This window comes from Carica papaya, chromosome 6 (genome assembly GCF_054855325.1).
Source record: "Carica papaya isolate Zhongbai chromosome 6, ASM5485532v1, whole genome shotgun sequence".
NCBI classification, from domain to species: Eukaryota; Viridiplantae; Streptophyta; class Magnoliopsida; order Brassicales; family Caricaceae; genus Carica; species Carica papaya.
Window position 1 is genome coordinate 31,062,416 of NC_142314.1, and position 62,680 is coordinate 31,125,095.

At 36.0% G+C, this 62,680-nt stretch overlaps 6 protein-coding genes across 12 annotated transcripts; 1 reads left to right on the forward strand and 5 right to left on the reverse strand.

Annotated features, from left to right (window-relative positions):
- Window positions 1-1,347: 1,347 nt before the first annotated feature.
- On the forward strand, window positions 1,348-9,630 carry LOC110816043 (Peptidyl-tRNA hydrolase II (PTH2) family protein). Of its 2 annotated transcripts, none has more exons than XM_088221950.1 (8): window positions 1,348-1,628; window positions 4,778-5,132; window positions 5,219-5,277; window positions 7,881-7,940; window positions 8,049-8,118; window positions 8,435-8,504; window positions 9,151-9,177; window positions 9,268-9,630. In XM_088221950.1, exons 2-8 carry the CDS (start codon window positions 4,926-4,928, stop codon window positions 9,303-9,305), a joined length of 531 nt encoding a protein of 176 aa, XP_088078076.1. In that variant the 5' UTR covers window positions 1,348-1,628; window positions 4,778-4,925; the 3' UTR covers window positions 9,306-9,630. The 2 variants fall into 2 exon arrangements, with proteins under 2 accessions (XP_088078076.1, XP_021899750.2); XM_022044058.2 differs by having other exon boundaries at window positions 1,350-1,628; window positions 9,256-9,630.
- A 144-nt stretch (window positions 9,631-9,774) lies between these two features.
- Window positions 9,775-12,695, reverse strand: LOC110815969 (lysine-specific demethylase JMJ13-like). 2 transcript variants are annotated; one of them, XM_088221947.1, is made up of 10 exons: window positions 12,455-12,695; window positions 11,975-12,256; window positions 11,754-11,901; window positions 11,437-11,656; window positions 11,303-11,356; window positions 11,127-11,206; window positions 10,771-11,036; window positions 10,302-10,688; window positions 10,023-10,186; window positions 9,775-9,950 (listed from the first exon to the last, which is right to left on the reverse strand). In XM_088221947.1, the coding sequence occupies exons 2-10, from the start codon at window positions 12,237-12,239 to the stop codon at window positions 9,831-9,833; spliced, it is 1,704 nt and encodes a 567-aa protein (XP_088078073.1). In that variant the 5' UTR covers window positions 12,240-12,256; window positions 12,455-12,695; the 3' UTR covers window positions 9,775-9,830. The 2 variants fall into 2 exon arrangements, with proteins under 2 accessions (XP_088078073.1, XP_088078075.1); XM_088221949.1 differs by having other exon boundaries at window positions 11,975-12,695.
- An 859-nt stretch (window positions 12,696-13,554) lies between these two features.
- On the reverse strand, window positions 13,555-17,311 carry LOC148253525 (Tetratricopeptide repeat (TPR)-like superfamily protein). The gene has a single exon (XM_088221946.1). It carries the CDS (start codon window positions 17,245-17,247, stop codon window positions 14,689-14,691), a length of 2,559 nt encoding a protein of 852 aa, XP_088078072.1. The 5' UTR covers window positions 17,248-17,311; the 3' UTR covers window positions 13,555-14,688.
- A 5,692-nt stretch (window positions 17,312-23,003) lies between these two features.
- On the reverse strand, window positions 23,004-29,160 carry BPA1 (binding partner of acd11 1). Of its 2 annotated transcripts, none has more exons than XM_022044006.2 (5): window positions 28,983-29,160; window positions 26,154-26,257; window positions 25,878-25,953; window positions 23,901-23,984; window positions 23,004-23,815 (listed from the first exon to the last, which is right to left on the reverse strand). In XM_022044006.2, exons 1-5 carry the CDS (start codon window positions 28,986-28,988, stop codon window positions 23,252-23,254), a joined length of 834 nt encoding a protein of 277 aa, XP_021899698.1. In that variant the 5' UTR covers window positions 28,989-29,160; the 3' UTR covers window positions 23,004-23,251. The 2 variants fall into 2 exon arrangements, with proteins under 2 accessions (XP_021899698.1, XP_021899699.1); XM_022044007.2 differs by having other exon boundaries at window positions 23,904-23,984; window positions 28,983-29,123.
- A 988-nt stretch (window positions 29,161-30,148) lies between these two features.
- SYP21 (syntaxin of plants 21) lies at window positions 30,149-39,137 on the reverse strand. The gene is made up of 7 exons (XM_022044003.2): window positions 38,698-39,137; window positions 38,051-38,144; window positions 37,664-37,803; window positions 36,655-36,729; window positions 32,847-33,004; window positions 32,626-32,726; window positions 30,149-30,541 (listed from the first exon to the last, which is right to left on the reverse strand). Exons 1-7 carry the CDS (start codon window positions 38,898-38,900, stop codon window positions 30,476-30,478), a joined length of 837 nt encoding a protein of 278 aa, XP_021899695.2. The 5' UTR covers window positions 38,901-39,137; the 3' UTR covers window positions 30,149-30,475.
- A 1,207-nt stretch (window positions 39,138-40,344) lies between these two features.
- HSF3 (heat shock factor 3) lies at window positions 40,345-48,536 on the reverse strand. 4 transcript variants are annotated; one of them, XM_088222191.1, is made up of 4 exons: window positions 48,396-48,536; window positions 47,916-48,166; window positions 41,015-42,312; window positions 40,345-40,698 (listed from the first exon to the last, which is right to left on the reverse strand). In XM_088222191.1, the coding sequence occupies exons 2-3, from the start codon at window positions 48,159-48,161 to the stop codon at window positions 41,044-41,046; spliced, it is 1,515 nt and encodes a 504-aa protein (XP_088078317.1). In that variant the 5' UTR covers window positions 48,162-48,166; window positions 48,396-48,536; the 3' UTR covers window positions 40,345-40,698; window positions 41,015-41,043. The 4 variants fall into 4 exon arrangements, with proteins under 4 accessions (XP_088078317.1, XP_088078316.1, XP_088078320.1 ...); XM_088222190.1 differs by having other exon boundaries at window positions 47,916-48,201; window positions 48,396-48,499; XM_088222194.1 differs by lacking the exon at window positions 48,396-48,536 and adding an exon at window positions 42,631-42,819 and having other exon boundaries at window positions 47,916-48,056.
- Window positions 48,537-62,680: the final 14,144 nt, after the last annotated feature.

The window sequence follows — 62,680 nt, forward strand, 5'->3', positions numbered from 1 at the left end:
TGAAGTGTCGAGTAACAACTTAATTGTTACGGGCTATGTTTTATATAAACTATGAATTTTAAGGTCCTTTATGCAAGCATTAATCGAAACTCTGCTTTAGTGATAAATAAGAGAATTTGTGATATTAGTGTATTTTTTCTTTAAGACACGCATCTTTATTTTTATTTTTTTCAATGAGGTATCGATTTTATTTTTTCTTAGTAAAACAATTGTTACATTTTTGCTCAAATATTCTTTAATTATATTCCATATTTCAATTTTATTAAAATGATGTTTTGAATTACTCAAGGGAGTTTAGACTTTACCAAGTGTGAAATCCTATATTTTTAGTAACAAGTGAGTAGTTTAATTTTTTATTTATAAGAGTCTATTTGAGCAAGTTTAATTATTTTTTAGTTCGTATTGAGTTAGTATTTTTACATTTATTTATTTTCCTAATCTTTTATTTCTATTTGAGTTTTCAGTTTCACGAGACTTCTTACTTAATCTCCCTATCATTTTCTATTCTTTTTTCATTATTTAAAGTTCTTTAATTCATATGTTCTAACTTATTATGTTATTATCTCATTTTTTAATATTTATTTTCTTGTTAATAAGTTTCGTAATATGATTTATACACCATAAAATTATAGATAATATCGATTCTAATATCATGTTAGCTCTAAAATTATTTTGATAATTTTTGTTAGAGTCTTTATTCTAATAAAGTTATGTCTATTTATGATAATATTTATTAGAGATTGTCTGTCTTAATAGATGTTAGTTGGATACTCTACTATCAACATTTTATAACATATTTATCTATATGAACTCTTTCTTATGATTCAAATATGTTGGACATAGTTTTCTCCATTGAAAAAAAACATGAATTATGTTGACTTTATATGCATTTTTTTCATCATTTTATAAGTTTTTTATATATATATTTTCTTTGCATTTTTATTCCAATTAACGGTAATTTTAACTTAATTTTTTATTTAATTTATATACCTTTTGTTACTATTCTTTAAATTTTAAGATTTATAATAATTATTTATGTCGATGACACCACTTCTATTTTAATAGTTTGACATTTTAAAAAAATGTAATACTTTTCTTATTTTAAGTATTGATTTATTTATACACTATATGCTCGTTATAAATTTGACATTCTATTTATATCTATAAGTCTACTCAAACTTTAAAATAATTTTGTTATTTAGATTACAATTAGTTTTATTTTTGGTACTTCGAGTATTAAAATTTTATTTTAATTAAAAAAATAAAAAATAATCTATAATTTTGAAGTTTTAATAATTTAGGTGCCAATTTGAAAAAAAAATATAAAAAGCGGTACAAATATGAAATTATTGCAAAATAACAAAACGTAAACTAGTGAGGAAGAGAAGTTCTAGGTCTCCCATTATCCTCGACTGACCCTCTCACCTCCGTGCTCCGGTGCATTTACGTTTTTACTCCGGCGCCGGGAATGTGGATTACGGATCACCATTAACAACGTAAAAGCTCTACTGATACTGCCTTTTGGTTGTCTATTTGCCTCAACTCTTAACTGTTAGAACCGATCTGGAGTTAGCCTTCTCTTTCTCTTAAATGCTTTCCGGGACCAACCCCGGCCGGCGATCTCTTCGGTCAGTTTTTATTGTGTTGATTATGTTTAACATTGATGCCCCCAGTTTCATATTTTTTTTTCTGTACATGTACATAAATTTAGATTCATTTCTTTTTATCGTGTGCTGTGAACTATTAACAGGTTTAGGGTATCATTTCTAATAAAACAAACTGTTATGGGGTGTTATTGGGTATTCTTATTGAGGAAAGAATGCTGGGCAATTCCATGGAAGGATTCTAAATTCTGGAAATGGTTCACTGTGACAAGCAATATAGGTCCTACTGAGCTGTTTACCAACTTCTTGTCTCCATTATCCGAAGAGTAGTTGATGTTATTGGTGTTAGTGGTATTATCATATGAATTTTGGATTTTTTACTCAATGAGCCTTAGCTGAGTAGGTCCTGCTGAGCTGTTTTGTCTCCATTATCCATATAGTCGTTGATGTTTTTCGTGGTGGTATCATATGAATTTGGGATTTTTAACTCAATGATACTTAGATTAGTCTTCCTTATTCTCATTCTAGGCTCTCTTTTGCTTTTGTTCTATCTCTTGTTCAATGAATGAAATTGGTTCAAACCCGCGCCATTATGCTACTGACTGTATTTTGAAGTGTAGGGAATTTTATATAAACCGAAAATTGACTTATAACCTACAAATTTTTCAAAAAAATGAAGTGAAGTTTATTGTTGCTATTTATTTTATATTAGATATTAGATACGTTGGATCTTTTCCCTTGCTCATTAAAAAATGCAGATACTCATGAATTTTTATTTGTTTATTTTAGCATAAGAAGATATTTTTATATCTTTGTTTATAGAACTTAGCCTTTACTTCTTTATTGCATAATTTCACCTTGACAGTGCAGTATCACATTTATTTATCGTGAATGTGATTCTGTTTGTAGTTCTAACATGTGGGATCAACTAATGAGCATGAAATTGCTCTATGGTACGATGTAGCAGAATTATGGATATAGACATCTAGATAATCAGTGTGCCTAAGAATTTTTCTTGACAAACTTTTTCTGAGAGGTAATGAATTTGAAAATGCTTTATTCATATCAGGATAGCAGAATAACAGAGGCATAAGCATTTGACAGTTTGTGGTAATGATGACATTAGTAATATGTACTGTGTGGTGATGTCGGAAGCGAGTAGAGAATGCATCTTGACAATTGATAAACATAAAACTAGGGGGTTGGTCATTCCAAACTGGTGCTGTTTGTGTATGGCTAATGAGGAAAGCTGTGTGCATGCTCTGCTGCGGTGTCCTGTGGCTTCTGGGTTGTGGAATGCTATTTTTAGTATGATTGGTATTAACTGGGTGATGGCTGGATTTATTAGGGAGGAATTGTGGGCTTGGGAAGGGATGCATATTAAGAGGAAGTTGAAAAATCTAATTCCTTTATCTTTGTTTTGAATTCTATGGAAGGAGAGAAATTCTAGAGTTTTTGAGGGTAAAGCTAATGATTTGTATAGTTTGAGAAATAGGTGATTGCATTATTTTGGATTTTTATTATTAGGGCATGACATGATCGTCGATGTGCATTTTGGGCATGTCATTGATTCGCGAACAACATTGTAAAACTTTTGTATAGGGGCAGTACCCCCAATTGTTTGGTACCATGTTAATAGAATTTCACACTTTTTTATTTAAAAAAAAAAATAGGTTTCACTACTTACATTGTTGTTGCCAATAGAAAAGAGTTAGCATTCTACTGAGTCAAGGAAAATGCATTAGCATATTGCATCTTTTTTATCTACTTTCCCAAATGGGATTTTTTCTTTTGTGTTTATTTTTGCCATAGTATCATATCCCTCCCATTGTCGATCGCCTTGAATGCAACAGAAAATCTAGAAAAATACTCTCTGTAACCAACTCCTTTCTTCTGATGTCTAGGTTACAAGGAGCATATAGGTGCAGAAAAAGGTTTTATAAAATAATCATATAATCAACAGGATTTAGGCTTTCCAGCACTTTTAAAGTGAGGATCAAGGAATAAGAGTCTCAGAAAAGAAGGTTTGTAGTATGGTTGGGCTGCAAGGAAAAATGTCATAAAATGGATAAAGATAAGGGTAAGATGAGAAAAAAAAATATTAAAGATGGTTGGATTGTGATAAGTTAATCTAATTTAGGTAATTTTTTCATAAAGCAAGAGAACTGCTGGGCAATATAGGTGGAAAAGAGCCATGATTCTCTATGATTTTATGGAGTAAGGTTGTAGTAGATCTAGATGGTAAAGACAACTGTGTATAGCCAACAGTCAAGTAGTCTTATTTATTTATTGGTGAAATGAACAGGGATTAGGGCTACTTGTAGGACACCCCGATTACAGAATTGGGCTTATAACATTTTCTTAGGACTGTGAAGAACAAAATTGGGTGTATAACATTTTCTTACAACTGTAAAGAACAGAATTGGGCTTGTAACATTTTCTTCATCACTGAACTGATAAAGCAGCTAAAAGTTGCCCCTAATATAGCTTAATATATGTAAAAAATTTATAACTCTTTGTTTTAATAAATAAAGGCTTTCTTCTTCATTTTTTTTATCTTTGTTCCTTTTCTTTTAATGCTAAACTTGTTGCTAATATTTAGTCTGAACTTTTCATGTTCGTTTATGTGTGGATGGAGTTGAGAGGTAATTTTGTTGGATGAGTTGTTTTGTCTGTCCAAGAAGGATGGGTGAATGTGTATTGGGAATTTAGTGTTATAAAACCTGTTTCTATTGGCTGAGTGGCTTTGGTTATTTCCCTTGGAACCTTTTTCTTTGTGGCTTAGAGTGATGAAGAGCAAGTATGGGTTGCACCCGAATTGCTGGGACACCAAAGTTGGAAGCACAATGACCCATAAGAGTCTCTGGAAAGCCATATCTCAAATTTAGGGTTCTTTCATTGTTCTTCTTCATTTTAGAATAGAGGATGGTTTTTCTGTTCAATTCTAGCTGGACAGTTGGGAGGGTATTTTTGAGGACTTTTTCCTACCTCAGTTTTTTTATGAGAGAGGATGTTAATTATGGCATATCTTTGGGTTAATTCTTGTTTTTCTTTTTCAATATCGCCTCCATAGCTGCATGGAAAGTGATTAGATAACAATTTTGTAGTGCTTTTTTCTTGAAATAAACAATTTTGTATTACTTTTTTTGACTGTTTTCTTTCTCCATTTGTAGGAGGATAAAGAACATACAAACTTCATTCAAGAATTAACTCCCTTACCTGTATCTACTTTAGTTGTGCTTTTGGTTGCACAACATAAGGATTGTCTTTCCAGCTTGACTCTGAATATACGGAGGGAGTTCTTGTCTTTCTTCGAACATCATGGATCTTACATGGCTGAGTGCCATTATAGTTGGAGCAGGCTGTCTTGCATTGGGTTATTGTATTGGTACACGTCGGCGTTTTTATCTCTTTGTCTCAGCCAGAGCTTCCAAAGAAAATGCAGTTGTACATGGAAATAAGAAGAATAAGGCTAAAGAATCCCTTGAGATTGAAAAGTTAGCTGATATTCTAGAAGATTTTAAAATGGTACTTGAGCTCTATCCTCCTATCTCATTTTCTGTCGAAGTGTGAACAAAAAATTGAAGGGTTTTGTTTGTTCCTAACATCTGCAGGTTTTGGTTGTGAGGAACGATCTTAAAATGGGAAAAGGAAAAATTGCTGCCCAATGCAGGTGGCTTTCATTTCTTTTATGCTTTATCGATTTTCTTTTTCTTTGATAAGTTGGCTAGGACTGCTTCCTGATGTCGTAATGGTTTCTGGTTCCAATAGTGAATGCCTTTGTAAATTAGAAAAGAGCATCAACTGGATATCTAAATAGCACAAATTAAATTATTAATACTTACAGAGATGTATGAGTAAGGAGAATGGTTCTGCTGTGTAGATGATTCTAGAATGTGTGGCCTTTTCACCAAGTTTGGCTATGTTTGGCTATACAATGTCTTGGAAGACAGTACTTAAGAGCATCTTTGACACAAGCCAACATGCAATAGATAACAATTGGTGTGGAATAATTTAGAGAGTAGTAGATTAATAGGGAGGTAATAGAGAAAGATGTAGGAATGCAGGGGATAAAGAGGAACAATGAGGAGAGAGGGGAGGCTAAGAACAAAGGCAAAGAAAGCAGAAGGTATTGCTGAGAGAAGAGCAAAGATAGAATGGGTGCTGAAACCTTAGCAAATAATTTTAAAAGACATTGTTACCTAAGTTGGTATATTTTGCATAGCATTGTTTATAATTGAATAAAGAACTTGCAAACCAAAAGTTTCAAAATCCTAATCAGATTTAAAATCAACCTAAATCACAAAATAAGCCCAGATAAATTAAACAATAATCCCAAAAATATTTTCCACCGCTAAGGATCTTCAATTTTAAGGCATCCCTTGGTGCCTTGTTAATGCCATTCTCTAATGCTATTTTCATTTTTCTTCTTGAAAATACTCGATTTTGAGTGCTTCCCGTTTTGGATCGGTCTTATCCTTTTTAATATTTGGTAAAGAAAATGAGGTGAGTAGGGAACTGCCTTATTCTACCCATGTGAGTATTCCTTCTTCACCCATTGATAGGTGAATGAGAAACACCCACTTGGGTAAATATCTTAAAAACAACTAGTAAACTTCCATAATTATTTTTCCATGTTTTACCCTTAATAATAACAATATTTCCATAATACTCACTTGGGTACCTTTACTCTCTATTTGACATATACTCAAGTGAGTTTCCCCCTCAGCACATGCGAAACTCCTCAGCGATATGTCCTGGAAAAGCTTTTCCCCGACTCTCATGGCTGTTCAGAACCATGTTGAAGTCCCCTCCGATCACTCACGGATAGGCTGAAAAAAATTGTGTATTACTTACATATTTGTGAAATACCCACTTGAGGTAAAGTTACATTTAGTATTTAAAGATATAAGAACTATCCACTGGGATTAATGTCTTTACCCACTCTTTATTTCTACGAATTGAAATAAGCAACCGCTAATAGAAATAGTACAACCACTCATCAACATTTGATAAAATGATGAACTCTATTTGAAAGGTGAGGCGTATGATTCACATGCTGCAAATTGGCAGTGGATTGAACAACTTCAAGTGATGGGACTTAGGGTAGAGAAGTTGTCAAATGTCAGTGAAGAGAAGTTCTAGGTTGTTGGTTGATGAAAAATCTCCAAGCCTGTGAAATCAGTGCCTTTTTTCTCCTAAAATTATCCTAAAATTATGCACCTTTAGATGATGGCATTACCAATTATGTCACAGCTTTTTCCAGTCAAAGCCATGAACTTTAACCTTTGTATGCACCTTCAAATGATGTGGGCATTTCTAGGTTGTTGGTTGATGAAAAATCTCCAAGCCTGTGGAATCAGTGCCTTTTTTCTCCTAAAATTATCCTAAAATTATGCACCTTTAGATGATGGCATTACCAATTATGTCACAGCTTTTTCCAGTCAAAGCCATGAACTTTAACCTTTGTATGCACCTTCAAATGATGTGGGCATGACATCTGGTGACCAGAATGGTTGCCATTTTAATCCTAAGCAGAAACAGATTTTTTGGAGAGAAAATAAACAGGATAATTTTTTTTCCTTTTTCTAATGATGGATGGATGTGCCTGGACACCAGCCAGTGAAATTTCTAAAAATCAACTTGCTCTGTTATCATGTATTACAAAAGACTGAAATATTACTATGGTGTTGTTCTTGTCACCAAGCTGAAGAAATAGTAAACTGGTTACAGAGATGTTCTTGTCACCAAACTGAATAAATAATATATTGGTTACAGAGATACTTGTGACAAGTATGGGATATATACGAAGAGATTAGGTAGAAGAAAGTCTATTATTATCTAATGCTATTTTATTTCCTTTTTACCAGTTTACAGCAGAATTATGCCAAAACATTTGCTGATGGTAGATAAGTCAAGTGGTTGGTTATTTTCTTTCTGGCTGATATTGAAATTTGTTTTTCTAGTAACCAAGTAATGATTGTAATTCCTTCTAGATGAGTTTTTAAAAGTCTTCCACCCCCCTCAGATGGTACTTTATCAAGCCTCTAGGTCCCTCTCATGAAATTGTTCTCGCGGGACAAAATTATCCTTTAGCTTTTCAAAATGAGGTGCAGCTATCTGATGAATTACTTAAAAAACTAATACCTTTGTACCATCACACATCATGAATCTTGCTTTTCTTCCTATACTAAACGATACATGTTTCTTTTTTATTAGGGCATTGAAATACATGTTATCCTAATTTACTTTCCAAATCTTGTTTTCACTGGCCAGTCATGCTACTTTGGGTCTCTATAAGAAGGTCCTTCACAGAGCACCAAAAGCCTTGAACAGGTATATGACTATTTACTGGATTACTCTAGACGACGGGGGAGGTTGTATGTACACATATGTCTTCTGTTTGCTTCCTAACTGCCCCCCCCCCCCCACCTATGAATACAGATGGGAGAATTGTGCTCAGCCGAAGGTGGTTCTGAAAATTGAAAGCGAGGAAGAGATGCTACTTTTGCAGGTCAGTATGCTTTAAGAATGATCATGCTGTCACAGTATTTACCTTCATTCTTTATTTTTGAATGAATATCTTTACCCGCCTTTTATGGTAAGTTTGGTGCATACGCAAAATTGACAGAATGAAGTTAGTTGTCATTAATGAAGTCAGTTGCAAATCTATTATGCTCATCATCACTTGTTAATTTTAAACTTTTTCTTTCGGAGTGTACAAAACTTCCATGGTTAACATTTGTTTGATCTCCTTTGATGTTCTTCCTATGGATTTTGATTCCCAATCCTCAAGTAACAGTTAACAAAGATCTTCACAACTTTGACAGGAGAGAGCAAAATCACTCAAGTTACCAACTCATATTACAATTGATGCGGGAAGAACGCAGATTGCACCAAGTAAGTTAAAAAGTTACCTAGAGGATGACATATTTTCATGGAATTGATGGGACTAGGATTTCAGTTTTTCCTGGTAATGTGCTTGTGACATTCAGCCTTCATGGATGTTTGAGAACATATCAGTTCTTGAGTATGATTTCATTGAAGATAAGACTGATCATTTTCATTAAAAGAAATAAAACAACCATTGTTGAAACTGTTAATTGGTACCCATTAGCCAAAGTAGGATTGCAAGGAATAAATAGCTATGACAAAATATAACAAGGCATTGCTTAAGTAATAAAATGAAGCTGAAGTCTCTCTTTATGTTCTCTGCTTCTATGCATTATTTCTCCCAAGCTTCTTTTTTGATATCAGGAAGAATTTATGTTCAATCTTCAAATGAGCAAATAGTGAGTGAACATCAGCTGTTAATTGATGAGTGCCGGAGGAACTATGTTTGTTGAAAGAAGCATTATATGAATATTACACTGCGCTAAGAAAGTCTCCCAGAATATTTTACAAACAATTGTGCAATCTTTCAAATCTTATAATACAAACATGATTTTGAAATTTCTTTTGCTTCACGAACTTCATAACCATTACTTTCGTACATGAACATGCTTTTAAGCTGTTCTTATCCTAAATTTCTTCCTTTTTGCTTTAGATTCAAGGACGGTGATGGCTATTCTTGGTAAGTTAATCTCTTTGCTATCTTTTTGTTTTTCTTTTTTTTTTTTATTTCCTTGTATCGAGTACTTCACGTGTGCAGGACCTGTTGAAGTGGTTGACGATGTAACTGGTGAACTGAAGCTTTTGTAGCCACTTCTCAAATTAAACTCACTATTGGCAGATTGGAGATTATGTCTGTTGAAGGGAATTTTGGCCTTCACCAAACATTCATGTTTAATCCTCACGTTTTCTTCAATTGCCACTTTTTATGATGGCGAAAATTCATTTATGGGACCATTGACTTTATGACAGTGGAACTATAGAATGTAACTTTGACAATACGATGACGTTTTCTTTTTGGTATTTGCAAATGGTTTCTTGGAGGTTTATAAATCAGATTCCATTCAGGGAGAAACTTGAATGTAGAATGATGTTTTACAGTATTATAAATGCAGACCCTTTATTTATTTATTTATTTGCTTTTCGTCAAAGAGTCATACATCATTGGGAAAAAGAATTTGCTGCAACAAACTAATAAAACGAATTTTATCTAGCTTTTCATAATACCAAGATAATAAATATATGTATATATATATATATATAATATAATATAATCTACTCTTTTTCACCTGTAACTACTGTCAAATTCTTAAAGGACTTACAAGTCTTGTTACCCTACAGTTTGCTGGTCCTCTTGGCAGCTCTTAGTTTTGGCCTTTCACTTTCCAACCCTAAATTCTTCTCTTCTATCTTTTCAACTGCTGAATTTTTCGTTTCTTCAGGATGCAGATTGTTCTGTTTCAATTCCTGAGTCCATGAATACAATATTCTTGGAAGTTCAAGTTATTAAAAATTAGGTAAACATACCAAGATGACTTGTTGAATTTGCGAATATAGTCGTTCTACTCGCAAGCATGTGTATATTCCTTGTTGAATCTCAAAGCTTTTGGCAACTTGTAAAACTACCCAAATGTCCTCTCTCAGAGACACAATAAGTTTTCCTAAACATGAACAGTCAAGAGACTTGACCTCTGCATTATCATTAAATTGTGCAAAAAAGAAAGGTAAAAAGACATGGGAGATGAAATATAATCGTGTTAACTTAACTAGACCAATACACAAAGAAAAAGGGAAGGGAGTTGAAACCGTGAAAAAGGCACGAGTGAAGATAGCAGCAGTTGCACTCGAGGAATCCCAAGTAACAGTCTCGTTTGCAGAAGGAACAGTGAATTGTTCCTTGGGAAACCGATGAATAACTAAACAAAGCACCCAAATCATTTAACTTCCGAAGAGCTTTGTTAAATGAGCATATGTAATGCAAAAATGAAACTTTAATTGGGCATTCTGAAAAATGTTCTGCTTCTGAACTTTCATTCCTCCAAGATTTGAAAAGAAGGATTGCTTCTTTACATATAAGTTCTTCAAATGGAAAAATCACCATCTTGCCAACAAGTGCATAGTTTTCGCGGGCAATTGCGCCCCATGGAAACCAGTCACCAATTGCAAGATTTACTGCTTCCCCACAATTGAAACCTGTAATCATCCAAGAGCAGCAATAGTCAATTGTATAATAAAGCAAGACATAATACAGAACAATGAAGAGTAAGTAGTTTACCGAGACTAAATCCTGCATGGTAAGCTTTCGGAAATGTGATCACAAACTCGCCTGGCATCTGCACAGTCCTATAGACAGTTATGTTATGTTCGAGCAAGATTCTTGGGGGAAACATTGTTGTTTTTTCTGCAAGTGATTCCGAAACTCCATCCACTTTTTTACTCGATGCAGAGACGTGTTCCTGAACTACTTTTTCAAAATCAAAAGCTGTCTCACCAGGAACACCATACCAAATTTTGGCTGCACCTGAATGATGGTAGTTGATGCTGATGAGATTCAAACAAGCATCAATTATCAGGATCAGATTACACCAAAAAGGAACTTGAGAAAACCAAACTGAATCAAATTTGATCTACCTATATAAATAGTGATCTTCGACGTGCCATGCAAATATACTGAACAGCATTCCAATGTAAAGCATGGGATCAGTTATACCCTAAATTTGAAATGAGATTTCAACATAGAAAGTCAATGAAAATTATGCAACATTTCGGAAGACAACTCTCATTTGGGGGAATATAGAGTTATCTACCGGTATTTGATACTGGAGCAACCGAAATGTTGAATTGGGTAAATGTGACAAAGACTGTAATCACAAGAAAAAGGAGTCCGCATGAGTGAATTGAACAAAAATATAGATAGACTGAGAGAAGGTGGAATAAGAACCTTCAAGTTCCATTTACTGTTTCCCAGTTGATCATTGGGATCAGATGAAAAGCCACTGCCTTCTATATTCACACCATACTCCACTGTTTCTTTTCTTCCATGAGCCATTTCATGCCAAAATTTCTTCTCCAAAGTTGCTGGAGAAAGGCATCTAAGACTGGGAAATCTTTGAATAAAAGCCTTGTTTGCCATACTCTCAAAACTTTGGTACGTATAGTTACTAGAAAAAGAAAACATTTGTCAAATATTAATCAAACATGTGTACATCATATATTCAAATATTTAAACACTTATTTCATGCATTCATGAAATTTTACTTTTCTCCTTTGGAGAAGGGTATCTTATGTCCTTCAACCAGCGGAAGACGCTGCACATAAGTCTTGAACTTGAAACCTCTTCTCTCCTTCATTAATACATCCGAGGCTGAAACAGAAGCCTTCAATGGAGATACAATCTTGCAGATTCCTGGAATTTCAACTTACTTCAATCTCCCAAACAGAAATTAATGCAAACCCTATTCATTTGGAAGTAAGTTTACCATATTTGGAGGCTTGGCGTGCAATTTTTTGTAGAAAAGTTAAGGGATCATGAAACTCCTCTACTGATGGACGGTACACAGGACATTCAGAAATCTTTTCTGTCCATTCAAGATCACTGGTCATATCAAAGTTATCCACTTTCTGATGTTGCTTTAAACACTTTGTCTGCATATTCTTCCTGGTCCATGTAGAAGGATTCCCTGGTTTTTCTCCTACTGTTCTTTTCTTAGTATTGGCATTCTCAGAAACAGTCCTGAATCCCATCCTTCCTTCCACTTACCCTACCAACCAATCAAAACCAAGTAGAACTCCAATGGATTTGGACTAGATAAATAAAAAATCATACCCAAACAAACAAGTGAAAGATTTGAGATCAGAGATGCACAAAATCAGGTTTTTTTTAAACCAAATTTACTTTGACTTTTGGCACTGGAAAGTCAAACTGAAAAAAAGCAAAAAAACCAAACTGAATTACTTACGTTAAAGTAGTGAAAAACAATTAAGAACTTGAGTTTGTTTTATAATTTTCTGTCTTTCCAAGGCTGACCCAGAAAAGCATTGAGTTTTTCAGTGCTTTCTTAGGCCCTTTGCTTTTGTTTTCTCGGCAGCCAAACAAGACTCAGAAGAAATAATATAACACCTTAAAATGACACAGATTTTCCTAAAAGATACAGGAATGGAGAAACGACAAGAAGAAGATCAGAGCACGAGGAATGGAGGAGAAAAGAAGACGGTTTCTAAAACCAAACGCCATCTTTCTTTTATAGGTTCCCTCGTTAATTGTCTGTAGTGAATACTGGGAAGGAGAAATGATTCCGTACGTCCCTTCTTATCGTATGAGTAACTTTTTATGTTTGACGATCTGATCTATATCCTTTTTCGAGTGACGTGGACGAATCAAGATGAGGAGTCCATGGAACGGTGTGGTCAAGCGATGTGTCTGATGAATCGACCGTTGTTTGTCGTTTTATTTTTAAATTTTTGAAAACATTAATTATTGAAAATAAAAATTATGTTTAATAATAATAATAATAATACTAAAAATGTGACATGATTTTCAAACTCGAGCCGGATTTTCACAAATATTTTTTAAAATTTAATTTTGTTTCCAACAATTACGTTTTGGTGTATAAAACATATATAAATATGAATAACTACAAACTTAAATACTTTCTTTTAATCTATTTTCGAAATTAATATAAATTTAAAAAGCTAAACATATTGTCCAATTTTTTTTTTTAAAAGGTCAATATATTCATTCCTCCCAAGAACAATTATGCTTTTTTTTTTATAAAAAAAAAACAGTTTTTTATATTTTTTTTAAAGAATTCATTTAAAATAAATTTTAATTTTTTAATAATTATTTTTTAATAATAACCCTATAATTTAGTTAAAATTCAATTCGTTTAAATATTATTAAAAAAACTATTATTTTTTTTAAAAGAATTCGAACTCAATCATCAATTTCATTATAAAAATATCATTTCATTCAAAATATATGTTTTTACTATTTTTAAGTTTACGTTTATTTCAATTAAAAATTAACCTCATAAGTCATAAGAAATTTGAAACATCAAAATTAACAAAATTTGAAATAATTGTTCTAATTTCACATACAATTTGATGTAGAATTACATCTATCATTTATCAACTATCATTTTCTAATTCATGTTGCCTTCTAGTTGAGCCGAGTATACAATAATACATTTGCAGACGAATTCTACAAAATTAAAGTAAGAATCTCAGAAGACAATTCTGTAATCCCTGTTATTGGAACGCGCCGTTCAGTCAGCACATGTTCAATACTCTAATATAGATCTCATAATTTTGACTGCCTTGGATGATCTTCTTTAGCACCCCTGCCTCTCCCATCTGTGATGGTAGTGCTACCAAATGTTAATTGCAACTCCTGGGGAAGGAGTGTCTCCTTCCAAAACATTGCATTCGCGGTATCAGGAACAGCCTCGCAACGAAAATCACCAACAACAATAACCAATTATGATGAAGCCAATGAATTCAAAGAAAAAGAACGCGATACATATATACCTGAGATTTAACTTTTCACCATTTGCAGCTTTTGTAGAATCCCACCCTAAGCTTGCATCTTTTCTGACCAAAGTAACAAAGTCCTCCAACATGTTTCTCTTACTCCTTTGTTAATTTGTAGCCCTCAACTTTTCTTGTGCATAGAATAGTACAACCAGAGAAAAGGAGCATACAAAAAAACTTTAATTCTTTGTTTCCATCTCAAGTTAGAGCTTTCTCTGGCTCTGATCAGAGTGTTGCAACTCTGTCAATGTCCCAAACCACAGGGCTTAAAGCAGATGAGTTATTGCTCTGCCATAATTAAAATGCATGAGTCGAGAATTCACAATTATGCAACAATTCTCTGCAGAGCAGATGATAAAAGCCTTCTCCCAAAATGTAGTAACTCATAGGGTACCAGAAATTCATAATTATCAATGGACAGAGATGGCTTTTAGGAGTGAAGGGATCTTGGAAAATGGTTCGGTGGAGGGTTTGCCCATAAAGAGCGCAAGCAGCATAAACCTTTGAATCAATCTTTTTAATGTACTTGGTCAGTTTGAGAATTGATGTTCCATGAGAAGTTGCAAATATAAAAAATGCATTCTTCCCGTTCTAATTACTGGAGTACCAGAATATCTCTTCCACTTCAGAAATTTTAGTCGATTTGAAGGACCATGCCTAAGTATCACCAGAAACCCTTGCAGGAGCATTGTCCTTTCTTGAAATGATGGAAGCGACTTGAGTCCCTCAGTATGATTTCATGATCAATGATCATGGATATGTAAGTAATGGCAGTATGGCAGTCACCACAGACACGCAAGTTCTTGGTGATCCGGATGGGTGCTCCTGGAGGTGTTGTCAGGATGCCATAGGCAAGAGCTAACTTTTCACTATGTTCAGAAAGAAGATCCCCTTTCTCTTCATCATCCACATCATGAAGTGCAAAGCTTGTTTCTGGAACATATCCAATTTTCTTAATACGTTGAATCAAGTCAGAGAGGAGCTCATATATTTGTAAGGATTGTGGATGAGCTCTGTCACCTACGTAGAAGGTAGCAGTTCCTTTCTTTCCTTGGACCCAACTGCAACCGGGTCTCTTCTTGATCCCTGTATGTTTCATCAAAGACCTGATCCTGGCCACATCTTTCCAACGCCTGGCGTTTGCATAAATGTTTGAAAGCAATGTATATGATCCATCATTCTCTAAGTCCAATTCTTGCAATCGGTTAGCAGCATACTCACCAAGTTCAACATTTCCATGGATCCTGCAACCACTAAGTAGTGCCACCCACACAACAGCACTAGGCTCCACTGGCATGTCTTCAACAAGTTTTATTGCATCATTCAGCCGCCCAGCACGACCCAATAGGTCAACCATGCAAGCATAGTGTTCTGGCCCAGGAATAACACCAAAATCCTTGTTCATGCGGTTGAAGTAATCCATTCCTTGAGCAACCATACCCGAGTGGCTAAAAGCATAAAGCACAACAAGGAGTGTTACACCATCAGGCACAAAACCTACTGTCCTCATCTCATCAAAAACTCGGAGAGCTTCTTCTCCACGACCATGTATGCCATAACCTGTCATTAAAGATGTCCAAGACACAGCATTCCTCTGCTGCATCTTGTCAAACACAATTCTGGCAGTGTCAACATCACCCGATTTTCCATACATATCTATGAGGCAATTTTCTACAAACGGCATAACAGGTTCATATTGATGGCGTAATACATAAGCATGAATCTGTCTGCCAAACCTTAAAGAAGCCAAACGAGCACAAGCCATGAGGGCACATGATATTGTAAAAGCATTTGGCTTAACAGATTTATCTTGTTGAAACATCTGTGAGAAAAGTTCTAAGGCATCATTTGCTTCCCCATGTTGGGCATACCCACCGATCATTACAGTCCAAGTCACAACATTCCTGTCTTCAGGCCCAACTGAATCAAATATAGCACGAGCTATATGACCACTTCTGCACTTGGCATACATGTCAATTAAAGCATTAATCACCATAAGGTCTTCCCCTGGATCATTTCCAGGTAAGTTCAGAACTCCCTTAATTGCATAGCAATGAACTTCCTTGCCATGAAGCAATGCCCCTACAGCAGCACAACCTGAAAGAACCGAGACAAGAGTAACAACATTTGATTTGGACCCACTAAGCTGCATTTGCCTAAACACATCCAGTGCTTCATGCCCATGCCCTCTTTGAGCATAACCTGCTATCACTGCACTCCAAGTCACAACATTAAGCTCAAATTTCTTCTCATTCATCCTCTGAAATATTCGAAGAACATCATCAAATCTCCCAATCTGAGAATACCCAGTAACCATCGCATTCCAAGAGACAACATCCTTCACATTCATACACTCAAAAACCTTATCAGCCTCATCCATCATTCCACACTTTGCATACATGTCCACCAAGGCATTCCCCACAAAAACATCCTCAAACAACCCACTCCTAACTGCGAAACCATGCACCTGTTTCCCCCACATCCAGGCGCCCATAGATGCACACGCAGGAAGCGCATTAACTACACCAACAGCATCGGGGCTACTACCAAACTCATTAATCATTCTATCAAACATTATTATCGTACTTTCAGCATCTCCGTTCTGCACATACGCAGCCATGACTGAATTCCACGAAATAACATCCCAAACTCTACTCTCAAGCATTTCATCAAACACCTGGCGGGCATCATCCAGTGTCCCGCACCGGCCATACATAGCCACAAGTGCATTGCAAACGAAGACGTTAGAATCGAAGCCACCAGAACAAACAAGAGCGTGAAGCGACGCACCTCGACGAAACGAGGAGAGCTCACCACAGGCCTTAAGAACGAAGGGGAAAGTATAATGGTCAGGGCGCCAGGCAAGTTTCCGCATTTGAGAGAAGATGCGAAGAACCTGATGGAGGAACCCGAGGCGAATGGAATCGCGGATAAGGACGTTCCACCAGAAGACATCGGGAGGAGAAGGAGGAAGTTGTTGGAGAAGCGAGAGGGCGAGGTGAGGGGAGTGTAAGGAGAGGTAGGAGGCGACGAGGTGGGTGGTGAAGTGGTGAGTAAGGCCTCGGGTGAGGATTTGCTGGTGAACGAGTTTTGCTTGAAGAACAGTCTTGCATTGGCGAAGGAGAGTTAGGGTTACAGAAGGAGGAGCTGTAGAGAAGAAGAGTTTGGATTGAAATGGAAAGTGGTGGGATTTTGGGTTCAGGCATGCAAAGGAACGGCGCATGCTACGATTGATGTCTTGTAGACTGTAAGTTCCAGGGGATGCATTTGAAATAATTTGAATATGCAACAAATGATATCGTCGTAAATAAATAAAAAAAAATTATAAATTCTTAAAATATCTTATAAAATAAATTTAAATATAAATTATAATAAAAAAATATTTTTACGAAAGCACAGACAAAGACTTTATTTTTTTTCTCTTTTTCGATAGTAAATATTTATAAGAATAAATGTGAATCAAATCTATATTTGAATTGAAAGAGATTGTCAACAAATTCTTTTAAAATTGATTATTTATATTTGTGGTAGAGATATTTTAAAAATATCCGTAATCAAATAAACAGCTCTACAACTTAACGAGTCAGAGTTAAATTGCAAAATAAAAAGATTTGTACAAATTATACTTTTTGTCACCACTTTATAAAAAATTATTAAATATGAATATGTTAAATACTTCTTACTCAATCGATGAATGTGAAATAATATCTTTTTATTATATATTTTTTTACCACCATACAAAAAAGGTATTTTGTTGCAGATGAACATCGATAAAGAACTCCGAAACTAAATTAAACATTTATCGAATCAAACTGTCGTCATAATCGAATTACAAAATATGTTTATATATTTGTTGAGATATACCACCAAATATGTGAATGTATATTCAATTTTGTTTGTCAAATAATTGATTTGATTTGATTTATTAATAGAGCCAAATTCTAGGATCAGATAACTGATGATTTAATGACTTGGATCTAAATGAAATCATTACTATTCGTATCTTTTGAGTTGTTTAGTTTTCAAACAACTCTCTACATATACATTTTAAGTTGTTTTAATTGCCTATTTATTAATTTAATTGCATACACATCCTGTTGATCGGAAGCAAATAAGCTTCAAAGGAGGCTCTGCGAATGAACAAATTTAGAGAGAGAAAGTTGAGGAGAGAGAGGGCAGCAAAACAGAGCAAGCTAATGCAACTGCCTCTGTTTTACTGTTTTTAAAGAGGCGTGCACTTTCTTTGGAGAGAAGAAGTAATCTCTTCTTTTTTTATTTCAGCATACATATATAGAAATACAAATTTAAACAGATTATATCAACCAACCGATCAAATCAGATCGAACAAAAATCATGCATACACATCGCATGAAATTTTACGTATCCTTCCGTGAAACAACTTCACGGTGGATTTCTTTTTTTTTGAATTTAAACTCAACAGAAAAAATCATTAAATTTAACACTCCCCCTTAATGACTTTTTTCACCAATCCCCACATTTTCCCGCAATTCCTCAAATTTAGCTTTAGACAAGGCATTGGTTAGAATGTCTGCAAGCTGATCATCAGTGGAGCAATGTATCATATTTATTTCTTGATTCCTCTTAGCCTCACGTATAGCATGATACTTAACGTTGATGTGTTTAGTTCTCCTGTGCATTACAGGATTTTTTGCAATGGTAATTGCAGACTTGTTGTCTACATACAACACTGTAGGTGTTTGTTTGTCCAGCTTTACATCATTGAACACCTTCCTTAACCAAATTGCTTGGTTAGTTGTTGTAGCTGCGGCTACATACTCAGCCTCAGTTGTGGACTGGGCCACAGTATCCTGTTTCTTAGATGCCCATGAAAAAACACCGGAGCTTAGTTTGAACAAGTACCCAGTTGTGCTACATGCATCTTCTACGCTTCCTGCCCAATCACTGTCACTGTAGCCGACTAATCTCAAATCCACAGTGGAGTAAGTATGTATTTAACTTATCATACCAGGCTCGTGGAGCCTGTTTGAGGCCGTACAGGGCCTTGTGAAGAAGATAGACGTGTCTCTCTTTTCCAGGTTGAATGAACCCCGGTGGCTGCTCAATATAAATTTCTTCATTCACCTTGCCATTCAAAAAGGTCGATTTCACATCCAAATGCATCACACTCCAACTAAACTAAGTTGCCATGGCCAGAATGAGTCTAATTGTTTCATATCTGGCCATAGGAGCAAAGGTCTCTGTGTATTCGATTCCTGGAAGCTGGCAGTACCCTTTTGCCACAAGCTGTGCCTTGTGCTTGTTTGTTGTCCCGTCCAGATTGAGTTTCACTTTGAACACCCACTTTACTCCAATAGATTTTTTGTTTGTACTTGATTTTACCAGAGACCAAGTATTATTTTTGTCGATCATCCTGATTTCCTCTTCCATGGCAAGTCCCCACTCTTGTTGCTGAAGTGCTTCCTCAACAGAGGAAGGTTCTTTTAAGGCAAAGCTGCACCTCTCATAGATGTCAGTTAGACTTTTCATTTTTATTCTCTCTTCTGCTTCACCTTCTTCATCTTCTTCATCATTTTGAGTTGGGTTTGATACTGTCATTGATTTCTTTCCTTCTTCAATTGTGATACAGTCTTATTCGACTTTCTGCTTCTCCCAATTCCATTAGCTGTTTTCGTTCACTACTACATTTCTTCGAATCATAAGCTTGTTGGTTTTCAGGTTTAGAATTCGATATGCTTTTGCTTCAGTACTGTAACCCAAAAATACTCCCAATTTAGCCTTCATTTCTAGCTTGGATCTCCTGTCATCCGAGATATGGCAGTAGCACACGGATCCAAACACTTTTAGATACTTAGTTGATGGTTTGATGCCACTCCAGGCCTCCGCCGGTGTCATCTGCTTTACAGCCTTTGTAGGCAGTATGTTGAGCAGGAACACAGCAGTGTTCACTGCCTCAGCCCACAAGGCTTTAGGCAGGTGCTTGTCAGCAAGCATGCTTCTTGCCATTTCCACAATGGTTCTGTTCTTCCTCTCCGAGACACCATTCTATTGAGGAGAATATAGTGTCGTGAGCTGCCTTTTGATCCCATTCTCATAACAGAAATCATTGAATTGGCTGGAATTGAATTCAAGCCTATTATCCGTCCTTAGGCACCTCAGTACACTGCCACTTTCCTTCTCTACAATAGCCTTGAACTTCTTGAATTCACAAAAAATTTGAGCTTTATTCTGCAGGAAACAAACCCAAATCATCCTGGAAAAATTATCTATGAACAACCCAAAATACCTGCAACAACTCATGGAGTTTTCTGTCATTGGACCACAAATGTCAGAATGGATAAGTGCTAGCTTCTCTTTTACTCTCTAATCTGCTTGCGAAGGAAATGAATTTCTTGCCAATTTCCCCATCTGACATGCACCACAGACTCTCCCAGTGACTGCAATATTTGGGAAGTCCTTGATTAGGCCTCTCTTCTGCAGTTGTTGTAGCCCAGCCGTATGAAAATGCCCAAGGCGCCTGTGCCAAATCTCACCTTCAGTTACAGAGGCAACATTGGCCCTCTCAACTACTTCTCTGAGTTTCAAGGAGTAGACTTGATTCTTCTTTTGGATGAAAGCAATCAAGCGATCCTCAAGATCATATATCCTGCAGCAGTTATCCTTGAATCCGACCGAGTAGCCTCGATCAGTCATCTGATTCACACTCAGTAGATTCTGTGAGAGGGTAGGAACAAAATTTACATCAGTGATAAGCTTCCTGCCTTCCTTGGTTTCAATGGCTATGTTGCCTTTGTCCTTGATGGTTTCCAGCATACCATTCCCAAGTTGGACCTGGCCTGTGATTGTTCTGTCAAGTGATACAAATAAGCTCTCATCCTTGCACATGTGGGAGGTACATCCACTGTCCACCACCCAAAGAGTATCATCCTCCACTGGCAGCTTACTTAGTGCATCAAGAATTGTGTCATTTTGTTCACAGGACACCTTGGTGACATTGGCTTGTTGTTGTTCCTGCTTTGGCTGTGATCCTTCCAGCTTCTGTTTCTATCTACAGAATTTCTCATTGTGGCCAAGCCTTTTGCAAAAATTGCACCGAACGGTTTTCTTTCCCTTGTACCAGCACTCATTCTCAGAATGATTTGTTAAAGAACAGATATTACATTGAGAATATTTTCTTTGTTTACTGGAATTCTGGTTTCCAGTTTGATTCCATCCACTCCTTCTTCCTTGATTCTGTGTTGAAGAGCTGCCTTTGATCTGAGTTGAAATTAAGGCTCCCTCAGTATGTTGTCGAACATGTATATTTACACATTGCTCACTGGATTGAAGCTTGTTTATCAGCTCAGCCGAGGAGATAGACTCTATGTCTGCTAGCTCCTCCAAGGTTGAGATTTTAGACTCGAATTTGGGAGGCAAGCTGATAAGAATCTGCTCTACTACCCTTGATTCTGGAAAGTCCTCCCCAAGCAGTCTCATTTTGTTTACCACATCCGAGAGTTTGGATGCATAATCTTTCACTGATTCATTTTCTTGCATTCTGAGTAATGCAAACTCACTCTTTAGTTTCAAGATTTTTACCTTCCTGCTTCTGACTCCCCCATCGAACTCTTCCTTAAGTTTCTCCCAAGCAGCATTTGGTGATTCGAAGTTCATAATCCTTGAAAATACCCTATCTGAAACTGCCGAGAAAAGGCAAGCAATTGCCTTTGGTTTCTTGGCTTTATCTTCCTCGTGCCTTCTGATTTGGTTTATAGTGGCAGTGTCCCCTGGTGGAGGAGGATCACTGTTATCCAGAATAACATCCCATAGACTTAAGGCTTTCAGATGGGCTCTCATTTTGATTGCCCATACATGGTAGTTTTCTCCATTGAAGTGTGGAGGGGGTGTTGTTCCAGTGGATGTCATTGGATTTTTTGAGGGTATATTGGTTTACCGGTCCCTTAAGATAACGGTTCTGATACCACTTGTTGATCGGAAGCGAATAAGCTTCAAAGGAGGCTCTGTGAATGAGAAAATTTAGAGAGAGAAAGTTGAGGAGAGAGATGGCAGCAAAACAGAGCAAGCTAATGCAACTGCTTCTGTTTTGCTGTTTTTGAAGAGGTGTGCACTTTTTTTGGAGAGAAAAAGTAATCTCTTCTTTTTTTATTTCAGCATATATATATAGAAATACAAATTTAAACAAATTATATCAACCAACCGATCAAATCAGATCGACCGAAAATCATGCATACACATCGCATGAAATTTTACGTATCCTTCCGTGAAACAACTTTATGGTGGATTTTTTTTTTTTTTGAATTTAAACTCAACAGAAAAAATCATTAAATTTAACACATCCCATGTTTTTCATTTATATTGTACGCTGTTTGATTTAGTTATAATTTTAAATTGCATTGATACACACACACACACACACATATATATAATATTGATGGTGTGGTTTTGCCTTTAATTATATTCTTATTTTACTTGTTTTGAATCAAACTTGCATGCTTTTGTTAGGAATCGGGTGCCAGAAACCCCAAAACACAGAAAGGAAGAAGAAAGATGCACTGAGGAGGAGGTGGTACCGGCTGCAGAGTGTAAAAAAACCGGAAGTAGGGAGAGGAAAATGGAGCTGACCACACCGGATCACGCTCCACGTGTACTTCCACCTGGAATTGATCCGGGCCACGTGGCAAAATAAGAGGGAGAAAAAACAACACGTGTCACAAATCAGAGGTAGGGAGTTGAAAAGAAATCGGTTATTGAACGCGATGAACCGGCCAAAAGCGTTTCGGACTTTCTCCTTCCAACCAACGCGTCCCTCTCCGAACAGACTAACTTTTCTACATCATTCCAGCATCAATGGCGACGATTGGAAGAGATTTTCATGTACCATTTGGTTGTATATAATAGAAGATTATCAAACCCATTGAAGCCCTTTACAACTCAGTGAATTTCTCCCATTACACACTTCCCTCGTATGTATAGAGATAAAAAGGTTCTACAGAGCAACCATTTCCATAAAAAATGAAATTATTAAAAGAACGAAGGAAACAACACTATCATACAGAGGGTGTAATGTCCGACTGGCATCTATCGACTAATGTCCGGTAAGTTCAACATTTCAAATGATACAATGCTGTAATATCACAAACGAAGTCCTGTATGGTCATCATTTGAAATAAATACCAACTCAAAAAGAGAACAACGACATGGACAAGTATAACCCTGAAATCTTACAAAAGGTTAAACAATCTCACAAGCTAGCGGATAAAACCTTGAGCAGATGAGGACCTGGAAGGTTGTGAATTCCCGGGAGCTATTGGGGAATCAAACTCATCAAGCTGAGTATAACCTTGGGCTTGGTGTGTCTGACTCTCCTCAGCCAAAACTTTATCTTTTGTTTTCTGACCTACATCCTCAGCTACCTTGGCTACCTTATTGAATGCACCTGTAACCCATGATGCCCCTGTCAATATGTAACGGTTCTTCATGATTGCAGAGCCAGCATTACTGACTGTTTGCTCAGCAACTGCAAATGCAGTCTTGGTCTTCTCAGATACCTGGAATTTTTGGTCCATTTCCTTCATTTTGTCATTCACCAGGACTGTACCTGCACTAAGTTTCTCACTTAAACCTATCCTCTGGTCCAGAGAAGCGACTTTAGCACTAGCAGTTGAAGTAAACTGATGTTTCTCATCAAAGGCTTTTGCTTTGTTGAGTGCATCTTTGCCAAGAATAAATCCTCTTGCAAGCATGCTGCTTACTACCTCCTCTGCCCCCAGGACAACAGTTTCAACACGATCTGAACTACTGTTCTGTGTCACCTGGGAGATTAACCAAGTTACTTGTATTAAAAATCGTCCTTTAGTGAGTAATCTTACAGAAGAAAGCCTTAATTAATGATATTACAACATGTGTTGCTGAAGCACCAGCTGGCGGAAGGTAATCTTGCGCCAGCTCAATAGTAACAGACTGGTCAACTATAGTTGCTCCCTGGAAGAATATATCAGAACCATTAATTAGTAGAAAATAGTACAAGCTAAACAGAACTAGAATGAGCAATAAAACTACTAGTTTCCACTTTTCTTTTCTTTTTATTCAGTCTCTTCTCCAGTAAAGAACTTTACTTGCATTGAAAGAGCCATATAGTCAAGAGTGAAATTGACAAAGTTGTTCCAACAAAAGAAAAGGTGAAGGATAAAGCATGAAAGCATGTAGATATTTATCAGAGAGAAGAGAATTTGTAAGGGGCAGGATGCTTTTATTCCCACTTAGAACCAAACTAAGCAAGATTAATTAAGCTAAAACATTGACTGCAATTTCCCATGACATGCAATAGCCATTTCTTTTAGAGTATGCATATACAGTAGAGCGAATAAGAAGATAACTGTTAAGTATGGATTCCCTATCCCTAGGTTTGAGGACATGCTGGATATGTTAGTTGGTCCTAGTCGATATTCCAAGATAGATCCTCACGGTGGATGCCATCAGATTATGGTCAAACTTTTGACAAAAAGAAGACTGCCTTTAAAACCCAACACAAATTCGAAACTTCTTACTAGTTTATATGACGATATCTTGATTTATAGCAAGTCTAAAAGCGACCATTTGGATCATCTCAGGCAAGTCTTCATAACCATTAGGGGAGCTAAGCATAGGCATACCGTCTAGGTCGAGTTTCTTAACGCATAACTTCGTCCTCATGAACCATTTAGCTACTGAGAACAAAACTGCCAATGCATTTAGCAGGGTAGTTGCTGCATTAACAAGATGAGTCCCAAATCATAAGGATGAGTAACAAATGTATCCTGATTGGCATTATATACCACAATGTCAAGGTTGGTCATGGTAGATATTAGATAGATTTTGTCATACATGATGGATACTCGTTTGGAGCTACTACATTATGCATTCCACAAACTTCCCTTCAGGGATTTCCTTATTTGGGAGATCCAGGCAGGTGAGTCACAGAAGATACTTTTCACCAAAATGTATCTTAGCTTACTTGATGAACATATCTAGGTTTCCTCATCAGAGTTGAGTTCTTTTGAAGTAGGGGAGAATAATGCTAGACCATGTAAGTTATTTCAAAAGTATTTTCATAGAAATAGGAATTCTTCCTAGAGTATTACTAGCATAAAACTCACTAGTATAGAGTTATTATATTTTTAGCAAGAGTTTTATTTGGTAACTACTTCCTATTATGAACTCTAGATATATAACACCCCATGTAGTCACCCAATAAATAAATAAGTGCTTTATCACTATCAAGCAGACTGTTTAAAAATAAAAACTGTTAACTTTTCTCATTGAATAGAGTGTCTAACAACCTTGTAACTGCGGTTGTGACAAATTCTTGATTGTCGTTGTTAGTAATCCCTGTAATTGTGGATTGAATTTATCTCTTCCTAATTTTTTCTCTCTGTACCTATTCCGCCGTGTGACATCACATACCTTTTAAAAACTCCTCCAATTTTTGTCAGTTCGTTAGGATTTTCTCTCATGTTTAGCCCTATTGACACCCTCTCCTACATGTTCATGCCATTTTCCTTCATTTGCTTTTACCAACTAAAAAAATGAAAATTCATCATTTCAAGTAAATATTCTTTCACGTGTACACTGAAAGAAATAGCCTATAAGAAAGGCCAAGGGTGATGCAACCCAAGCACAAAATGTCTATAGAAGAGAAACAAAAAAGAGAAGAAATTTGCCACCAATGTTAGATGAAATAGTTCTAATGCACTACTGAAACATAATTTCAGGATCATCAATCATAATGCATATGATAACCAAAGAATGATTGTAGGCAAAACTGAAGTTATATCAGAAATAAAATAAACAAAAAGTAAGAAACAAAGATCATTTAGCATCAAGATATGAACGCACTGAAAGTAGCACAGCAGTCTCAGCTCCTTGTGGTTCTTTGAAGGTAACATAAGCAATTTGTGACCGTTCATTCTCACTGACAATAATAGAACAGAGGAAATAAAGGTTTAGTATCCATAAAAAGAAGAATATTTAGCGAAGAAACTAACCATTTCCCATGGAAATAAAAGGCTTTAAATTTCAAAACTACAGCATTTTTCTTCACCTTCTGCGACATAAGAAGAATAGATGAAGATAGAAGGCAAACTAGTACACAAATATGTAAAGTTAACCAACCTATGTATTTCTACATATTCAATTTCACCAGAGAAGGAGAAGAACTCCTTTATATCTTGCTCAGATGCACCTAAGGAGAGATTGCAGACTTTCACTGTTCTTATCTGTCGTAACAAAGAGAAAACAATTAGAGACCAAAACATCATCCAGATTCATCTACCACATATTTAAATCAAGTTACCAAGGGTACATATATAAAAAATTCCTTTTTGGGAAAAAAAGTGAAATATATTAAAAAGAAAGGAGTGCCACGACAAATAAAAGAGAACAAGAGAGAAACATAGGTGATAAAAGAAAGTTCCAAAATCTCTTTGCAAAATAGCCAACGGAACAACCAAAAAGAGACCATTCACCTTAACCTAAAGAGACATCAAGAAAACAAATCCATCTCTAAACAATGCTGGGTTTGGAAACTGTCTTCAATGACTCTAACATTTCACTAAACCACAAAAACCCAACAAAACTAGTCCTTGCTTTAAGCGTTTTCTGCTGTGTTTTCTCACCAAAGCCACAAAGAGAAGAGAAAATAAAACCTTTAAAGGAAGAAAGGCAAAACCGTCTCGCACCAATGGTGTAAAAAAGCTAACCCAAAGCCTCAAAGCCATAGATTTTGTTATACATATAAAAGAAAAAAGAAACTTTATTGAAGAGAAAGAGAATGTACAAAGTAGGAGAGTTTAAGATATCCTTCATCCCAAAACAATAAACAAGAAGAACAAAAACTAACATAGAACACCTTAAGACAAAATAGAAATCTAGTTCCTAACCCCTTGAAAAATTGTGGGCCTTAGCCTCAAGCAATGATATGCATTTGAAGTCACACATGAAGATACTGGCATTCTTTTCCAACCAGATGACCCATAAACCAGCCAAAAGATAGGCCAAGGCATTGGTACCATTTGTTTGGGCTCAACTTATAGTCTTTAACTGCTTATATTGGTGCTTTTATTGTAGTATAACTAACCATTTTTTTCTTAAAAAAATAATACAAGAACTTAACTGAAGAGAACGAGAAGGTATAAAAGATGAGCAAATAAGACATTCTCTAACTATGAAAAGATAGAGCCCAGGAAAAAAAAATTGAAAGCCTTAAGACAAGATAGAGATCCAATAAAGGCATCCCCTTAAAGAACCTGCAGGCTTTAGTCCAAAGGGAAGCAAAGAAGATCATCCTTTCCGAAACCGTTTGAGGTGGTTGAAAACACAGCCAAAGATTCTCCCATTTTTTTCCTACTAAATGACCCAGAATCCACGAAAAAAAAAAGGCTTGTCTCCGCAACACCTCATGCTCTATGGTCATTTCTATACTAATTAATAATAGTCGGGATATAATAATTTGGTTCAATTTAACATAAATTAAATAGACATAATCTGGTGTTTGGTTCAGCTGGAGACTAAATTGAGTGTAAGATTGGGATACAGTAATTTGATTCAATTTAACATAAATTAAATAGAGATAATCTTGTGTTTGGTTCAGCTGGAGACTGAATTGAGTATAAGCAAAGAAGAGAAGCTTGAAAAGGCTTAAACGAACAAAGCCAAAAAGCAGCATCCAAGTGTCTCAACCAAACCCCTAATAACCAGATCCTCAATATTAATGCAGCTAAGATATTCTTACTAAGTTTAGTACATAACATCCATATAATCTCATACACTTACAGAATGGGAAGCACATTATAAAACATATTACTATCTTAGGCCAGCAAAAGGATAGATTCATCGATGAACTAGATATAGAGATCTCAATCTCATCCTCCCTCACACTTAACTCTCTGAATAAACTTTTCTTAGAACCGCAAGTTTCCATTACAGCCACACCACCAAAGGGAACAGAGAGAGATGATTCCCTCGACTAAACCCCACTACCCTTAACTCCACATCTTAGGTTCAAGATTAACATGAAAGCAAAAGAAATTTAGGAGAGACAACCTCTAATCCCCATCCTCCAACAATTGCAAAATCTTTTCTCTTCATAACCTTATCCAAAAGGGCCAATTAACCTTATCATACGTCTTCTTAAAATCCAATTTAAACACCACACCCTTACATCTTTTAACATCCTCAATCACTTCATTAGCAACAAAAGAAGGCACAGAAAATTGTAAACACCACATAAAAGCACTTCGATTTATCAAGACAATACCGCGTAACACCTACCTTCAACGTCAAAGATAAGACCTTGACAATACTTTTGAAAATTTCAGTACCATGCAGTGACACCTTCGCATCTTAGGTTACAAGGAACCAAAAAAACTCAAGAGCGAAACAGGAGACAATCAAACAAATATTTGCTCGTCACTTCACATGAAATAAAATTACTAACACAAAACAAAGACCAATCAGATTCAACAGAAATGAGAAACCAAAACCAATACGCAAACACAAAGGTGGCTATGTATCTACACATACATCCGATTAACAAACATAGCACATCATCTACCAGATGTATGAAAATTATACAAAATAAAAATAAATTATTTTGTACGGATCACAGGAAAGAAGAGTATAATTTATCAACTGAATCAAATATTATTAACACTTCTATCCATCCAAACGTTGGGAAACACATTCATATAAGGCATCGAATTTTCCGCTCCTCTCCTATTCTAGGCATTCTCGTTAGTCAACCAGACCAGGAAAAACGAAACAATAGGGAAGATTCCTTAATAAACATTTTCCTAGATCAGAAAATGAAGTTCTAGTAACAGAGAAACAACTGATGAATCGAATCCCTTTTCTTCAAGCAGAGTAACAAAATGATCACGAAAATAAACTGCCAAAACAAATAAATAAGAAACAAAGAAATAGAAGTAGATAATCGGCACCAACCGCCATGGTATTTACGGAGAAAAGCACCAGTTCTCAGGTATCAGGCGCAAATTTCAGTGTAGATTTCTTAGCAATTCTGGAAATGGCCTCTCAAACGAGAGTTTTCTTCATCGCTAATTTCGTTTTCTCACTCCTTTTTTTTTTTTTTCTTTTTCTTCTCTCGTTTTTCATCCAATGTGATCTGCTGTGTCCGCGATGTCGGAAATGTATGCTACATAGAGATTGTACCTTTAGAAAAGTCTACGGGTACAATATGTAGAAGCATGATTTTGTAAGGTTGTAGGGAAAGGTTGAGTGTGGATGATCACGAGGTGGAAGAACATTGCTGGCTGTCACATGGCTTGAGGCTCTTTGTTTCTCGGAAAATTTCACCGCGCAGTTAATATTTTCGTGAGAGATTAAAATTTCTGGAAAATTGTCTGATTATGTGAAGATTAAGAAATAATTACCGAAATTAAACACGAATAAATTTAATTATGTTTTAGAAGAGTCATACATCAAAGCTAAAATTGTGTGAAAACCGAACCGAAATAAACCTGTACGAATAAATTTAATCGTGTACTTAAAAAAAAAATTATCAAACTCAGAAAATTCATACATTAAGAATGGTTAAAATTATAAAAAAATATATATAAAATATTAAAATAAATAGAGATAACATAAAAATTATTTTAAATTTTATTATATAAAAATTATAATCTGTTAAAAATGAAGTACGAATAAATATTTTTATCAATTATAAATCATTGCATCGTTTTAAAAAATGTAAACACTATTAGAGAATATTTAAATTGATCTAAAAACAAAGTATTTCATCTTTTAGTATTTAGTATATAATTCTATGTATTATATAGTTAACTAACCGGTTAGTCTGAAGTATTATATATTAAATTTATAGCGCTTAGACGCGTCTGATGGGGCATGAGAAACCCACTGAAAATCCCACCACATTTGATGAGAACGATGAAGAACAAGATACTGGTTTCCTACTCTCTGCGATTCCACTCACCGGAGAGCGCACGCCAATTCCGATAGAGATTCTCTTCAAGAAATTATTAGAGACGGATTTGGATCTTAACACCTTCCTCTCCAATGCCTGATGCCGGCGAAGTGGCTTGACTCCTGGGACTGTCATCATCTTCCTCGCTGATAACAATGTTACTCCCTTTCTTAAAGAGAAATGAAACCAGACACTTTTCATTCAATGTGATACAGTCCAATTCATCTTGTATAACTATGAAACAAGTGGTCAACTTACTGCGAAGGATATGCAGAGAGTTTAAATTTCAAATTTAATTAATGAAACAAAGAGCAATATAACGGGTATAATCCAATTCATCACCATCCGCGAACAGATCTTGATTGCTCTTTTTTTCACCTTTCGTATGGGGCAAACACTGGTTATGAAGCAGCTCCAGCCAATCAAAACTTGGGCAAAGATCAAAATGTACATCCTCCTTTGAATCCATGTCGAGAAATAGTAGTTTTACCATTCAGGCCACAACAACTATTACGACAATGATCAGAGCTATCGCAAATATCAGAATCAGCAAGCAGATCTGCAGAAAAAAAGAAAATGTAAATCAATTTTAGCACAAGCAGTTTGCAGAGTTCAAACAAAGTTGATAGGAACCACCACATAAGCCAAGAACAGGAGGGAAAACTCCAAGCTTTCTTCCTACAAAAGTTTATCTTCTCCTCTTCAATTCTTTCTCACCTCCTTCTCTTAGAACTCTTCCAATTTCCCTATGTACCTATTCTAACTCTCTATCTTTCCATCAGTTTGCGATCACTGTTCTTCCTCATTGGGGTCAAGATAAGCCTTCTCCTCTCAAACTTTTCTTCAACTCAATCAGTTAACACTATGATTTAAGTCAATCAAGGGTATATTCAACACAAACGAATTATTTTTGTAGAATTCGTTTAAAAAGTATACTTAGTTCAACCATAACAGGATTAAAATTCATCTTCAACAAATTTTAAGTGAAACTAAAACAATAAATTTTGGATTTTATCAATTTAAGATTCAAAGTAAAATTTAAATACTTACTACATTGCAACTTCCATCTAAATTGATGAAATTTGAAATGTGTTGTTTCAGTATGTGAAATTCATTTTGAGTTGAGTTTTCATGCTCTCATGGAAATTAAGTATATTCCAAATTATCTTAAAATATTTTTGCGTGGATAGGAGAAATACCTAGGGAGAGATGTTGTGGCAAGAAAATAAAATCACATAGATAAGGCAGAGAAAAGTGTACTACAGAGAAGACCAAATACAAAATCTCTACTGCTTCTTCTAATATGGTATTTGATGGTGGTTGAGATAAGAAAAAGAATTGCAGGGCCTAGAGTAAAAATATTGCAGGAAGAGAGAGGAACGAAGGAAATTAAAATGGAAGAAGAAGCTAAGAGATATGAAATCTTGAACTACAGGAAAGACCTAGTAATAACAAAAAAAAAAAAGCACATTGGGGTGATTTTACTTTTTCAGCTGCTTTGGGATTGGAAAATTCTTCCAGTATTTCTTAGTGCAAATAGAATTATTCAACCATGCAGAGCAAGCAGCTGGCTTACAGTTCAATACAGCAGCCACACTGCTCTCCTAAGTGCCGTGAGGCTAAATTATAAAACATAAAGTGGAACTCAAATACCAAATACAATTTAGGCATTTTGATCATTAACTAATGGATGAGGCATAAAGCATTCTTCCTGCAGGAATAACTGTGCAGAACAATGATAAAATTAGGCATGATTTTTTTGGAAGGTATAAAACTAAGAATGATAAGCTGCAACAAAGGGAACAATCTCTTCCCATTCAACAGAGAGAATGATCTCTCCTTACTATCAATTTAGCAGCCATTTTCCCTTCAATTTCTCAAATGAAATGTGTAACAGGAAAGAAATCTTTCACCTAGGTATAGTTTCAAATAGCTTTGTCAATTATGAACAGAAATACTAAACAGTGAAATATTGACTGAATTTTTATACCGCTCAAAATAGAAACTTAGTTGTCTAAAGAAGTTCTATGGTCATAAAATTTAAAAAACAAATTAGGTCACAAGCAGTCTGTGGAGGAGCTTACTAGAGCAGCGTGAAAATGATTGTTTCTTCATAAAAATATTCATCCACAATAAAAAATATGATAGTCCATCACCTCCCTGCTTCCCTCCCTTCTTCAATAATAAGCCATGTCATGCTTGCTCTCTAGATTACGTTTGGAATAAATCTATCATTTGTACAAATTTCAGTTGTGAAACCATACTTTTTTTAATTAGGAGAAATGCAACTTTGTTGGAACAATATAAAAATTAAGCTCACATGGAATTCCATGTAATGAATAATGCATTTCAAATTCCACGTAAAAATCCCATAAGAGCTCAACTTTTAGCATTTTAAGTAGAACTTTTATCATATTTTAGTTGAAATAATTGCAAAACAACAAATGACATCCCCAAAACTTTTGGATTGGTTCCAACATAGCCTTAACAAAGTAATTTTGGAACCGCAATAGATATTCCATTCCAAACAAGCATGACCCATCACACAATTCTGATGCCTGATTCCATTTTCTCTGCATATCAGATTAAAAAGGAATAGCGCACAATGATAGTTAAAGAAAATGAATGTCAATCAAACTATACCATTGATGAATTGGATCTTTGAATCTTGGATGCCTTCGCAAGTTGAGTGGTTCCTTGGGCAGTTGCAGAATGAGAACTCTCAATATTAGACCCAATGTCATCTGTGCAAGGATAACATGCTTATTAAACCAAATATACAAAAGGCCAGCAAAGAACTCAAACAACCAATCTAACAAACTCAAAAACATAGCCATTTTAAGTATAAATAAGATAGCACTAACCAATCATAGCTCCTTGCTCATGAACTAGGACAGCTAGATCTTTAAAAATTTCATTTACTTCACTAATCTGTTCCTGAATTTCTTTAATACCATGATCTCGTTCCTCAATAACTGCTTCATTGAAAGTGATCTCATTGTCCAAGAGTAAAACTTCTTGTCTGCATGCAGTTAGAAAAATCAAAGACTAAAGGCAGCTTCCAAGTGCAAGATATTAAACATTCAAAAAGCAATAAAAAGTTTTTGTTATTTATATGTTAAGACAGCTGAAGCTTATCTGTAGCTTATAAATTCGAAGAATTGTACTTTTTTTAGATTTATAAAAAGTTAACAACCTCTGTATCTGGGAGCAAGAAAGAGAACAAGTAAACTCAAAAGAAACGCTCATTTAAAAAACAAACAAAACTAAAGAGCTTAAAGATCCTTCCATTTCTCTCCAACCAACAAACCCAGAATACAGCAAACATAGCCTTTCTCCAAGCAAAACTAACTCCTTGCCAACACCATGAAGAGAAGAAGAAATAAAGCACTTAAGATTTGGCGAGTAATGCAAGAAACATCGAAGGTATCAAATAAATGTGCCCAAAATCTCCAACCCATAATAGAGTGCAAAAAAAGATGATTATGACACACACCTCACAAAGCACCACACAACCCAGAGACAGAACATGATTCAAATTGCAAACTTGGAGCAAATAATCAGTATTAAACCTACTGACACCTGTAATTCAAAGAGAAACCTTAACAAGAGAGAGGGAAATAACCTTCCAGAAATATTTGCTGAAGGCATCATTCTTATAGCAGGATTATGGGTTAAAGAAAAAAAAAAGATTTATAACGTGGTTGAGGATTCCGATGTCCAAAATCTTGGATCAAAACTTTGAGGAAAAATGACAGGTTTGAGAAGTTAAACCAATAAAGCATATATTAGTTTCATGATCATTAAGATGGAGCTTGTGCATGAAATTCTCGTGCACACATCTTAGGATTTTCTCATTTCTCATCCCTCAAAATATCTTTGCTCTTTTTTCTTTTTCTTTTCTTTTCTTTTTCTTCCTTCTTCTTCTGTAGCCTGCTTCCCTTTCAGCATGTACCACAATTTTGACCTCATCTTCTTTCTTCTTTTCTTTTACTTTGTTTATCAAAAGAATCACTAGCTCCTCCGCTCTTCTCTAGAACCCACCATTGCTACCTCTCATTCACCCTCATATTCTAGCTTCTCTCTCTTCCTTTCAGCTTCTCTGGCCTCCATTTTCCTTCTTCAACCCACTCTCTATCAAAGGTCATCATCACAACACCCCCTTTTTGTTTTCACTGCAAGCTCTCTCTTCCCCAAACCATCTTCAATGCTGCCTTCAGATTTCTCTCCATAATCTAGGTTTCTCCTCTCTCAAATCTTATATATTCTCTCTCTACCTTTTCCTCTCAATGAATCGCTTTAATCTAAAACCTCTCTTCACTCTAAATCAATTTCCTCTCTTCCTTTATGGATTCCCTTGCCTCTCTCGCCTCTACTCCTACCAAAGCTAAAAGTTCGTCCATTTCACTCATTCTAACCAAAAGCCATCTGCAATTGATTCTTCACCTCTCTTCTACGTCCTCCCATCTTTTCTTCTGAAATTTTCCCTGCTCCTCCTGATTTCTTTTAGTTTCATCTCGTCATTTCCTCAATCTCCATTTTTTTAATTAGCCAATCCCTATGTTTTCTTCTCTACTGCTTGGGTGGGAGGTGGAACTAAAAACCAATTTGACTTTGTTTCCTTCTCCTGCAAATAAAGTGTTTGCTGTTGTAACAGAACGCCAGAAAATATGATAATCTGGAATACCTTCCGCATGTAAGAAAAGGCATTTCTGTTTTGTCTCCTGTACGGTTTATATTGGTCAAATTTTCCTGCTATGGGTTTGTCCTGTACTGGTGGTTCTATCTCAATGGTTGGTTTCACAAATGACGGATGGGGAAGCAGAGATCTACGAAGTGACGATGATTCTCGGCAGCAAGTGAAATGTTCTCTAGTAGAATCAACAAGTGAAATTTGGTGGCAAGGCTGGTTGGAGCTATCAGATCATAACAATGATGGCAGTATCTTTCACCACTCAGAGGTTGCCAGCAATCTTTGTCGAGGCCAATGATGGCAGGTTGTAGGTGCAACTCTTCTAACTTTTGGATTGGTGCAACTCTTAACTTTTGGATCTTAGTTCTTTTTTCTCTAAGGAAAGGCAAGAATAACAATTAGAGTTTCTTTTTAAGAAAGGTTTTTTGGCCTTGTGATATTGGCAGGATCCAATACGATATTTGGATTTTTTTTATGATTGAATCTTCTTTTTGCTGGATGTGGTGTGAAAATCTGTAGCTTTTCCTTTGTTCTTTTCTATGCAGTGTAAAAATAGTGGAATAAAGGAAATTTAGATACGAAACAAATACATAAAAATAAGCCAGAGGAAACTGGGAATCAGGATGAAGAAATATAGGGAGAAATAAAATGAACAAGATAAGATTAGATAGATTAATAACCAGAAGCAAAAAATAATAATAATAATTTAAATAGTTAGTTGTTGAATCAAAGAAAAAAAACTATCCACATATTATGGTAGATTTCAAAATTAGAAACCCCAAGAAAGACCACCATAGAAGTCGACAACATCCATAATTTGCTTTTAACCAAAGAAAAAACATTATTAGAAGGGAGGAGAAAACTTACAAACTAGAGGAGGATTAATTATCATCCAACAGAAAAAGAAACAAAGTAAAAGTAGTATTAATACGTCATAGCAACCTAATCCTTTTGAAAGTGTAGATAAATAAGTAACCATGGAGAAGCCATGGACTTCAGTCCAAAGGAGAAGAAAAGGATACCATCTTCTCCCAAACGTTATCTAAAGATTGAGATCTTTGCTTAAAAAAAATTTTAGATTTCTCTCCAGTTGAAGGACCCATGACCTTCATAAATTCAATGATTTTGAATGGACTTCCTAGTTGAGACAACAATGTAAAGAGACACCGAGGGTACCATGGGTTGAAGGTTAATTTACGTAAATTGGTAGCATGTGACAGATTACAAATGAAAGCATGAGGAATAGAAGTTAGACTGATGCTAAATTGAGGCAAAACAAGAAAGGAAAAGAAAAGGAAAGGATTGAAAGCAGAAATAACAGAATACAAAAAAATCCCAAATTTTGTGATTAATTCATAATCCATCTTCTACTTCAAACCAAGAATAATAGCCCTTTATATAGATGATGTACATAATCTTAAAAATAAACCAAAATCCCACTTAAAATATGAAAAAAGAAACCTAAGACTCAATTTCCTCAACTACTAACCATTTCTTATAAAAACTTAATAATTCTGATGATACTAAATAATATTCCCTTGTACTAAAAAGGAAATATTATAATTTTTTTCTAAACAAAACCCATCATACTAAAAATTTTAAAATTTAGCCTCTCACTTTTCCTATCAAAATGTTACTTGCATCATTGAGAAACAAGCAACAAAGTGCTCTCAAAATGGCAGCTCACACTTTCTAACTCAGCATTTGCAGGAAACTGAGAAAAGTCTGCCTTCTGTACTAGCAACGTAGGACCCTTGAATCATTAAGAAAGTTTTTATTTTAAATTTAGGAAAGTTTTTATGTAAAGTGATTTTTGGATTTCAACTGTGCATTAAAAGGATGCAACAAACAAAGTTTGCTGATATGGAGCTCATCTCAACCCATAAACTTTAAAAGAAAATGAACCTTCTTTAGATGATAGGAAGTAAGCGGTGTGTGGATATGCATCATAAAACAGTACTATCTGGAAAATTGCTCACCTTTTGGATTCTAGAAGAAAAGTCTGTTGCTCAGGACTCCTTGAAGAACCTATCTCCAGTTCTTGGGCAGTGTAGCTGCAAGGTTTAATAAAATGTATAAGATAAAAGATACAAGTCTATTGGTGGCCAATAAGCTACTAAACATGCAATATAAAGAATGATCAGTAAATTATGTCCCAAGGTTACAGGAGGCATATATGCCAATAAGGTACCTCATGTAACTTCAGAAGAATACTCCAATCCAATGACATAAGTGATATCTGAACTTTTGTCATGTTAAATAAGCTACCGACAGTATTGATATCACTAAAACTAATACATGTTTTCAATCTGCAAAACATTGTCTAACAACACTTACTTTTTATTTTTTGAAATAGAAGTATGAGATATATTGATGCAGGTGCCAAGGGGGCACCGCCCATGTACAAAGTCTAACAACACTTACTAGCCACTGTTAGACAATAACTTAAACAGATTATGCAGCATATCAACAGCTAAACTAGAAACTGCTTCAATTACTTGATTCCTGTAAGACACTGATAAACTAACATCAATGTTTTTAAAACACAAAGGTCGATAACAGAATAGGCTTGAGCCATAGATGAAAACCTTTCTAATTTCTCTCACAGCTGGCAAATGCAGAAAGCAACAGAGTTTTGGCAGAACTTCAGCAACCCAATTTATCCTTCAAAATATCTCATCAGAAGTCAACCAAAAGGGAAAAAAAGCTACCATGAAAAGGCAAAACTTCTGGACACAAGAACAATAAGATACATTCATCTTTGTCCTTTTCTCTACACAGGTATTTCCCACCAAATTTTATGATACAACAAGTCTGATTTTTTTATGAAAAAAATCAATTAACTGAATGTTAGTTCCCACAGTTTACATATTTTACATCTTACTCTTGTAAAATTCGGAGAGGATGATTAAGCACCCAATGACTCCAAACCAAATATCAATGACAATATAGAAAAATAGCATGACTAAGCCTTCTAGTAAAAGTTACCTGGTTGGAAGTAGTTCCTTGGGAACAAATGGGGCATAGGTTGTTTCTCTCTCAGCTGCAAGTCTTTGAGCCTTTTGAAACTCTTTAAGAACAGACTGAAAATCCTTTGCAAGTTTAGCATCAGCAATCTTCTTAATAGGCTGCAGGTTAATGCTAGAAATTCAGAACCACAAACAAGTGACAGGTTGATGCTGCAAAACCAAATTCAAATCTGGATATTCTAATGCGTAGGAAGAACTATGAAATTTTTCGGGGAGCAACAAAATCCAGTGATTTTTTTTTCACTATGAATTGGAACACTATGCTTGTTATGCCCACTTCTGAAGAAAAAGCAGCTTCTTTTATCTAACAGAACAAAATTCTGCTGCTTAATGCTCATTCACTTACACTAACATCTGCATGATGATCAGTTTCACTAGCTTCTTTGAGTTTAGCGGAAGTATCTTTCACCAATTGCCCAATTTGAAGCCTCGTCTTGTGCCTGCCAGAAAATTTAATTGATATAAATATTACAGGAGACGAAATAAAATGCCTTTCCTTACATGCGGAAGGTAATCAAGATTATCATATTTTCTGGCGTTTTGTTACAACAGCGAACATTTTATTTGCGGGAGAATGAAAAGGAAGTCAATTGGTTTTTAGTTCCACCTCCCACCCATGTAGCAGGAAAGATTATGAAATAACAAACCCAGTTATGTATTGCATCTAGGTACGCAGGTCAAACTTACAATGATAATCACCAAAAGGGAAAAAATAGTTTTGTTAAAAATGACTGTTTACTCAGGTCGAACTATTATCGTTTTCTCAATTATGTTGCAGAAAACAAAATTTGAGAAATATAAGTCCCAATTCTGCTCGAACTAATATCACCAAAAAATTTCGTCCAAAAAACTACCCCCAAGAAATTACGCCGAAAAAGAAAGGGAATGAAATTGACCAAAAGAACTGAAATTGACGACCAACCAAAAAGGAAAAGATAAAATAGAGGCAACAAGAAAGACGCAGATAAGTAAAAAGAGGGAAAAACAACTGACAGTTTGTCGCGTAATTCCAAGGTGTCTTTGGCGGTGCCAAGAGAATTAACAAGACGATAGAAAGAAGAAACAGCGGTGTTGATTTTGAAAATCCCAGCGGCCACAGCCTGAGAAGGGTCCTCTTGGAGCTGATTATTCTTCTTCCCCGAATCCTTGTGTCGCAAAGAAGGCCGTATACCAGCTTCAAGATCTTGGAAACTCATTGTTCCTTTGTGGTTTTTGTGGGATGTAAAATCAAAAGCAAAAAAAAAAAAAAAAGAGAGAGTGTTGATTGATTGTTCAACGCAGAAATTGAAGTGAAAAGAAGGAGAATGGTAGGTGAGGAATGCGAATTAGGGTTAGAGATGGTTGAGTTGTTTTGGAATTTTTTTCTGTACCTTCCAAGTCAAACAAGAAGGACGAAGCTTCTTCCAATGGATTCACATTCGTAATCATTAGCCGCCACAAACACTCATTTTATTTTACGCTTCTTTCTTTTCTAATTGTCAATTACATTATAAAATATATTTTTTAAACACAGTAACTTTAATTTAATAATATATTATATATGTTTCTAAAGTATATTCAACTATTTATTTATTCACACATTTAATACATTTTAAATATGATATTTAAAAGTAAATTTAAATAAAAAATACAAGCACCCCGTATGGTTTCTTCTTTCTTTTAATGAACAAGTACCCTTTATAGTTAATTTTGTGTTACTTATATTATTATTTTTAATAGAATATAATAATAAACTTTTATTTTTATAATAAGAATAAACATTATAATTAATTATTTTATAAACAAATATGCAAGAAATTTAAGTTATTTTCTAAAATATTTCAAATTTTAAATACTAAAAATTCAATAACTTTTTGAATTTAAATCATAAGTCTCAAAAATTTAAAATGATAGAACGTTAGTTTTTATATAAAAATTAATAATTATTTATTTTTTTAATATGAAATGTAATATTTACTACTCAAATTTTTAATATTCTATTGAAATTATAAATTATTATTTTAAAAAATTAATTTTTATTATATATAGATCATAAATAAATTATTCATTGTACATCAGAAATTCATGAACAGTTAGTAAAGTTGTGACACATTTTAAAACGGTGTCGTTAAGTGAATTCAAACCAACTTTCCCCTGAACCCTTGAATGTCACTAGAAAATTTTGCAGCTCTGAGAACCCAATAACAAAAATTAATATTTATATAAAATTTATTTACAATTCACACAAAATATAAATTCTAATAAATTTAAAACTCAGGTCTAGTTTCACATAGATTTACATATAAACTCAACTTTTAAAAGATATTATAACTCACACAATTAACATAAATTTGAATTTGTAGCTCACACAATTTGCTCGTTCACCGTAAAAATATGAACAAAGCACAGAGTTTTACGGTTTTATATAAAAACATGACTTCAGGTTAGGATCATGCTAAAAAAATAACACATTAAATTTGCATTACAAAGACAATGAAGATTAAAACAGCTGAGATAACAGTCAGTTTAAGAGTTTATAGGGAGAGACTAAAGAGCCTTTCAACTAAACTTACCTACCAACAGCAGATGATCCGGCTCATTCCAGGCTGCAACACAATCCTGCACCTTGACCTTTTTTTTCTTCTTTGCCAAACATATAAATTCACATATAATATAATAGCTTCTTATATTCTCCTTCAGTCAGTCTCATCAATATACGGATGCAAACACGGATGCCTCAAATTACACGTTATGCACAAACACGGATGCCTCAAATAAGTAGCATGCAAGCATTTGTTAGCCCATGAGTTGCCACCCACTTTGCTACTGAGATACATTCTTACATAATATTCTTAGACCAAGCAGAAAGTTTTATCCTTTTAATCTCTCTCACGACATAAACATGGAATATAAGTACAGAACATAAGGGTGAAAAAAAAACGATTTCCTAGACTCCTCACCGCATCTTGACGTTTAACCGAAGCTTTATCTGCCTGACAGCATAGAAATCAACCTCTGCAAGAAACAGACAACACACAAAAATCTGAAAAAACCAAAAGTACTGATACTAACCTAGTAATACATCTGATTCAAGGCCTGGTGTGATTGAGAACCACCAAGTAACAACCATCTATTTTTCCCAATGAAAAATTCAAAAAGGTGATCAGAAGGGAAAGATGATAAATAAACTCCTAGTTCAGGCTTGTGAAATTTAGACAGACTCGAAATACTCAGCTCAGGCTATTCTCATGCTTACAACCATGGTATGACAAGAAAAAACTGGGTAACCCTTCATTAATATTGTATTGTAAATATTCCACTGAAAAGTTACCTCCAAACAGCAAGGAATAACACATGAAATCATCCTTTTTGAGACTCTGAGGTGAGAAGACTCATTTTGTCAGTCAGATGATTTATATGTTGAATCTTGTCCCATCCATTCTCACTTGACTGCAATTGATATTTCATTGTTACACTTTCCGACGATGTAGGACTAATTTCATCTGTGTCCACAGGTAACGGGCTTGCTGCAAGAAATTGCTCCCAGAAAGCATCATTGATTCCAGGAAGCTGAGTAGCCCCATCAAGAAAGATGGCCAGATCATGGTCCTCAGAGACAAAATCAGTTTCTATAGCATCTGTTCCATCCAAGACAGCTGAAATTCTATCCATATACTCTGGATTCCCAGCCTCAGACACCATGAAGTTTGTGTCAGAGGCTCCAATGGTGGTTCCCAGCATATTATCTTGCATCTGAGTTGAACCCGGCAGAACTATTTCGTCTCGAGAATGATGGACATTCATTTCAGGAATTTGACCTGCTTTGGGAGAATCAGTTACCATATGAGGGGAGGATTGCAACTCAGAAACTGAAGTAGCTATGCAACTGGCAGGAAATCTTGATTCAGTTGACATAAAAGATTGTGCAGAAATTGGTGGAACCTCCGATAATGTCACTCCAGAAACACCATTCAAGGAGCTCCCATTTTCTAGCACACTAGAAGAAGGAATATCATTGATAAGAAAACTTGCGGGGTTGTTCACTGATGATTCCAGCCTAGCTGATGTGTTCAACTTCGAGATTTGATGCAGCATTGCTTTTGCTGCCTCATTAATTGAAGGCTTATACTTAATAATCTGTCCATTAGGACAGCCAACACCATGGCCACTGGGATTTTCCTTATCTTGTCTGGGAAGTCTCCTTTTTTTATTGCCTCCAGCAATCCGCCGGTTACTTTCACTCTGCTGCTGCACTAGCTGGTTTAGGAAGCCAGGACTCTGCATGGCCTTGGCAAGAAAAGACATCATCTGTTGCTGTCTCTGCTCCATCACCTGCACTTTTTGCCCTACATTTTGCAATTGATGCTCTGTGTTCTGCTGTTGTTGTCTCAACCTAACAAGCTCCTGCATAAGAATATTCTTGTCTCGCTTAAGTCTTTCAACCTCTTCCTCAAGCCCAAACTTCCCCACCTCAACACATGCACCAACAGAAGAACTATGGACTTCAGGTTGATGATTATGACCGTGAGCCGGCTTTCGCCTAACAATACTTTTCAAGAGGTGCTTTTGGCCTCTCAGAAATCCCTCATTTGCAAATTCCCAACGGTCTGGATCAACTTTCCTAAAACCCTGAAGAAAATATAAATGCATTATGTCGAATGATATGGAGTACAAGATAAAAAATATAAAACAAAAAAGAATTCCAAATTTAAGCATACACAATGAGAACCACACTATAGATATCTAATTGATTCAACATTTATCTGTAGTCGAAATATATATCTAACTCCAATACATTATAGAGCAGATACAAAACATGCACTTAAACCCGAAAACAAAATTATGGTTTTTATATAGAAAAGAAAAATCATTGAATTCTCACAAGATATTATGGAATAAAAATCAAAAGGTCTTATCTCTATCTTCCTACAAGTAGCACAAGATTACCTTTGATGTATCCAATGCATAAATTTCAAAATTTAGGAGCATGCACCAGCTTGGACAATGTTAGACGAATGAACAGCTAATTTTGATAACTGATTTCAAATGGTGATTGCTAGAGTTATGGGGAAGATACTGAACCCTTTCAAGCAACCCAATCTTCGCAAATACATGTGAGTACATGTGCTAGTGTCCCTGCAAATTTTATGGAATTTTTTGGTGAGCATGTAAAAATCTTGCATACGTGTTTCTTTACTATTTATGTTCCTCTTTGTTTGATTCAAGAAGAGATACTGGCCGAAAAGAAAGAAAATATACTACCTTTTCACTATATGCTTAAATAAGTTAAAACATAAAAACAGAACACCAAATGCCCAGTGGAGTAGAAGTGCACAGCCAGTAAGCATGTTAATAATTCTTTATATGCCATAAAAAAAATTCAAGAAATGAATTGTTCTGTGTTCATGATATTGAAAAATGTAAGAACGGTACAAGTTATATACATGCCAAAACCACCTTTGCTACACACATCAAAACCATCATCACAAGAGAACGTTTAGAACCCGCCAAAAAATTTATCACCGCAAGAGAATGTTCAGAGCACACTCGAAAACTCATCGTCACAAGAAAACCTTCAAGATTGATCCTCTCAAAAGATCATACCAGATCCTAGTTTTCTCATGTGTATACAAGGAAGAAGATATCAATTACTAAACTAATGCTGGTCCAAGAATCTAACCTTAATCCTGGAACTGAGATAAGTCTTAGAAAACTTATATAGCCCTATTATAATTATATACCAACTGCACTTCACATATGTACAAGAGAATGCACTAAACACCTTTTATATCCTATCTTGCAATTTATGTCATTTGATCAATGTTCATTTACTTATAAAAATTTTCTCACAAGTTTAAGTAATGAGTATATTCCTAAACAGTATCTGAGACATTGTCCTGTAAAAAATGAAAAATGTTATAAGTGTGAAAATGCAAGCACTTGAAAAGAACCAGACTTTAGAAATGATGAATCTATCCAAAGGCAAAAAACCGGTGTGATTTTCTCAATCAAATACAAAACATATGGGACAATCGAGATGTATAAAGCGAGACTAGTGGCAAAAGACTATAATTAGACATATGGGATAGACTACTAAAAGACATTCACACCAGTAGGCAAGATGAACATTGTGCAAATCTTATTATCATTGACTGCACACTTTGACTGACAAGTACAACGCTTTGATTAAGAAAATGTCTTCCTGCATGAAGATTTACAAGAAGAAATCTGCATGGATATCCCACAAGGTTTAATGGATAAATAAGACCAAATAAGATATGTAAAGTAAAAAAGGCATTGTATGAACTCAAACAGCCACCAAGTGCATTGGTTGGTAGGTTCAAAAAGGTAGGGATAGATTTGGAATTTAAGTAGGCTCAAAGAGATTGCACTATGTTCATCAAACTCAAAAATAGGGGGAATTACAGCTTCCCTAGTATATATTTATAACATTATTATAATATAAAATGATGAGAATAACCACAAATAATACTAAAAAAGTACCTGGCAAAAGAATTTGAAATCAAAGAACCACACAAAATAAATTATTTCTAAAAATTGAAGTTGTTTTGCTTTATATATCAACAAAAATACAAACTAGCATGCAAACAAGCTAGTACACTTATTGACTCTAATCACAAACTAGGAATAACAGAGGAAAAAATGCCAATAAAAAACGTACCATAGATTAGTTAGGAGATTGCTCTACCTATTCCATATAAGACCAGATATCGCCTACATAGTACTTATTATAAGTCAATTCATATACAATCTGAAATAGTACACCTACAAGTAACCTATAAAATACTGTAATATTTAAAAGAATTACCAAGCAAATGAATTATGTTTAAGAAGAATGAAAAATTGCTTCTATAAGCCTATGCTAATAAAGATTATGCAAGATTAGCTGTAGACATAAGATCTACTACAAGCTATTGCACCTTCCCTCATAACAATCTAGTCACCTATAGAAGTAAGAAACAAAATGTAGTTGTGAAATCAAAATTTCAAATGATAGCACAAGGGATATATGAACTATTATAAATAAAAAAAGAATTTTAGAATAGCCTAGAATCAAGTGAGAGATTTCTATGCACCTATACTGTGATAACATGTCAGTCATAAATATCGGTCACAAAAGATATGTAAACTATTATAAATAAAAAGAATTTTGAAAAATTTTAGAATCAAGTGAAAAAATTTTATGCACTTACACTATGACAATAAATTGGCTGAGTATCGTTCATAATCCGGTGCAACACGACAAGACCAAGTACATTAAGATTGACAAACATTTTATCAAAGAAAAACTTGACAATGGCCTAATATGTACGTCATACATGTCCATCAATCCTCAATTGGAAGACGTGTTAACTAAAAGTGTAAGCAATTCGATATTCTTATTCCTTTATGTTTTGCAACAAGCAAAAAAAATTCACTGTGATTTTCTCAAAAAAATCAGAAAATTGAGAGAAATAGAGTGAGAAAGAGAGAGCTTATAAAGATGTTCCCTCTTTGTTTTAGAGGAGAATAAGAAAAATTTACAAAATGTATGAACCAAAAAGAACCAATGGTTTAAAGGAAAGCCAAAATAAAAGATTGGATTTTGTAGCACTATAAAGTCACTTCAAGTCATACATTCATTTGCTTTGATCGACCAAATGAAAATCTTAGTTCTAATGCCTTAGAACAACTTATACATGTGATACTGTACTGATGAAACATTTTCTAAGGATTTACTTTTTTTTAATTTAATATTAAATTCATAATTTTCAGATTTTAGATGATATCAGAAATAATCTAAAAAATATACTACAAGCCAAAATGTCCCCCCCAAAAAAAAGCACAAGAAAGAGCAGAAAAGAAAAGAAAAACAATGGAAAAAGAAATCTAATCATTAAGGAGACAAGTTAAAGAAATGGGAGTGAAGATAGGAACTTGAATAGGAAGCTTTGTCCTGGGGAATACTAGTTATACTAGGCAACAAAGGCGTGTACAAAGTTGTTTCATTAAAGACCCAAGTAAAGTTGATCAATAAAAATAAATTTGGCATTCTGAAAGGAAGGGAATGTTCATCCCTTTAAATCGAAACTGAATGCTTGGAAAATCCATTAATTCCAAAGTCCAGTTTTGGTCTGACTATTGGTGCGGTAATACCAAACTGCAGAACCTTTTTCCACTTATTTATGTTATATCTAAGGACAAAAACATGCTCATTGAGAAGACTTTTGATATTGAAAAGGGTAATGGCTGGAACATTGTGGTCAACAGGAATCTGCGAGATTGGGAAATTGAGGAATATGAAAAATTTCTGCTATTTTTGGACGCCATCCAGCTCAACAATAAAGAGAGTTGAGCAAAGACGACAAGTTAATCTGGTCTTTCAATAAAACAGCTCCTTCACCGTCAAATCATTTTACTACTACCTAGATGGCCACAGCTGTTCAAAGAGAACGGATTTCCCAGAAAAAATGATTTGGAAGACTAATGCACCACCTAGAATATCCTTCTTTGCTTGGGAAGCATCTAAAGAACACATATTGACTATTGACAATATCATGAAGAGAGGTATTATTTTAACTAACAGGTGCTTTCTTTGCAAGAATAATGCTGAATCTTGCAATCACCTTTTGCTTTGGTGTCCCACCACTTATAGCTTATAGACCATGGTCTACGGACTATTGGGTATATGCTGGGTCATGGCTGGTTCCGTCAAAGATGAACTGTATGCTTGGAAAATTGTGTGCAAGAGGAATAAGAATTTCAGACTCATTCCGCTCACTATATTTTGGGTCATTTGGAAAGAAAGAAACAATAGAGCCTTTGAAGAGAAAAAAGATATTTTGGACAACATTAAGAATATATGGTTTCATTATTTTGGTTCCATTGTTCTGGGACATAACCTTGTTAACCCTGATGATTTTGGTTCAATTGTATATATACGTATTGGCATGTGAATTTTTTGTATATGGGAGGCGCTCCCTAGGTGCCGACACATCATTATACCTTCTACACTTTTATCTCAAAAAAAATTTAACAAAGAAAACATATATCTAAAGTAACCAGAAGAATATTCAAGGTCAAAAATTTATGGCCCCAAAACACTTAGTACATTTTCAAATTTCAATGACAGCCTCCTTATGTGATGCAAGCTTGCTAGTTTTTTTCCCTAAAGGAGGTTAACAATGCGTCAAGGTTTAACCAGCAATGTATAGAATTATGAATTAACAAATTACTAATCTAAGACATCCCCTAAATTTTTCTCCATATTAAGAAGATGACCCCTGAACAAGAAACAAAGGGAACATAAAGGACATCTAATCTTGGGGAAGGGAGAGCACAAACCTTCAAACGCCCTCCTCTTCCAGTACTTCCTAATGACACAAAGATCATATAGACTGTGTACAAGCTGTTTCAGTCCATCCCTCTTTGCTCAGATGGTAAGATTTCATTATTTATTTATAAATTCCTTAATTCAGACTATGCATACAGTTCAACCCAAAGTATACTCTATTGATAATGACTAGAAAATCATATTGAAAAAAAGCAGGAGTTCTTAGGAGCTTCAGGAAGGTGCCACCATGATATAAGTTCGGTAAATCTCTTATTCGACTCATCCTATTTGACCCATCATTGGCAAGTGAAGAAGAGATAGAAAAAGAGTAAGTGGTAGTTGTTAAGACTTCATTGTACTTCAGTCACAATATATATATATAAGAATATTAGTTAATGTAACTCTATTATTCAACACAATGTTTTAAAAATTGTAACAGATCACAGGAGTTTAATCACTCAAGTTCAATTTCATTAGACTCCAGATTTTCTCACGTGAAACATCAAGATTTACAAACAATAGAATATGCTAGTTCTACAAGCACCCACCAGATACAATAAAATATCAACAATCTTAATGACAATAAATTACCCACATAAATACCAAGCATTTTCTTGAAGCTAGAAACAAAATACCGTCAATTTTTAACCAAAATAATTAAAAATACATTTAATGCACTGCAAGAGAAAAGAAAAACTAACTACTTATCAACACAAAATTCAATAAACATAAAAAAGAAAGCAACCAGCAAAAAAGAAAAACTATTCTGTAATGTCCAAGCGCAAAAGGGAATCAACAGAAAATCACAAGAAAACAAAGCAACAGCAGCATCAATCACGGGAACCTCCAGACAAGGGCAGAACAAAGCTAACATGATACCAAAAGACGCAATACCCACATAAGTATTCAACTGCCTGACAAAGCTGGAGAAGTTACTGTGCTTAAAATATTTAGGCAAGAGGTCCCTAGCAAATTCAGGAACACTCCAAACCACGAAACTGTTGCCGCTGTTACTCCACGTCACTACAGAATTAGTGGACGAGTCGTCGACCATGTCATAGGTCTTGCTCAGAAACGGCGGCACTGAATTCCCATTTGCCGCCGCAGAGTTCACCGCTGATATTGAATCGTGAATCGAGTCCATCGTCTCTGGGAAGAAGATAGAGGATGGAGTAAGGTTTTTGCTGATTAGCAACGTAATAACAAAATTAGCCAACCCGTGACTGATTTAGTTAAAAACAAGATTGCAGGAAGAAACTGAGAAAGTTAATCACAGAGGGGGAAAATGGAAGTAGCGGTAGAGCATAAACGTAATACACATATATATATCTATATGGGGAGAGAGAGAGAGAGAGAGAGAGAGAGAGAGAGAGTATACAGCGTAAGTACACAATCGGGATTGGGGAGACAGAGAAAGTGAAGTGAGCTAAGAAAGAGGAGAAAAAGGGAAATGAAGAGAGAAGTGAATGAAGGGAATTCTGAAAGAAAGGTAAGGACGGAGAAGGAGAAAGAAACTGACACGTAGCAGTCGTGACACATCTTTTTTATTTATATTTAATTATTATAAATCTACGAGTTCCCATAATTCTTAATTCCGCAGAAAACCCTGAATTTCGCGGTCTGGTGCCACCGTTTCACCTCTTCCTCCGTTGTCGTTTTTGTCTCATCTACCCCTGTAATTTTTTTTTTTTTATCGGCAGTGTAAATTTTTATATTTATTGAAATATATAAAATTATTAAAGATAATTATTTTATTTTATTAATTTAAAATATTTATTATTAATTATTTCAATTAGAATTTAATTATTCTTCATGTACTAAGTAAATGATTAAAAGGTTCAATTCATAATTAATGAATTTGTAATTTCACTTCTTATTGGGTGCAAACTAATAAAATCTTTTAATAAGTTCATTATAATTGACTATATATCAATAAAATTTTATTATTTATACATAAAAAAATTAATACGACATATTTCTATTATAATATATATAAATAAATCTTTCATTTTATATAAATATGTAAAAGATGTTATTATTTTTTTACATAAAATAATTTATATTATTTTTAAAATTTAATATCTTTTAAATTATTTTGATATTATTTGAATAGTTAAAAACATTAATAAAATTATATAAATATTTGAATTATATATATATATGTATATATATATATATATTGAGCAAAGAATTATAGATCTATTTATATCTTAATCCTTAATTGCTTTTATTTGTATTGTTCTATTTTTTTATTTAGAGACATTCGATGTATCTAGTCTTGGGGTCCTCGTATTCTTAACCTGTTTTTATTTCTTTGTGTTTTTAATTATTCTATTTTCTTTTGCCATATTGTGTTACAATTAATTTAAGTTATTTTCAATGTGGGGAAATGTGATTCTTGATATTTATAATATATATAATATTATATATTTGCTGGCAGCATGTATAAGCTACAGTAGTGCTACATATAAATTATTTTTTATAATCAAACTTGTTTAAATTAAAATTAATCTTTAATCAATTAATAGCATTAATCTCAATTATACAATGCTCTACTTGATAATTAATTTTGGTTACTTCCTATCGCTAATTATTTATTTAGAATTATGAAAAAATAAATTAACATCGTGAGGAAAAAGTATTCTACAATATTGAGAGCATAGTTTAAATTCACTTTCTTTTTTTTTTCTCTTTAAAAAATAGATCAATTCATAATTGATTTTTAGAAATATAAAGCCATCATTAGAGTTAAAATATTATTATTTATGTTATTTATTAATCAAATTTCTTTTTAAACTATTTTTTAAAATATTTAAATATAATATAATTATTTTAATTTTTTGATTATGAAATAGAAGAAAATTATGCACTTGAAATATATCGTAAAATTCAGGAACTATAAGGAAAATAAATTCATAAATTTAATGCGGAAACGTATAATAACGTTAAAGTTTACATTCTTTACACATAAATTTGAATGCTCAATAGGATTACGGAAATGCACATTTCATAGCGGTTCATATAAAAAAAATGAAATAAATGTATGAAAATAGTAAATAAATGTTGTAGGAATGTTAACCTCCACTAACTCTTCATATGATCCAGAGACACTTACTCACAGCCCTTCTGTTGATTAGGATCTGAATTTTGATCTTTTTGATCTGAAATGATTAATAAATGTGAATTATGCTAATCCAATAAGAATATCACACTACTCACCGATACGAAAACTGAAGGTTGGTAAAAAAAAAATATAAAACGACTAATTGAAATTTTAATTTAAATAAGTTCATTTATCATAAGAAAAATTATTTATTGCATACTTATCGTTATGAGATTTTCAAAATCAACACATAAAGATAATAACTCAAATAATATTATGATTTATTATACAAGTGAGCAAAAATATCAACTTTCATTTTTATCTACTTACTGATACTTCTGGGGGTCCATAGGGATATCCCCTTATGCATGAACCCAATATCTAAATTTATCAATTATCCAACCATCTCCATACTCCGTTCGGTATGAACGCCAAAAATATCATCCCTCAATATCTCGTCCTGTATGAGGGTGAATTGGGTCGTCTCATACCCTGTCCGGTATGAGTACTAAAAATACCATCCATCGATACCCAGTCCGGTATGGGGTGACGTTCACAGTAGAGTTCCCTAGGTACTCGATTCATCCACTATCTCCTAGGATATCCAGTAAGACAACAATTGATTAATTCACATCATCAAGCAATTTTTCATTTGTATATTAATTTTACGTTTCACAATCAACCGTAAAATCACGCAAAACAAGCGATATATGTATCAAGGAAACACAACTGAATCATTTAACTATTTTAATATATTATTACATATTTAAAGTTATACAAGCAAATAATCAGTTAAACATGACACATAAATAACTAACCGGTTCCAGCTCCATTAGTGACCTGTAATTATTCCTAAAGTTTTTTAAATTTTACAGAATACTATATTATTAATTTTTAAACTTCAATTTCATAATAGAGAATAAGGTGAGTGATTCTTACTTAAATCGGTGTACGAAATACCGTTCTCTCTACCGTACCTCCTAGCGGTCCCCGGATTTTCTAAATTTTCCTAGACGAATTAAACACGCTCTACAGACCAAAAAAATATTCTAAAAATTCAAAATCGGTGTTAAAAATCCCTTACAGGCAATTTTTGAATTTTGGCACGGCAACGCCGCTATGCTCTGGCGATGACACAGCCACTTGCGGCAGTTATTTGCCCCTGCTTGCCAGTTTTTGGCCGATTTAGGCCAGTTTTGGCCGACTTTACACATATCCCTGCGAAAAGATATGTTAAGAAGTCTTAGTTGGCAAAAAAAAAATCAAAAAACTGAAACTTACCAGTGGTGGGGTTTCCGGGTACGACGGCTCCACATGCTCTCCTTCGCGGTTGGAATTCCTCCTTCCGTCAACCTATAAAAAATAGAATGGTGAACACAATGGTAGAAAAATTGCATGAAACGAGAACCAAAAAGGGGCTCATCGGAGGAGGTTGCTTGTTTTGGGTCGCGGCGGCCTCACCAAGCTTTGCTCGTAATTTTCGACTTACCCGTCATTTGTTTTGCTTCGATATGGTCACATAGGTGCTCAGAATCAAATTTCGAGTGGGTTTTTAGGAAGTCGGAAGTGGCATCGATGCGGCGGCGGTCGGCGATCGACTTCCTTCTCCGGTGTCTGGTCCTTCTTCTCCTGTAGGGGAGCCGGCGGCTAGGGTTCAAGTTCTGTGTGATGTAAAATATTTATACTCATCTCGCGTTAATCTGGACCATCCATCGTGATCAATCTCATCTATCCGATCACGCATAAGGAAGAAATAAATTTAGACCGTTTATTACATTTGATCTCGACCGTTCGATCGCACCTTAAGGAGAAAATAAATCTGCACCATTCATCGTGTTTGATCTCGACCATTCGATCGTGCCTAAGGAAAAAACGGATCTAGACCGTCCACGCGCGCGGGATCGATCCTGGACCGTCCGATCGCAGGGCACGCAGATCACGACCTCCCCTGTGGCGCTGACATCAACGCGAGCCAATTTTCGGCCCTGGGTGTTACATATATAGAAAATGTTTAAGGATGAAATTGTAATAAAAAATATACTTAACGCCACCCAACTACATTTCTTCCTATCCTTCCTTTCTCCCTTCGATTTCTCGAAATTCCTTTTCCCGGTTCTTAAACCTGAGTTTAAAATCACTTGACCAAAGTCGACCAACTCAGTTATGCAAAGAGAATCTGATCACCAATCCTAATTTATTCAAAGTTGATCGGTTTATTGGCAACTATGACTTCATGTACCCTCCCGAACCCACCTTCTCTCAACAAAAAATTTGTCAAAAACTTATACGTTATGGCATGTAACTCCGTCATATAAAGCCTATGTATCATTTAATCCTTTAACATGTTTCCTAGCATTCACAATACAACATCAAAACCAAGGGTAAAAACCATAGGGTAAAAATATTATTTCTTTAAATTTTGTATGTTGAGCTACTTAAGTCAACTCTTAGATCCCTAATACTTAATATTAGGTTTTCCAAAAATATCTTGATCAGGAAAAAAAATAATAAAAATAGGTCGATTAATTAATTAAATTACAAAAGGTAACAGGAAGTTGATATAAATATATAAAGGTCAGTATAAAACTTGAAAGAGTCCGGTAAGGTCCACAGATTGGTGACTATGAGGGCTGGGTTTCATGATGGTCTGATGCCGCACTGGATCCTTCCCAACATCGCTGAGCAAAGTTTTTATGCATAATAACAACCCTCCCACTCTTATCATCTTCTCCTTCTTCCTCCACTTATTCTCTCTTCATTTTTGCTACTTCTAAAATGGTTTCATGTCTAGGCCCTCTTGAGATATAGAGCCTCGGGCCTCAAATCGTGGGCCTCAGGCTTTGGGTAACAAGCATTGGGCCTCTGATACTATCTCAGGCATTGGGCATCAAGAATTGGGACGTGGGTCGTGGGCCTCAGGCCTTTGAGTTCGGGTTGGCCTCAGTCTTAGGTGGGCCTTGGTTTAGGCTGTAAGCCTTTGGCCTTGGGCACGGGTACGGGCCCGAGCTCGAGCCTTAGGATTGGAATTGGACCTAGGGCCAAGGGCTCGGACCTGGACCAGGGCCTTAGGCTTGGACCTGGACCAGGGCCTTAGGTTTGGGCCTGGGTGAGGACCTTGGGCTCGGACCCAAACCTAGGCCATGGTCTCGAGCTCGAGCTCTAGCCTTAGGCTTGAGCCTCGACCTTGGACCTAGGCTTGGGCATTGAACTCAAGCCTTGAGCTCAGAATTAGGCCTCAGCCCTTGGGCTCTAACTTTGGCTTAGGCCATGGGCTCAGACCCGTGCTCAAGCCTTAAGCTCGAATTCAAACCTGAGCCTTGAGCTCGAGCTTGGGCTAGGGATTAGGCTCGAACCTTGGGATTGGGCCTTCAGTACAGACCTTTGGGCTCAGAACCGGGCCTCGTGCCTTAGTTTCTGACCTTGGCTCGAGCCTTAGGCTTAGACCTCAGCCCGGGACTTGGGCTCTAACTTAAGCTTGGTCCTTGGGCTTGGACCTAGGCTCGGGCTTAAGCCTGTCCTAGGCTCAGGCAAAAGCTCGTCCCAGGCTTAGGCTTAAGCTTGTCCCAAGCTCGGATATTGGGCGCGAGCTTGGATCAGGGCCTTGGGCTCATATCCTCAAGCTTAGGCTCCAGCATTTGGCTTGGGACTTGAGCTCAAACCTGAGCTTAGGCCTTGACCTCAGACCAGGGCTTGGGTCTTCAGCCCTGAGCCTAATATGGGATTTTTGCTAAGACCTGGATTCGAACTTTAGGCTCGGACCCAAGCTCCGACCTTGGGCTCGAACTCGAACTCAAACCCCAGCTTAATCCTTAAGCTCGTACTTGGGCTCGAGCCTTAAGCTCTGAGCCAGGCTCGAGCCTTGGTCTTTTGGCTCTAGCTTGGGCTTGGGCCTTAAGCTCTGAGCCAGGCTCGAGCCTTGGTCTTTTGGCTCTAGCTTGGGCTATGACCTTTGCCTCGAGCCTTAAACTCGTGACCAAGACTCGGGTCTGGGGTTCATACCCAAATCATGACATTGGGCTTGGACTTAGATCTAACACTTGGGCTCGAACACGGATCCTAAATTTTGGACTTCGACACGGGTCCGAGCCTTGGGCTCAGACCCGGATCTGTGCAAAGGCTCCAACACGGGCTCGAGCCTTCGTCTTGAACTGAGACCCAGGTCTTGGGCATTTTTTTTAGTCAATATATAGAAAATAGAACGGTGAACACAACGGTAGAAAATCGCACGAAATGAAAAATGGGAAGGGGCTAATTGGAGGCGGTTGCGAGTTTTGTTCGGGGTAGTGCCACCAAGCTTTGTCCATGATTTTTAGCTCACCCGATATTTCTTTTACTCTGATTTGGCCATGAGGTTGCTCAGAATCAATTCTCAAGCGGATATGAGAATTTTTACCTTTTTTGGCGGTCGGAGGTGGCTTCGCCGCTGTGGCGGGCGATGGTCGGCTCCCTTCTCCAGTGACTGGTTCTTCTTATCCAGTAGGAGGCTGATGGCTAGGGTTAAGGTTCGGTGTGATGTGAAATATTTATACCTATCTCGTGTTAATCTGGACCATTCATCGCGTTTGATCTCAACCGTCCGATCACATTTAAAGAGAAAATGAATCTGGACCGTTCATTGCAATTTTATCTCGACCGTCTGATTGTGTTTAAAGAGGGAATGAATTTGGGCTGTTCATCTCGTTTGATCGCGATTGTCCAATTGCGCTTGGAGAGGAAACGTAAATGGACCGTCTACACGCGTAGAAACGCTTCTGGGTCGTCCGATCACAGACACGCGGATCGCCAACGTGGCCTCCTACATGGCACCGAGTCAGCGTGCCTTACCACGTGGCGCATTCTAATTTGTCGAGACCGCTAACTGCGCAGTCCTATGTGGTAAAATTATTTTAAATTGCATTTTGACCCCCCAATTTCTGATTTTTTTTTTCAAAAACACCATTCGAATACAAAATTTCACTACTTTTTTCCAAAATTATTTTTAATTTCATCCTCAACTTTTTTTTCCATAATTCTACATTAAATTAAAATTTATTAATTTAAAAATTAGATTTTTATACATTTTTTAACTCTAAAATTAATCTCAGACCAAATTTTGAGCCCGGGTATTATACATTTTTCCCCCTTAAAAGAAATTTGTTCCCTCAAAATTGTCTCCCTCTCATTCAATCAAATAATTGGGGATACTAGCCTTTGAAGTCTGATTCTAGCTCCCATGTGCCCTCTCTGTGTGTGTGATTCTGCTATAGGACCTTAATGAAGGAAATTTTTCGATTGCAGAGTACTCTACTCTTTCATTCTACAATGCTCACCGGTGCCTTCTCATAGGACAAATAGATCCTCCTGGAGTGAAAGGTTCTCGTGGACCAAGATGTGAGAGGGGTTCGAGTTGTACTTACGTAGCATGGACACATGAAACACATTACGGACTCTGGATAGTTCTGGAGGTAGTGCTAGTCTGTAGGTGATGGTACCAATTCTGTCTAACATCTTAAATTGCTCAATAAATTGGAGATTTAGTTTTCTCTTCTTACCAAACCTACTGATTCTCTTGAAAGGAGTCACGTTAAGGAATACTCAATCAACTTTTTTAAATCCGAAATCTCTCATCCAAGTGTCCGCATAACTCTTCTACATGCTCTAAGCTGTCTGGATGTTCTTCATGATCTTAACTATTTTGGCTGTAGTCTCTTCCATAAGATCTGGGCTGAATAATTATCTATCACCCACATTTTTCAAACAGATTGGCAATCTGCATGAACGGCCATATAACGTAATGTATGAAGTCATTCCGATACTTGCTTGGTAGCTGTTATTGTAGGAGAACTCTATTAAGGGTAAATTATCATCCAAATGGCCTCCGAAGTCAAGAACACAAGCTCGGGGCATATCTTCTAGTGTGCGAATTGTCATTTCTGATTGTCCATCAATATGAGGGTGGAATGCAGTACTAAGAGAAAGTTTCGTTCCCATGGCTTGCTTAAAACTAGATTAGAACGGAAAAGTGAACCTGAGGTCCCTATCGGATATTACTGTCACTGCCACTCCATGTAACTTGACTATTTACTGGATATATATTCTTGTTAGCTTATTCAAGGGGTCGGTCATCTTGATGGCTAAGAAGTGAGCAGACTTGGTGAACTGGTCAATAATTACCCAAATGGTATCATGTCTCGAGTGTGCCATAGGCAATCTTGTCATGAAAACACTTATGATGTATTCTTACTTCCACTTCAGAATCGGTAATGGTTGAAGTAGCCCGCTTGGGCGTTGATGCTCTGCCTCGACCTACTAACACACTAAACACTTGAAAACAAAGTTGGTGACCTCTTTTTTCATCCCGTTCCACCAAAACTGGGATCGCATACTTTGACAAATCTTAGTGCTTCCGCGATGTATGATAAATTTTGAGCTATAAACCTCTGTCATGATGTTCCTTTTCAGCTCACTGTCATATAGAACACACATCCTGTTCTGAAATCTGAGCAACCCATCGGCAGATATTCAGAATTCTGAATTTACTCCCTATTCTGCATCTTTCCTTAGAGCTACTAGGGTGGGATCGACGAATTGGGCTTCTTTTATTCTTTGGATCAACTCAGGTTGAACAGTTAGGTGAGTCAAGCATGTAACTCTCTTCAGGTCTTGAAGTCGTATATGCTGTGCGATCCCTATTACCCTGCATTTTGAGACCATTAAGTGAACTAACATACTTGCACTTTTTATGTTAAGTGCGTCAGCTATCACGTTATCCTTACTCGGGTGATACAAAATATTACAATCGTAGTCCTTAAGGAGTTTTATCCATCGTCTCTAATGTATGTTGAGATATTTTTGAACGAATATGTGTTTCAAGCTCTTATAGTCGGTATAGATATGAAAATTCTCCTCATACAAGTAATGATGCCAAGTCTTCAAGGCTTGGATAATTTCAGCAAGTTCTAAGTCATGGATGGGGTAATTTTTCTCATGACTCTTCAACTGTCTAGACCCATAGACTATGTCCTTCACATGCTGCATCAGAATACAACCCATCCCCAAGTAGGAGGCATCACTATAAACTGTGTATCCATATGTCCCACTCAGCAAGGTTATTACAGGTGCAGTAGTCAATCGCTTCTTTAGTTCTGAAAAGCTCATTTCACAGTTTTCATTCCATTCAAACTTGACATTCTTCTTTGTGAGCTGGGTCAAAGGAGTAGATAAGCTAAAAAAATTCTTCTACAAACCTGTGATAATAACCCTTCATTCTTAGAAAACTACGAATCTCCTTGACTGATATCAATTTCTCCTAACAAAGCACTGCCTCAAATGTTTTGGGGTTCACTAACATTTCATCCCTTGATATAATGTGCTCTCGGAAGGTAGTCTGTTCAAGCCAGAACCCACGCTTACTCAACTTTGCATACAACTTCTTTTCTCTCAGAACCTACAAAACCTGAGTCGGATGGTGAACATGTTTCTCTATACGTTTTGAATAGATCAGGATATCATCGATAAATATAATGACAAACTAATCTAGGAATTGTCTGAAAACCCTGTTCATTGAATCCATAAAGATGGCTGGTGTGTTGGTTAGTCCAAATGGCATGACCAGGAACTCATAGTGTCCATACCTGGTTCAGAAAGCTATTTTGGGAATGTCTTCTGCCTTGATCTTTACTTGATAGTAACCTGAACGCAGGTCTATTTCGGAGAAGATCTGACCACCCTGTAACTGATAAAAAAGGTCATCGATCCTGGGGAGGGGTATTTGTTATTGATCGTGACCCTATTCAATCCTCTGTAGTCAATACATAACCTTAACGTCTCATCCTATTTCCTTACAAATGTGACTCCAGCACCTCAAGCAGAAACACTGTATCGGATGAACCCACTATTTTATAATTTCTTGATCTATTTTCTCAACTCTTCCATCTCAACATGACTCATGCAGTAAGGAAAAACTAAGATAGGCTGTGTGCCAGGCTGAAGATTTATAGTGAACTCAACTTCCTTGTCCACTAGTAGTCTGAAAAGTTCATCAGGAAACACATTCGGGAAGACTGGAACTACCCAGATCTCTTGAATACAAATTTTTTTCTTAAGTTTACCTAGTGTAGAGAAAACAACCAAGTTAAAGCGCTATGTAATAAGAAAATTGCTATGAGGGAATAATATTCAAAATTCTTATTAGTTTATAAATGACTCTTCGTTAAGAGGCTTAAATAAAATTTTTTTCGTGGAAACAATCTACGATGGCGTGATATGCCGCTAACTAGTTTATTCTTATAAATACATCAGGGTCCCCTGCGTCAATCTCTATCAGGTCCATCATGGGTAAAATCGAGTCCCGTTGAAAAGGGGCCATATGTTGCTGGGGAGGGACTGGGTGACCCTGTAACAATGCCGGATGATACGGTGGAGGGCTCCGAATTGTATTGTGACGGTGTCGGATAATATGACGGAGGAGCAGTGTTACATCAAGGTGGCATTATATCCTCTCGTTGTAGGGGTGGCTCATATTGTGGAAGTGGTAGAGAGTCAGACAGTTCTCTCATCTCTTCTCTAGCTTACTGGGCAGAGATGAGTCTCTCTAAAATCTCGAAACACCGATTGACTTCCTCTCGAAGCGACCCATCTTGGGGTGCTCTCTTTAGTAAGGGACCTCATCTCCTCGTGTCTTTGTATTTATTTTTGACAAGGAAGGGTTGGACGATAGTTCGTATTTGATGTTTTTAATTCTTTGTATAAAGAATGGTTCCGAGGAATGCAGCTCTGATACCAAACGTAAAGGCCCGAAACTTAAAAAATAATAAAATCATAAATTAAATGTGGCAGCGAAATAATAGAGTTTAGAGTTTACATTCATTACACAATAATTTAGAATGCCCAATAGGGCTGTGAGAATGTCCCTTCTAAAAAAACAAACAAAATTTAAAGAAATAAACAAAAGGCAAATAACTGAGCATTCTAGGATGACCTTAACTAGTTTTTAAAGGGAGTCGGGGTAGTGAACTATTCACAACCCTCTTGTTGATCAGAATTTGGGTCTTGGTACTCTTGATATGAAATAGTTAATGAAAGAGTGAGCTACACTAGCCCAGTAAGAATATCACACTACTCACCGATACAGAAACTGAAGGTTGATTGTAAAGACCCTGAACTTAAAAGGAAAGTTATAAATTAAGTGCGAAAGCAAAATAATAGAGTTTAAGGTTTACATTTCTTACACAATAATTTAGAATGTCCAACAGGGTTATGAAAATGACTCTTCTAAAAGAACAAATAAAAATTAAGAAAATAAATAAAAGGCAATATACTGAGCATTTTAGCACGACCTTCACTAGCTTTTGAAATGAGTCCGGGTGGTGAACTATTCATAAACCTCTTGTTGATTAGGATCTAGGTCTTGGTCCTCTTGATCTGAAATAGTTAATGAAATGGTGAGTTATACTAACTCTGTAAGAATATCACAATACTCACCGATACAGAAACTGAAGGTTGGTCAAAATCATAAAAACAACCAATGAAGCTCTTGATTTAAGTAAATTCATTTATCATAAGAAAAATTATTTATTACATATATTTACTGTTGTGAGATTTTCAAAATCGATCTATAGAGATAATAACTCAAATAACATCCTAATCTCATTTTCAAGTGAGTTATAACAATAACTTTTAATTTTTATTTGCCTACTGATATCTTTGGAGGCCCATAGGGATATCCCACTATGTGTGAACCAATATCCAACTTTGTCAACTAACTGACCGTCCCTATACCCCGTGTGCTATGAGCGCCAAAAATACCATCCATCAATACCCCATATGGTATAAGGGTGAATCGAGTCTTCTTCATACTCCGTTCGGTATGAGCACCAAAAATACGATTCCTCGATACCCCATTCAGTATGAGGCAACATTCACAATAGGGTTCCCTATGTACCCAGTCTGTCCACCATCTCTAAAGATATCTAGTAAGACTACCATTCATTAATTCACATGACCAAATAATTTTTCGTTCGTATATTAATTACCAATTTCACAAATCAACCGTAAATTACACAAAACAAGCAATATATATATATATATCAAAGAAGCACAATTGAATCATTCAACTATTCCAGTATATTATCATGTATTTAGAGTTGTAAATTTAACAATCAGCCAAACAGGACAACAACAAAATGACTAACCGATTTTCGGCTCCATTGGTAACCTGTAATTATTCTCAAGGTTTTTAAATTACATAAAATACCATAGTACCGATTATTAAGCTTCAATTCTATAACAGAGAATAAGGTGAGAGATTTTTATCTGAATCGGTTAAAAATACTGAACTTTCTACTGCGCTTACTGGCGGTCTCTAGGTTTCCTGAATTTTTCTGCGGAGGTTAAAACATACTTCACATACCTAAAAATACCCCCAAAACTAAAAATTAGTGTTAAAAATCCTTTTATAGCCAATTTTTGGATTTCGGCACGTTGGCGCCACTGTGCTCCAGCGACAGCACCACCGTCTACGTTGGTAGTTTGCCTCGGCCTGGCCATTTTTGGCTAGTTTTATATTAATCCCTGCAAGAAAACATGTTAGGGGACCTTGGTTAGCCCAAAAAAATAAAAAAACAGAAACCTACCGGTGGTGGAATTTTTTTGGTGCGGCGGCTCCGCCGGCTCATCTTTGCGGCTGGCCTTTTTCTTTGGTCAACATGTAAAAAACAGAACAGTGAACATAACAGTAGAAAAATTGCATGAAACAGGAAACAGAAAGAGGTTAATCGGAGGCAGTTGTGGGTTTTGCTCGTGGCGGCGCCGTTGGGCTTTTCCTGTGGTTTCTGGCTCACCCGCCGTTTGTTTTTCTCCGATTGGCCATGAGGTTGCTTATAATCAAATTTCGAGCAGATAGAAGAATTTTTACCTTTTTTGGCAGTAGAAGGTGGCTCTGGCGCGACGATGAGTTGCAGTCGACTTCCTTCTCCAATGGGAGGCTGGCGGCTAAGGTTTAGGTTCGATGTAATGCAAAATATTATATCTGCCTTGCATTAATCTGGATCGTTCATTGTGTTTGATTTCGACCGCTCGATCACGTTTAAAAAAAATGAATCTAGACCGTTCATTGAAATTTGATCTCGACCATCCGATCGCGTTTAAAGAGGGAACGAATCTAAACCGTTCATCTCGTCTAATCACGACCATTTGATCGCACCTGAAGAGGGAACGTATCTGGATCGTCCACGCGTAGGGGAACACTTCTAGATCGTTCGATCGCATGCACGTAGATCGCTAGCGTGGCCTCCCGCGTGGCACCAAGTTAGCGTGCCTTGCCACGCGGCACGCTCTGGTTCGTCGAGGCTGCTGACTGGGCGGTCCTACGTGGCAAAATTTTTCTTAATTCCGTTCTGACTCTAAATTTCTAATTTCTTTTAAAAACATTTTTCGAACCCAAATTTTCACAACTTTTTTCCAAAATTATTTTTAATTTCATTCTCAACTTATTTTTTCTATAATTCTACATTAAATTAAAATTTATTAACTTTAAAAATAGATTTTTATATATTTTTTAACGCTAAAATTAATGCCGAACCAAATTCTGAACTCGCCGGGTATTAGACTAAGGCTCCAACCTTTGGCTAGGGCCTTGAGCTCGGGCCCATGCCTTGAGTCTTGGGCTCAGATTTAGATCATGACCTTGGGCTCGGAAACGTGTTTGTGTCTTGGGCGCAGACCCTGATTTTGGTATCCGGCTCAGACATGGATCCTAAATTTTGGGCTCGAATCCAGATCCGGGCCTTAGGCACGGACCCTCATCTAGGCCTTTCGTCTCGGACCCGTATCCGAGCTTTGGTATGAACCCAAATTCGAGCATGGACTCCGACACAGGCTCGGGCCTTCGTCTTGGACTAAAAACCCAGGCCTTGGGAGTTTGCTTGGGCTCATACCCCAGCTTTTGGATCGGGCCTGAGCTCATACCTGGACCCTGGCCCTTAGTCTCAGACCAAGTCTCATTCCTTGGTCTCGGACCTAATTTTGGGCCTTAGGCACAAAGTCGGGCTTGAGCCTTGTGTTAGGCTCCAACCTTAGTTTCGAGCCTTGGGCGGGCCTTGGTCCTTGAGCCTTGGGCCGAGTGTTGGGTTTTTCGCACGTGGTCCTTGTGCTCGGGGCTTTGGGTATGGTCCTCAGGTCGGGTCTCGTGTTTTGTGTTCTTTGGGTCTTGGGCTCGGGCTCGGGCCTGATGTCTTGAGCCTTGGGTTGTGGCTCGATGTTTGAGCATCGATTATTTGAAATGCAACGTGGATAATTTATTTTCTGTATGTGGAGGGGATGCTTCTTTTAGTGCGGCCATTAGGAATTCAGAGGGTCAGGTTATGAGAGCATTTTTAGGGAGACTTCTAAACTGCCGGACACCCTATCAGATTGAATTAATAGGTTGCCGTCAAACACTACGTTATATTGTTTTTAATGTCTAGGGCCTTAAAAAACTCAATTTTTTTGTGACTAATTTGATAAATTTATACACTATCTTATATTAAAACTTAGTTATTTTTTTTAAAAAAATAATTTAAAGCTAAATTGGGTAAGATTTT

Excerpts from the sequence above, each read along its gene's own strand:
- LOC110816043 (XM_022044058.2), top strand. The coding sequence starts at position 4,926 with ATGGATCTTACATGGCTGAGTGCCATTATAGTTGGAGCAGGCTGTCTT. Across the intron at positions 8,505-9,150 it reads AAGAACGCAGATTGCACCAA|ATTCAAGGACGGTGATGGCT; the intron begins GTAAGTTAAAAA and ends TTTTTGCTTTAG. Across the intron at positions 9,178-9,255 it reads GACGGTGATGGCTATTCTTG|GACCTGTTGAAGTGGTTGAC; the intron begins GTAAGTTAATCT and ends TCACGTGTGCAG.
- LOC148253525 (XM_088221946.1), bottom strand. The coding sequence starts at position 17,247 with ATGCGCCGTTCCTTTGCATGCCTGAACCCAAAATCCCACCACTTTCCA.
- LOC110815969 (XM_088221947.1), bottom strand. The coding sequence starts at position 12,239 with ATGGGATTCAGGACTGTTTCTGAGAATGCCAATACTAAGAAAAGAACA. Across the intron at positions 11,207-11,302 it reads TGCTCCAGTATCAAATACCG|GGTATAACTGATCCCATGCT; the intron begins GTAGATAACTCT and ends TTTCAAATTTAG. Across the intron at positions 10,187-10,301 it reads TCACTCGTGCCTTTTTCACG|AGGTCAAGTCTCTTGACTGT; the intron begins GTTTCAACTCCC and ends ATGATAATGCAG.
- SYP21 (XM_022044003.2), bottom strand. The coding sequence starts at position 38,900 with ATGAGTTTCCAAGATCTTGAAGCTGGTATACGGCCTTCTTTGCGACAC. Across the intron at positions 38,145-38,697 it reads TTGGAATTACGCGACAAACT|GCACAAGACGAGGCTTCAAA; the intron begins GTCAGTTGTTTT and ends ATTTTCTGGCAG. Across the intron at positions 30,542-32,625 it reads AAAGATCCAATTCATCAATG|ATCTGCTTGCTGATTCTGAT; the intron begins GTATAGTTTGAT and ends TTTTTTCTGCAG.
- HSF3 (XM_088222191.1), bottom strand. The coding sequence starts at position 48,161 with ATGGACTCGATTCACGATTCAATATCAGCGGTGAACTCTGCGGCGGCA. Across the intron at positions 42,313-47,915 it reads TCAGGCAGTTGAATACTTAT|GGTTTTAGGAAAGTTGATCC; the intron begins GTGGGTATTGCG and ends TATTTTCTTCAG.
- BPA1 (XM_022044006.2), bottom strand. Across the intron at positions 25,954-26,153 it reads GAATATGTAGAAATACATAG|TGAGAATGAACGGTCACAAA; the intron begins GTTGGTTAACTT and ends TATTATTGTCAG. Across the intron at positions 23,816-23,900 it reads GTGCTTCAGCAACACATGTT|GTGACACAGAACAGTAGTTC; the intron begins GTAATATCATTA and ends TTAATCTCCCAG.